The sequence below is a fragment of the Marmota monax genome, unplaced genomic scaffold, assembly GCF_021218885.2.
Source record: "Marmota monax isolate L192 unplaced genomic scaffold, Marmota_monax_Labrador192_F-V1.1 WCK01_AAM20220418_F8-fsc00108, whole genome shotgun sequence".
Lineage (NCBI taxonomy): Eukaryota > Metazoa > Chordata > Mammalia > Rodentia > Sciuridae > Marmota > Marmota monax.
The window spans coordinates 48,490-117,620 of NW_026694593.1; the positions used below are offsets into that span (position 1 = coordinate 48,490).

A 69,131-nucleotide genomic window follows, 5' to 3' on the forward strand; every position below is an offset into this window, starting at 1 on the left:
TCCTAACTTTCCAGTAGTCAGCTCTCAAAAGTTAATCCTCTGCCAGCAGTTGTTTGGAGTGCTGGGCTCCCTAAGAAAGCTGAACAGAGGCTCCTCTAGAGTCCCATCTGGGGTGCCAAAATTTGTGACTGAAAGTTCAGTTTCTGTCCTCGAAGCCAATTAATACCAATTTAATAATGAGGACAGGGTTTTGAGAAAAAGAAATAGGAGATATCAAAGTTCTTAGATCCCCAGCAGGCATTTCCATCTGCAGTGGGTGCACTCAAGCCAAGTAGGGGAAGAAAAGAAAACATTGCTTCCCTAATCTCGCTTAACAAAGGGGAGTAAAGTTTATCAAAGTTCTTTAAAACACAGCTAAAAGGGGTGTAAAAGGAGAGAAAAGAAAAAACTGGTGATTCTATTGACTTTTGGTCCCTTTCAGGGAAGCAGGAGAAGCATACCAGGGACATTTTCAGGCTAAAATTTAACTAAAATTACCTCTACACATCTAAGGCACAATGGAACTTGGAACTCTACATCTGTCCAAAGTAAAACAATGCCATCACAATTAACAGAGACACAGACAAAAAGACACAGATTCCTTTTTCAGATTGTCAACAAAAACGGAAGTGGGGTGCTGGCCCCAAGCCAACTGGGGCCTTCCCCTCAGACAAACAGATTAGGGGAGTATCCCCCTCAGATTGGGTCTGATGACTCTGGATTGGGAGATTAGTTCCCTTGCCAGGGTGTTGGGGTGGAGGCGGACAGGACAATAGAAACAAAAACACGTAACACAGAATTCGCAGCGTGGCATGATTGATACCCAGAAACTAAAAGCAGAGGTAGACAGCAGATTCGTCAGCTACAAAATACTTTACTAAAGGCAATCCACCCAGAACCCAGAAGGGGCTGGGGACAACTCCTGCAAACAACATCGGCTGCCCTTCAGTGCATCCACCTGGACCTTTTGCTGACCATACAACACAGAACCAGAACCTGCAGGCAACCAGAGTACAGAAAACTACAGATCAGTAATGCCTTTACTTACTGGCCAGGTTTTCATCAACTCTCGATCAGGGTGTCTGGGTAGGCTTATAAGGGGGATCCCAGACAAGCTCCCATATGTTATGCTCGAATTCGGGACCCCCAAAGACCACCAAAGACCAAGATCCATGTATGCAGCAAAGAGGTGTTTATTGCAAGCTAACTCCATCCTCCGCATGCACACAGCAACTGGTGATGCTGAGAGGCCCCGAGTCCAGGGTTTGCAGCAGTTTTATACACTCTCTGGGAAAGGCAGGGACTTCATATACATCATATCATCTCTTAGCAAGTCATCACACACCGCAGGAAAATCATAAAACAACTCTAAAACATGATTAGCACATTCACTGGCAGGAACATGTTGGGTAGGGTGAGTGGTTAGTATAAGAGGGAGTTTCATTTGAACTGATTGGTTTAAGCCATGAGTACATTCTGAACTTCATGCTTTCCCAACATGTCATCAACCACCCTAAACTACTGGGGGGTCATCTGGCAGCCCAGGTATTTTCCCTGTCTCATGCTGATTGGTCGCTGCTAGAGGGATGCTATGGCCCTCACCTAGACTGACTGAGTCAGGGACACCTGGCGCAGCAGATCTCTTCTGTTATTTGTAGATAAACAACTCAGCAGGGTGGGAATGTGCCTAGGAGTGCTTTGTGGGTCTTTCCAAGAACAAGGGTCGCATCCCCTTCCTTGGACAGGCTTTGCTCTGAGGTAGAGGCTGGTTTTTCACTGTCTTCTTTGAAAAATAACACATTTAACATAGTTTTAGGTTTGCTGTTGTCCTTATCTGGATAATTTCTAATTCATGAAACCATGTGATCAGGCATAACTGAGAGTATTTAATTACCAAGTAAAAGTCACACACGTACATACACACACACACACACACGTATACAGGAGCAGGTTCAAGCAGGACTTAAAAACTTAAGTCACATAAGCAGGTTGCTTAGATTAGCAATGCTCCTACTCCTGCTGCCAAAACCATCTCTAACATTGGTGGAACCCAGAGCAAGATAACCAATGGAGATCCATAAATCACATGTCTAAATATTGAAAATCCACACATCATTCTTACCTGTTAAATAAAATATGTTCAGTTCTCTTATTTGAAATACTCTCCTGTGAGCATACATGAATGACTGAATTCTAAGAATAACCCATGAAACTATTAGGTGCAAATTGTTTTTCCAAAGGAACCACAATTCCTTAAGAAACTAGGAGATTTCCAGGAAGAAGAATGGAGGTCAATACTGGACCTCCAACCTGGTCTTGATGAAACAGCTGGCCAAAGTCTGGAAGTTGCTGCAGTGAGGTCAACTACCACGCAGCCTTAGAACTCTGCTGATGGAGACTCGTCACCTTAAACAACAGACGCATCATCCTGTGCAGTCAACACCTGGCAGGATTCTCCCTGGTGATGTTGATAGACAGACTCCCAGTTGGGTTTCTGACCACACATCAAACAAAAGGTGTTGAGATTAGAGGAATTTGTCCCCTAAGACACCAGAGGTGATGGGGGGATTGCTAGCCAGCTCATGACATTATGGGAGAATCTGGAATGAAATCTGACAGTAGAGGCCTGGACTTCACCAGAGTGGCCTCCAAATTATTGTTCTTGGTGAAGCTATTTGTGAGGGCTGAAGAGACAGTGGACTATTTGTCAAAAAGACCAAATGACAGGAGGTATCAGCTCTGATTTAGGGATCTGGAGGGATCAGGTCTAAATCTAACCCCAAAAGTTAGATTTCTTCCAAGTAATGTAATGGGTAGGGAGAAAAGAGCTGTTCCTATATGGACCACAGAAGCAGCTTCAGAACAAAACTCTAAGAGCTACTGACATACAGTGTCCACCAATTAGCCTTCATGTATTAATTGGGGCAAGGACTTCACAAGTGGGAGCACCCAGCCCTTAGCACCTACCAGTTCTAGTATATTTGCAGTAGATTTTGGTAAATCAAAGTATTGCCTGGATCACAGGAGTCAGAAAATGTGTGTGTTTGTGTCCATTAAGACAAGAAAAGGTATCATGTAGCAGACTGCAGGTGAAGGCAACTCCCACCCTAGGAGTTCAGCAATTTAAGGTCAGGATATGAGGGGAGTGCTGGAGTGGGGAGAAGTTTGTCAGTCAGCCTGCAATCACTGTGACAAAATACCTGAGGGATTCCACTTAAAAGGAAGAAAGGTTTGTTTCAGCTCATGGTTTCAGTCCCTGGTCACATGGCCCTGTTGCTTTGGGCCTGTGTGGGATAATACATCATGGCAGAAGCACATCAGGAGGAAGGTCTATTTACCTCATGGCAGCTGGGAAGAAAGAGAGAGGTGGGGTGGGGGAAGTGTCTGGACTCTCAATATCTTTTTCAAGGCATGACCTCAGTGACCTTCCTTCCTGTTATGGTTTGGATGTGAGGTGTCCCCCAAAATTCCATGTGTGAGACAGTACAAGAAGGTTCAGAGGAGAAATGAGACAATTAGGGGTGTGGCTTTGGGCATATATTTGTATCTGGCAAGTGGACCCTCTCTGCTTCCTAAACACCACTGCTTCCCTCTGCCACACTTTTCCGCCATGATGTTCAGCCTCACGTGGAGTAATGGTGCTGGATTTCTAAGAACTGAGACCTCTGAAACTGTGAGCCCTCAAATAAACTTTTCCTCCTCTACAGTTGTTCTGGTTGGGTTTTTAAGACACAGCAGTGAATTAACTGACTGAAACATTTAGATTTTATTCTCCAAGGGTTCCACCACCTCCCCAAAGCACCACAGGCAGGGACCAATCCTTCAACACAGGGCCCTTGGGGGACATTCAAGATCCAAACTATAACAAATACTTTGCTCATTAAATTATTCAGCTCCACTTGTAAGGGGGAGAGTGCTGAAATCACAGAATGGTCCCTGATTCTAAAGAGGGAGAACCCATGGCATAAGATGAGGTCTAAATCCAAATCCTTCCAGTTCTCATTAAACACTAGTTGTACTTTTCTGAACTGGAATCCCCAGTACTTTCTAATCATGAGGGGGATCCCTGCCTGGATAGGTTGCATGGAGAGCCAGATTTAATCAGCTGTGTGTACCCCCAAGGAGAGGGTGAGAGATGCAAAAGACTGTAAAGTTACAAAACCACTATATGTGCCCCAGGGAAGAGTTCAGTCGCCAGCATTGGGAAAAGGAGGATGTGTGACATCACCTAGGACAGGCGGTCCCAGTGTCTTCCCCTTTCCCACCCCTGGGGAGAGAATTTGAGAGAATATGATAGAAGGTACAAATATGTCTCTCAGAAGATACAATGAGATGGAGAATGTATTTTTTTCCACCTAAAAATTCCAAGGAAGCTGAGGAAGGCCGAGAAACATGAGAAAAATAGAGGATAAGCCATTGCTCCACGGGGAGGCTGTTCTGTCCCTTGAGGGGACCGTGCAGGGTGGGTAGGGCCACTGGGAAGGAGAAGTTGGTTTTGAAGGGAGACAGTGACAGGGGATGGCAATGGGAAGATGGAGCGCTGGCTGGGTGGTGCTTGCCCAGCATGCATGAGGCCCAGGGTGATTCCCAGCAGAAAGGGAGAAGGGAAGGGAGGGGAAGGGAAGGGAGGACTCTGCAAAGCTATGCAATCATTGGAGAGGACTCCTCCTTGGACAACCTCCAGATGTTGGATGAAGCATTTTGGTTTTTGGTCATTTTGGCGGGTATTGAATCCGGGGCTGTGCACACGAATGTGCTCCACCACTGGGCGCACTCCCCGCCCATGGTGAAGCTATTAAGTGGATCATTTTGATGGACCTGAGATGCTGGGTGGAATTAAGGAATGGAGAAAGTGGGAAGTGGGTCATGAGGGATAGGGCTCAGAAATTACCAAAGACCAAGGATGGCTTTTGATCATCAGAGACTATCATAGGACGTTTCAGATCAAGCTTAATGAAGTTGACCTGGGTGACATCAAGATGAACATTCCAAGACTCTGAATCCGATGATCTCCCTAGCCTTGGGGGGTTCAGTGACAGCAGCACCGTTAATCAGTGGTGCATGGGGGATTTCTATGTTGCATAGAAGTTCAAAAGGTCCCTCCCTATTCAGGCTCCATGCCTTTGTAACACCATGAGCGAGCCACGTCCTCAGAGGGATCGAGCTGACATGACTCCTCTCTCTCACTGCTACTTCTCCCCCAAATCCCCAGACAGAGCCCTTCAGTATGAGCTGTGTCTGGGAAGCAAATCCTCAACTTCCCAGAACATCCTACACCATGGCTTCTCTGTCTCCTCCCCAGCCCGCGTGACTCTGGTCGACCAACATCTCCCTTGGCCTTTCCTCTCTCCAGCTCAGAACCCTCCCTGGAGCCAGATCTTGTCATGGGTCATTCTTGGTGGGGAGACAGGGAGGGAGTGCATGGGAAAGAAAGGAAGAGTCTTTTCCCTGGACAAAGCCCGATTTGTGAAAGTGGACAAGTTAACTTCTAAAAATATGCTCAAGTTCACTAATCACCAGGGAAATAAAAAGTGAAACCCAGGATACCATTTAAAAATACATCCAATTGTCAACCAGGTTGGTCATCGTGTTGACAAGGCTGTGTAAAAAATGGGAATACTCCTAGACTCTGGGGGAGAATGTCAATATGCACAGCCATTTTGGTGTGTAATTCGACAGCATATCAATGTCACAAATGACCAAGGCCCTCTGATCTGGAAATTCTCCTTCCAGGGGTATAACTGAACAGAAGGAAGCCTGTCTGCACCTTTGAGGAGACATGATCTCTGTGGATCCCTTCCCTTCCTCACTCTGTGTTTGGTTGTAGTGATGTGCCCCACCCACTAAAGCTCACGTCACTGAATGGGGCTTAGGGAAAGTTCCCTCCCTGGTCCACTCTTTCCTTTTTTCTAGTGTTTGGAATTTGTACACGATGCCTAGAGTTCCAGTTGCTATTTGTGACCTGGAGAAGAAGCACTATATGCCAAGGAAGATGAAAATGTGAGGAGCCTGAGACGCTCATGCCCCAGAGAGTCCCCCTTCCCACCTGACCTGCTTCCCTACATGTGGTTTTGGACACAAGAGAAAAGAAGCCAGTAATTGTTCAGTCACTGTGATTAGGTCTTTCTCACTAGTAGATAAAGGTATTTGTTTTCTTTTCCTATTTTTTGGTGGGACTCTATTTTAGACTGGCAAATTATAATTATAAAAAATAGTGGGATTTCTTGTTAATATTCATACATGCACATAATAGAATATAGTTCCCCTCAACATCCCCCACCTTCTTTCCTCTTCTCCCCACTTCCCTCTACTCTATTGGTCTTTCAATGTTTTCTTTTTTGGGGGAGAGGGGGTAACCGGGGATTGCACTCAGGGGCACCTGACCACTGAGCCACATCCTCAGTTCTATTTTCTATTTTATTAGAGACAAGGTCTCACTGCATTGCTTATCACCTCCCTAAATTGCTGAGGCTGGCTTTGAACTCGAGATCCTCCTGCCTCAGCCTCCCCAGCTGCGGGATTGCAGGTGTGAGCCACCGTGTCCAGCAGTCCTTTAATTTTCAGGAGATGCTCCCTCCTCTACGTCTCCGTTTTTTCTCTCAGCTTCCATATATGAGATCCCTGACTTTCTGAGTTAGCCAGGTTTATTTCTAGCTGATACAGATGTTTATTGTGACATTGCTTTAAATAGAGGAATGACATGAACAGTCTAAGTGTCCCTGGCTTCTGGAAGTTCCTTGAGGTTTTCAAGACCCTTCGAGTCTCAGTACAAGAAAATCCTTACATTGGGCCTCTGCTCCTTAAAGACACCTGGCCTGGTCACTCTTGAGCACATTCCTCTCAAGTTGCTGGAGACCCACATTTGTAAAGTGACTATTTCCAATTTCACAAAAAGAAGACCCACAGGAACTAAGAATCACACATCTAAAACCTTACATTTTTTATTAACAGAACTCAGGAAGTGGCAGACAGATGATGCAACACAAAGATAAATTTGCTCACTTACCATCTAACAGGAGAAAACAACGTGTTTGTTTTTTCCAGGCAGTGGGAGGAGGGGGGGGGAGAGGCTGGGAGGTCACAAACAGGGCGGGACAGGGGAGGGGCCACATCTCACCTGGGTCCCTAGGAGGCCAGGGAAGGCTGTGAAGGCAGTGATGGACCCTCTGGCAAGCCTCTGCTGGCTCCACACCCAGATCCTGATGCTTCAGTTCCTTCCTTTTCCTGGTGAGTAGTGGCATAGGGGTGTGTGGGGGGGTGGGGTGTGTGGGGGGGGTGAGTATGGGTGGATGTGGGTGTAAGGCAGGTGGGAAGGAGCTAGGGCTTCCCTGGACTCAACCTCCAGATTCCCCATGCGTTTCTGAAGGCTGAAGTGAGGAAAAGGGACTTGGGGACTCTCTGGGAGAGCGCCAGTTGCCCCCTCAGGCAAATCACTGTCACAGGCTGAGTGGCTCCTTGCCTGCTGAGGCAAAGGACCCGGGCTTGAAACACAATGATGTTTTTCTGACACCAGGAATAATTCATATTGACTGTAGGAAATTTGAAAAATATGACAAATGATATAGAGATGAATAAAAAAAAACCATGTTTCATACTTCACAAAACTAAATACCCTAGATACTCTGTGTACTCCTCCGGGTGAGTTTTCTGTGCTTCAGTATATTTTTCTGACTTCAGAAGACAATTATTTGCCAGGCTGTGCTCAGTGGCAGCTGCTCTCTTGAGAGCAATGTCCTGAGCATTTGGTTTCTTGCTGCTTTAGCAAAAAAGAATGGGAAAAAATTACAATTTACAATGCAAATTTACAATCATTTTCTTCCATTTATGACCTACCCAGTCCTCCAGCCTACTTCCTTCCTCTACTCCTAGACTGAGAGGTAGGATTGCCTCCCATGAACCAGCCTGACTCAGTGTCTCCTACTCTGCTCTGGCTGCAAAACCTTGTTAGAATTGAAAGAGGGACTGGATTCTGCAATCAGACCCACTGGGTCCCTACTCTGGTTCTGCTACCTAGTGTGCATAAAATCATGGACATATACCCCGGGACAAACAGGTGTGCCTTCTGAGATTGTTACCTCAGCAATAAATTGGCCCTCCTAAGAGTCACCACTGGAGGAGAGGAGGGGAGCCATTTCCCCTACCTGAGCCTGGGAGTAGAGGAGGGAAGCAAGATAATCCCTAACCCAAGGTGCTGTCTGAGACATTAAATGATGGTGCACATTCTGATCACTGTGTAACATAGCAACTTAAGTGTGTGGTGTTATGTACTTCTCTATCTTGGTGAAAACTTGCAAATGGATTAAAAAAAACAACTTTGATTTATAATGGTGATTTTATCATGATCCAGCAGTTTAAAAAGAGACAAGATTTTCCTCTGGGCACTAAGGGGTTGTGATAGCACAGAGATTGTGTGCTTTCCTGGACTTTTCATTGTACAGCAATGGAGCATAAGGTGTTCTTATGCATTATAGACAGTTTTTAAGTGACTGAAGGCTTCTAAATAGTCTGTTGGATGTGTCAGAAACGTTTGAACATTTAACATGTTTATACCTTTTTTTTTTAATGGTATTTCCACCTCTGGGGTTTAACCCCAAAGGGGGAAAACAATGTCATGCACTCAAAGCTTCTGCATGAAGACATTCATTGTGGTCTAGTTACAGTAATGAAAAGCCAGAACCCAAAAAGAGGGTGATAACACCTTGTCAAGTGACATTAAGGTGGTGAAAAGATGGCTTTAGTAAGTGACTTTGGTTGGGCCACTGAGTTTTCCTGAGATGAGAAGATGGAAAGGACTTGGTTAGAAGGAAGGACAGGAATAAGCATGTGTTGAGCCCTGTCATATGCAAGATCTGGACTGGGGTGTTACAGACCTGATCTCATTCCAGCCTCACACACCATGTGTTACCTGGGATGTTTGGTCAAGTATAATGAATACAGGAAGGGACAAGCACCAGGCACAGGAATATTGGCTGGGAATCTGGCTTTATACTTAAGTCTTCTTAACCCACAAAGCCCAAGTTTTCAATTCTGCCAATGTTTCAACTATATCAACACAGGAGCATTGAAGTAGCTTAGAAATCGTAACCTAGAGCTTATATATGGGCTCAGTAGATCCATCACCCCCATTTAGCATTTGAAGGAATGTGGGCTCTGAGAGGCTGATCAACCTGGAGGAGATCAATTGTAGATCTAATAGGTTTCACACTAGGATTCCAGCTGCCCCCAGACCATGTGCTGCCTCTGTGTGATCTGGCTGTGAAGCCAGGTCTTTCTAAATTCATGCCCTTGCACTTCACCCCTGATCTTCCTCCCACCTTTCCCACCCACAGGACTCCAGCTCTATTAATTCAAGGGCTGTGGGGCGGGGTGGGGGGCAGAATCCCAAATGGCCCTCTGCTATTGGAAAGAACTTCTGTCCTCATAACTCTGCTCTCCCTTCATCTGCAGCCCCGAGGGAAGCAATTCCATTTATATCTCAATAGGAAACAGCTCCCTAGTACCTTCCTTCCCCTGCGTGCCCTTTCCTTTTTCTACTCAACCAAATGATATCATTTTCCTGTTTGGGTCATGGGATTTGGGGGGGGGGGGTCAGTGGTTAGTTTGGGAAATCCTCCTCTCTTCTTTTTTTTGAAATTTATTTTATTGTTATTTTCCCATATTTTTTATTGGTGCATTATAGTTTGACATATTGATGGGATTTGTTGTTACATTGTTGTAGGGACAAACCAGGCAAGGCACCTAAGATAGCAGGAAACAGTTTTATTTGGCTGCAGCCAGGTTCAGAGGGCACAGCTTTTGCTATAATCAATTAATCCCCTGAACCCCGAGTTCAGGGAGTTTCAGAGTTTTATACCTGGCATGTAAGGGGAGGGGCTCAGAAGTTCCCAGTCTGCAGAAGTTCACATAAAAGCAGCATTTTCTTTCACTGTTTTGGGCAAGTTAACTCTTCAAGAACAACACCTGAGAAGGGGGGAGCTTCTTCCCTTTCTTTCCTCCCCTGCCAGCTGTTACCATGGAGCCCAACTGTAACTTATCTTAAAAATGTAGACATCTCTGTGAAGCCCAGATCAAGGCCAGAGGCCTTGTTTGCACATTTCTTCAAAGTACTATACTGGATACATTTGTGAAAAACTAGTAAGGGTGTCCAGCACCTGGAGTGCTGGTATCTTCCCGGCCAGTGGCCAAGTAAACAGAGCAACAGGAAAATAGGAAGTTTATCTACAATGGACTCTTTCTCAGAGATTCTTTTGCAGACAGTCCTAAAATCAGCCATGGTGAAGAGGGCTTTTCTGTGGAGAAAGGGGGGCCACTTCAACATGTTCGTGTAGGCACAAAATGGATAAGGATCTAATTGGGCTAATATCACTCCCCTTCATCTCCCCCTCCCTCCTTGCCCCCCGCCCCTTTGTCTCTTTCCTCTACTGATTTCCCTTTGTGTTTTAGGGGATCCATCCCCCACTTTTGTTTTCCTTTTTCCTCTCTACCTTCTGCCTATGAGAGAAAACATACAGCCTTAACCTTCCTCCTTTGACTTATTTCACTCAATACGATGGTCTCTAGTTTCATCCATTTTCCTGCACATGCTGTAATTTCATCTTTCTTTAGGGCTGTATAAAACTCCATTGTGTATATAGACCACACTTTGTTTATCTATTTGTCCATCCATGGACACCCAGCACGGTTCCATCCACTCTTCTTTTCTTGAGATGCTGGTTAACGTAGGCTGGCTCTGTTGTTCTGCCATAATGATCATCACCTTGCTGAGAAAATGGCATGGGTGGCCGAGCCTTGAACACAGGAAGCCACCTCGACCTCCAGCTGCCTTCTTGGGTTTGTGCCATGGATTCCCCAGCAACCATTGAGGGTGGAAGTCCTGCAGAGGAGATGCAGCTGCTTCTGCCTTGCCTGCACATGTGTGCTTGGTCTCACCTAAGCAGATGGAGGCCGGTCATATCTAAGCTGCCTGGAGCCCTCTGTGATGTGGGAGTGCAGGGAGGTGACTCCAGTGTCTCTAGTCACAACATACTTTCCTTCCTTTAAATATTGACAAAACAAATTGTCCTTTTGAGCCACGATGAACTCATTTCTGTTTGAACTGAAATGACAGATTGAGTGATCCTTTGTCGTTTATTTTTTAAAAAAGAAATTAAATTTGCATTTTTATTTTATTTTATTTACTTTTTTAAATTAAACTTTTAAAGAATACAGCATGACAGACTTGGGCTGCGGATGTAGCTTGATGGTGAAGTGCTTGCTTAGCATGTGCCAGGACTCAAAAAATAAATAAATAAATAAATAAGAAGAAAAGGAAAGGAAGGAGAACTTTTGCTCAGGGAATGAAGCCACTAGAATGTCCTCTATCTACAAACCTCCACAGACTCAGCTGCTACAATGGGGGAAAGACACATCTGATGGGAAAGAAGCATAGGCCAACATTTTCCATATGAGTAGCCACCAGAGAGCACAGTTTAAAACTACAACAAGACGTTGACACCACCACTCCACAGAAGGACTGAAATAAAAATAATGGCAGCGCCAATTGATGGAGAGGATGCAGAGAATCCGGATCACTCAGTTGCTGATGGCAACGTGACACATTGCAGCTTCTCTGGAAAACAGTGTCACTGTTTCTTACAAAGCTAAGCCTGGAATTGCCTCTTTAGTTATATATAAAAACATATAAAAATGTAAAAAATATAAAGCATACAGTATTGTATCGTAGTATTTATAATAATAATAATAATAATAATAATAATAATAATAATAGTTATTATTATTATTTTGGTGCAGGGGATCCAACCCAGAGTTTCTGTTCTGACATTTAAGTCCCTGGTCCATTTTGACTTGATTTTTGAATGTGATGTAAACATATATCACTATAAACATCCTCTTAGTACTTCTTTTACTGTTATTACAGTTTAGAAGTGAGACAGTGCAAGAAGGTTCAGAGGTGAAATGATTGGGTTATGGGAGCCTCAACCTTATGAGTGCATTAATCCTCTGATGGGGGTTAGCTGAGTGGTACAGTAGGCAGGCAGAGTGTGGCTGCAGAAGCTGGGTCATCGAGGACATGCCTCTGGGGTACATATTTTTGTCTGTGGTGTGAGAAGTCCCTCTCTCTGTTTCTGCTGCAATGTTCTAAGCTGCTTTCCTGGCCATGATTTCTGCCTCACCTTGGGACCTGAGGAATGAGTTGGCCACCTAGGGACTGAGACCTCTAAGACCAAGAGTCCCCAAATAAACTTTTCCTCCTCTATGTTGTCCTTCTCAGGTCTTCTTGGTCAAAAGCTGATGGAAACTGCGTATTCCATGTTTTCATCTGCTTAAGAATTTTTTAATTTCCCTTTTGATTTCTTCAGTGACCCAATGGCAATTCAAGAGTATGTTGTTTAACTTCCATGTATTTGTACAATAAGGTTTGATTTATATAATTGGGTACTCCTGTGTTGGGGGCATGCATCTTTCTAAGTATTATTTTCTTTTGTTGAATTAATCCCTTTATCAATATAAAGTGGCTTTTTTTAAGTTTTTGGTTTAAAGTCTATTTTATCTCATATAAGGATAGCTACTCCTGGTTGCTTTGGGTTCCATTTGTGGAACTAGCCCTCCACTAGTGAGTTTTCTGTAGGCATCGTATAACTGGGTGTCTTTTTATGACTCATTCAGCCACTCTGTACCTTTTGATTGGGAATTTAATCCATTAATATTTAAATTTATTATTGATGAGCAAAAATGTTACTTGTGACATTTTGTTCATTATTTTCTGGTTATTTTGTATATTATTTGATCCATTCTGTCTTTATTAATTTAATGCATTTTTTTAGTTCCAAGACTGTTCTGGGAGGTGCTGGAGATTGAACACAGGCCCTCATGCTTGCTAAGCACACAGACTACCACTGAACTGTACCACCAGAACAGTTCTGAGATTTATATTTGGTTCTTTTTCATAATCTATCTCTCTGCTAAACTTCTCATTCATATCATGGATTATTTCTCTAATTTGATTTAGGTGTCTGTCTATATTCTTTTGTGTCTCCTCAAGTTTCCTTAGCATTATTCTTTTGAATTTGTTACCAGTCGTTTCATTAATATCCTTTTCTTTGAGGTCTCTTGCTAGAGACTTACTATTCCTTTGGAGGTGTCATGGTGCCTTGTTTTTTCTTGTGTCCCTACACTGATATTAGTGCATCTGGCGGATTGACTAAACCACTGTCATAAGTGGTTTTTGTAGCAAAATCTTTCTCCTAAAAGACACCTCTTGGGGTGTCAGTTTGACAGGGGGTGTTGACGGTGATTCAAGTTTGGCATTGTAGTGTGGTCTCCCTATAACTTCTTCAGCTGTCATCAAGAGCCCTGGACACTGTGCCTGCAGCAGTGGAGTCCATCTGTCTCCAAGGTATGTGCAGCTGTGGTGGCATCTCGCAGCCCAGAAGGTGTGGTGCCCACAGCAGTGTGGGTCAGTGTACATTATGTGACCACTCTGGCAATGGGAGTGGTGGTGCCAGTGACAGGGAAGATGGTGGACATTTCCTCATATCACTAACATGAGCTATTCTGTGAAAGGGGAAATGGCAGCCCCAGTGGCATTGGGGGCATGGAACACATACCCATAGACCTAGAAGTGGCATGGGCAAATGGGTGGTCAGTTATAGGAGACAATGGAGGCAGCAATTCCTGGAGAAGAATGGACCCCAGGTGCCAGGGACAAATGCCTTTGTTTCTCAGGTCTTGTAGGCAGTACCCTCCTGTCAAGCTAAATCATCTGTCCCTGTAGTGTAGGGCATTGCATGGGCTTGGTGGGTAGGGCACAGATGCAATGCTTGGCCTACTTTGGTCTGTGAGGCTGTGGCCTTCATGCTGGTGTGGTAGAATGTCCGGGGATCTGCAGAAGTTTCTATCCATAGAGAAGTAGGAATCCCATAGTGACTCCATTCTCAAGATAGCACCAAGCAACAGCTGCCTGGACCGCGGGGTTTGGGCAGTAGACAATGCTGAATTTCTGCCCTGAAACAAAACTACTCTGTGGGCTCCAGGTACCTCTCATAACTGGGGTCCAAGACTGTGATGACTGTGTATCTCCCCTATAGCCAGTGTTGCCAGTGGCCAGAGTGTTGAGACTCCTGGGACTCCCCAGTTTCTCTCTCTCCCGAAATGGGAAATCTCTCTGGCAAAGAGCTGGGACTGCTGTTGCTCTGGGCTTTGTCCCTGCCTCTCTGCTGCCCTCCCAGGACAGATGAGGTTCCCCTCTCTCTCTTGCTGAGTTCCATTGCTCTCCCTTAGCCATCAACTCAAAATGCAGCTAGTCATTAGTTGTTTTGTTTCCTGTGGAGGAGGTGAACTTGGGGCACCTTTACTCAGCACCTTGGAATCTCTCTTTCCATGGGTTCTTTTTGTTGCTGTTGTTGTTGTCCTTTTTAGATATACATGACAGTAGAATGTATTCTGATGTATTATACATACATGGAGTATAACTTATTCTAATTAGGATCCCATTCTTGTGGTTGTGCATGACGTGGCATTTCACCGGTGGTGTGCTCCTCTATGGACACAGGAAAGTTAGGTACCATCATTCCACTGCCTCTCCTGTTCCCATCCCCCTCCCTTCCCTTAACCCCCCTTTGTCTAATCCAATGAACTCCTATTCTTTTCTCCACCCCTCCCCCTCAATGATTGTGTATTAACATCCACATGTCAAAGAGAACATTTGGCCTTTGGTTTGGGGGACTGGCTTTCCCTTGCCATAGTTTTAAGGTATGGAGGGATATTGAAACCCCCACCCCTTTTTCTCCCTTTGCTTCCTTGGTCATGCACTCCCCACCATGATGGCCTGTCTCACCACAGGCTCAAAATCAATGGGGACAAGCTACCAGGATCTGCAACCTCTGAAACTGCAAGCCAAAATAAGCCTTCACTCTTCACGAGTTGATTTATCTCAGGTATCTTCTGCAATGAAAAATTAACACAGCATTGCTTCATTGTATACTATTTTGTGTTTTCTTCACTTTACATACCTCTTTTTGGCTTATAATAATAAAAAGTGATTTATACGTAGTTTTATGTTTGCATATCTTTAATTAACATTATTATAAAATGATTTACATCAACACTGGGTAATAAGAATTCTTTAAAAAGAATTTTCTCATGTGGACAATAAAGCAAATTTGCATTTGATTATAAAAATTGAGGATAAAAAGAGTATTTAATAAGCATAACACACATAAGAAACTGATAAAAATAAAATGAATACAATATAATTTCATTTATGAATAATGATGCAAAAATCCCAAATAAAAATAATATCAAACAGCAAAATAAAAGACTACATTAAGTGGGGTTCATTTCAGTAATTCAAGAACAGAACTCTATTAATGTGTTGTTAATTGAAAAACTGAAAAACACGATATATTCAGATGCTGAAAAGAAAATGATAAAATTTGACACTTTGTTTTTGAATAAAAAAATTGTTAAAAATCATATATACTTTTGTAACATGATAAAATATGATATCCTTAACCCAAAAAAAAAATGAATAATGGCGAAACCATTGACATTGTAGTCAGGAACAAAGTAACTATCATGTTATCATCACTATATTTAACATGGCTTTGGAGGTACTAACCAATGTACTCATGCAAGAGAAATGAATGAGGCATAAAAACTGGAAAGAAGCAAAATTTACAGTTGTTTGTTGATAAATATGGTTATTCACCCCAGAAATTCAAGGGAATGAAGTAAAACAACTATTACAAACAGTTGAGAAATTGAGTAATGTGGCTTAATATATAATTATAATATATAATATATAATTATAATTATATATATAATTCTTCACAATCAAACAAACTATACTGAGGAGAAGACTCTATTTACAATAGAAGCAAAATTGAGAAAACATCAGAATTTCAACAAGACGTACCTTTTGTCTTTTGTACTTTATTCATATGTTATGTAATAAAAATAAAAGGGCTGGACTAGAGGTGTGGCTCAGGGGTAGATCATGTGCTTAGTTAGCATGCACGGGGCCCTGGGTTTGATTCCCAGTGCCACCAAATGTAAACGCTAAAAAGTAAAGGGGTCTGTGAATAACTTGAATTCTGGGAGGCCCTGAGACATTAAATTTACTGTGCTGAGAATCACCCAGTAGGCAGCAAACTCAAGAAATGTTCCCTCTCACCCTGGGCTGAAGTGACCTGGATCTCCATCTACAGGCCTCATGGGCCTGGCCAGTCAAGGCCCACTCCTCTCTATCTTGGGTAGTGGGCTTGACTATGATGTTCTGGAAGTCCTTCACCCAAGGCCCATCTTCCTCAAAGGCCTTCCATCCCAATTATCTTCATGAAAATGCTCAATCCCCTAAGGGGGGTAAAGCCGGCCAGAGGTCAGTGATCAGAAGTCTGGCAAACTGCTAAAATGTCTGCCTCTCCTACTTTGAAGTTTAAAAAAGCAAAATGACTGCTCACAATCTGTAAGTCAGAAAACTTTGGTACATTTCTTAGTCTGTTTATGTTGCTATAACAAAGTACCACAGACTCAGTAATTTATAAAGAACAGAAAATCATTTCACACTGTTCTGAAGACTGGGAGTCCAAGGTCAAGGCCCCAGTAGGGCTGCTGGCCCCCTGGTGCTGCATCCTCCAGAGGGGATGAACATCAGCTTTGTCCTCACATGGCAGAAGGAAACAGGGCAAAAGGGATGCCTAATCCCACTCATGAGTCTTCTCATGAATTTTAGGGGAGACACAACCATTCACGTCATAACAGAGGGGAGCCCAAGGGAGAAGCTCATGCTGCTTTGCTATCTCAGTGGGATGGATCAAGAAGAATGGGGGTCTAGGAGGGATAGCTGAAAACTTGGGGTGAAGAGTGAGGGGGGGACAAACTTTACCAAGGCCTGTCATCGTCCAAGTTCACTCCTGATCTAGGTGACCCTTTGGGTTTTGGGCTTTTATGGATCTTCTCATAAACAGTGTGGACTGCCGGAGTCGGCTTGGGGGTCTGTACAAGGCAGATGTCCAGGTTATCCTACAATTCAAATGGGGGTGAGAAGGGGGCTGGGTTTGCTTCTCAGAACCAGATACAAGAGCCAGTCAAGCGACATCTCTGTGGGCTTCTCCAGCAGTGGGGAGTTCTGCCTCTCAACCCTGATAACACCCCAAAATGCAGCTTCACTCAGGCCCTCTCTTGAATGCCACTTGCTCTGTCTCCACCGGGATGCTTCCTGTGTCCCTGACCACCAGCCACCTCCACACTGAACCTTTATCCCTGCCTTTGATGCACCCCCTAAAAGAAAGACCCGATCCATTTTCTGGCAGTTCTGTTCCAGCTCCCAACCAGGACTGGAAGAATCTATCAGGCACTCCCTTTAAACTACTTTTCTGACTTTGTCTCTTATTTCTTCACTAATTACTTCACACTATATTTTTCTCAGGGGCTTATCCCTTTCTGAGCAGGAAAAATTATCCCTGCGAGGTGTCGGCACCCTGTGATACCCTCACTCTCACTAGAATGCAGATTCTCTGAGGGGAAGGACTTTCATTGCTTTGGTGACTCCTTCAACCCACATTAGAACGGTTCTAGGAACACCTTAGGCACTCAATAAATAATTGTTGAACAAATTTGTAAATCACACTGACTACTCTCAAGGAAAAGCATCAGCTCAGTGTCAGGCATTATGTTTGCAATCCACATTTTTTAAAAGAAGAAACTGAGGTCCAGGGAAGTAAAGTAACATTTCTACGGTTAAACGAAGTCAGTGTCCAAGCTGGGTTTCATGCCCCTCTCTGCTGACTCTGCTCCTTCATGTCCCATTCTGTGTTCGTTCCCCTGTGTCCTGGAGGGTATTCATTTTTCCCAGAGGGCAGAGCTCCCCAAGGCCAGGAACTGAGGTGACTGCAGGATAGGGCTAAGAACTGGAATTGGATGTCACCTGATTTGGCTTTCTCCCCCCAAAGCCATTAGTGCCCCTCTCCTGTGGTGCTCTGGTAGTGGAGGACCGGGGCTTAGGTGGGAAGGAACTATTTCCTGAGTCCCCGAAGGCCCCAGTCAAGTGGAGATATAACTCAGAAGGGCTGAGAAGGGAAGCAAGTGTGACAGACACTGAGGCAGTTGGGGCCAGTGGACAAGCACCGGGCTAGCAGAGAGGAGACCCCTGTTCTGCCTTGTCCTGCCATGGTCCTCTGGATAAGTCCAGTGATCTTTCGGGGTTCCCACACTCTCCAATATAAGTTGCTGGGACTGGACCAAGGAATTTCTGGGTCTCAAAGATCTCGAGTCATTCGCTCCTTAGAGAAGTCAGAGGATGGGCGGGGAGAGGAGCCAGCCCCTCGCTATCCCTGGGGTGCAGACTGCAGCTCCACTAGCTGTCCTGACTCACCCCTTAGCCCAGTGTTTCTCAAGGTGTGAGACCAGGAGTATCAGCGTCACCTGGGAGCTTGGTAGAAATGGAAATTTCGAGGTCTACCCCAGACCCACTGAATCAGAAACTCAGGAGTCCATTCTGCCAAACCCTCCAGAGAATTCTGCCACCCACTCAAGTTTGAGAATCACTGCTTCTGGGGATTCCCCTCAGGGCCCTCTCCTTCCCTGGCTCAACCTGTCTCCCATCTTCTCCTAGGTGGAGTCGCTCCATCTGAGACCACGGCACCAACTTCCAACTGTGGGCCAGTGGCCAACAAGGTGCCCGCCCAGGGATACTTCATCAGTGGGGACAGCATATGCAAAGGGGTGGCATCTATGGTGGGATCTCAGGCAGGGAGAAGAGGGACAGGGGTCAGAAGAAGGTGGCTCCTCAAACCCTTGTGCTCACCCTGCTGGGACCCTGCTTTTACTTCCTCTGGGTCTTGAGCTGACGGCAGAGTCCCACCAAAGCCTCGACCATTTACACTCGGGCCTCTCCTCTGGCCTGCATTTCAGCCTGTGGGTGAAGAGCTCCTCCAGGGTTCTAGGACAACTTGCTCACTGCCAGGCTGTGCGTCCTTGAGTCAGTCACCTCCCTTGGCCTCCCTCTCCTCCTCACTGGCGGTGAGAATCTGAGGCAACCATACCGCGGATGTGGAGATGTATGTGCAAGGTGACCTCCCTTTGCACCACAGCTCCCAGCATGCTGTGGGCCCTCAGACATGCAGCCACATTGTTCCAGGCAGGGAACAGACCCAGAGCCTGACAGTGGGACAGAGTGTCCTGGACATCCTGGGACTCCCGCCTCTGAGTACATGTCAGCTGCCCTAATTCAATTCCCTTAGACTCACCTCAGTGGGCCTCAGGGGGCTGATCTCTGCATAGGGAAGGTCGTGGCTGTCAAGTCCACCAATCTGCGGGTCATCAGAGCCTGCTCTAGGAGGGGCTTGGGGAACAGTTGCTGTCATTGAAAGCGTGCAATTGAGTGATTCCCTCACCAGGCCCAGGGCAAGCTCATTGTTCCCAGGCTGTAAAATCGGGGCCCAGACCCTGTCTTGTTCCTGCCACCCTTGGCCCTTCCTCACTGGGCATGCACCACCTCCCACCCTCAGCTCTGCTCCACCCCAGCTGCTGCCAGGAAAGTGCCTCTCTGCCCATGGACTTCTCAGGCTGCCAACTGTCTCTAGGGCCGCCTGCATCCACTGCCGCTCCCCAGCACCCCCATCCCTCAGTGTCTCCCAGCTTCTACCTCTCTCAGTCTCCATCTTCTTTCTCTTCCAGATCCACACTCCAGCCCCCAGACTCACCACCAGAACCATGATAAGAACTCCTCTCCAAAGCCATTTGCTCTGAAAAGAACCTGAGGTCAAGGACAACCAGGTGTCAGATCTGTTTCAACCAGGAGTGGAAGCCAGGGAGAGGATGGGGGAAAACATGACCACCCAGGCTCCATCTGTCTCCCAACTTTGCTGCAACCCGAAAGAATGTCCTTTCTCGTACTCTGTCCAGTGAGTGGCCAGTGACTCTTTCATTTTTCTGCTTCCAAGTCTTCTGTCCAATCGCAGCCAAACCTCAGAGGCTTCCTCTACCTAGAGTGGCCATGTACATCCTGGCCTCTCTTTTCTCCTTGCAGACCTCCAGAAGGAAGGTATATGGCAAGAGGGAGGGGGTGGAAGGATCTGGATCTACACACCTCAGAGCATGTTGTCCTTTGGGTCTGTGATGAATTTTTTAGACTATCACAAAAACACTCCTATTCATCCTTCAAGGCCCAGCTCAGTTGTTCTCTGTCAGACCTTCCCCAACTCCTAAGAAGTTTCTCAGTTTATTTTTTATTTCCTTGAACCACTCTTTATATTTGCCTCAACTTCAGCATTTAACATCTGGCTTTCTATTTAGAAACAAGCCAGGTGCAGTGGCACATGCCTGTAATCTCAGCAACTCGGGGGGCTGAGGCAGGAGGATCACAAGTTCAAAATCAGCCTGAGCAACTTAATGAGACCCTGTCTCTCAAAATTAAAAAATAAAAATGGCTGAGGATGTATCTCAGTGGTAAAGCACCCCTGGGTTCAATCTTTGGTAAAAAGAAGAAGAAGGAGGAGGAGGAGGAGGAGGAGGAGGAGGAGGAGAAGAAAAAGAAGAAAATATTCATATATGTGTTTGTGTACTTAGAAATTTCTTCTTCCTCATTTTAGTATGTATTATCCAATAATTATTGATTGATAGGTTTACATAGATTACCTCTTTCAAATCTCACAACAATAACTGTGGAGTAGGTAAAAATATTAGCCATCTTATAAATAGAAAGGCTTAAAAATTATGTAATATATCCATGGTCACACAGCCAGGATGTGTCAATGTCCCCACTGCACTGTCCTTAGGGAGAAGGGGCTTATCTTGTTTTTCACATGTACCATCCACTCAACATATAGTATGTACTCAGTGCAAGTCTGTGGATTGAATCTAAGTGGAGGAGTAAGAAATTACAAAGAAGAGATGTGAAGTCCCCTCGAGGGAACAGGCAGAGTCAGGAAGACAATGGTTGAACAGGGTAGTGACTGATAATCATACCTCCTTTTGCACAACCACTGCCCCTACTGTGCAATTCTGGGAAGGTGGGAGGGTTGGTCTTTATGAAACATGGCTCCTTTATAAGAGCTAACACACCTTGAAGGCCTTTTACACAGCCCAGGTGAGCCCGAAGGCTGACTCTGGGAAGTGCACTGGTTAGTCATGGTGGCTGCAGGTGCTCATGCTGTCCAGAGGGCGCTGACAGTGGCTTACATAGTCAGAGATGTTAAACATCCTCGAAGGAGATGTCTGGGGTGCAGACATTTGTCTGGGGGTGGGGGTGGGCACTGAGGGTTCACCTACTCCTTGAGTCCTCCCCCTACCTTGCTTGGATTCTGATGACTAATTCAGCCTCCCAGGCTCTATGATACTGGGAACTGGGATGCCCACATGCCAGCCTGTTGGGGTTTAGATGTGGTGTCCCCTAAAAGCTCACGTGTGAGACAATGCAAGGTTTGGTGGAGAAATGATTGGGTCATAGTGTTAATCTAACGAGAGAATTGATTCCTGATGGGACTAACTGAGTGGTGACTGGAGGCAGGTGGGGTGTGGTGAAGGAAGTGGTTCATTAGGGGTGTGGCTATGGGGTATATGTTTTGCATCTGAAGAACTGAGTCTCTCTCTGTCTCCTAATCATCATGTGAGCTGCTTCCCTCTGCCACACTCTTCTGCCATGATGTTCAACCTCACCTGGAGCCCTGTGGACTGGCTGTATAGGAACTAAGACCTGTGAAACCGTGAGCCCTTAGATAAACCTTTTCTCCTCTACAGTTGTTCTGGTTGAGTCTTTCAGTCACAGCAGTGAAAAAGCAACTAAAACAGTCCTGTATGTAAGTACCGGGGATGCTGCAGTCTCCATACACTGGCCCAACTCCTGGACTTGCAGATTTGAAGACCTTCATGAGAATGTGGTTGTTCACTGAAGTGGGGATCTTCAGGTTGTACCAAGTGAACTCCTCAGTCCCATCACTGTCCTGAGTCCTCCCCAACTTGGTACCCATCCCCATTCACTGCCATCCCATTTCCATCACCCCTCCTGGGAGACCACACTCACCCCTCTGTGGGCAGATGCTCCCCAGGTCTACGGTTGCATTCTTCTGGTCTGCAGAGTTGCTGACCACACAGGTGAGATGGCCATGTGACTGACTCAGGGGCAGGCTCAGGCTGAGATTCCTAGAGTTGGAGGCAGCTGACAGTGTCCCTCTCTGCTCCAGCTCCCTGGGAAAGCCGTTGCTCAACCAGGTCACTGTCGAGTTCTCTGAAGTCTCTGGGGTCCCACACTCCAGACTGACATTGCACCAGCCTGGTGTGTTGGATAATGAATGAATCTGAATTTGGGGTTTAGGGATGGGCTCTGGAATAAGAAGGAACAAAAGAGAAACATCTTCAGAACTGGAGGCTCACCCTAGTACATCAGCCATTCTCCCTAGGTGATACAGCAGTGAGATGTTGCCAGTTTTCTAAATGCAGGCCTGGGGAAGGAGCCTACCCCTCACCACACTCCCCAGTGGTTCTGACTCCCAGGCCACAGGCAGATGGCTGAAGCCTTTTCTGCTCAGAGAGGGGACCTAAAGCTCCTCATCATCCATCTAATCCAAGGAGCAAGGTGAGGATCACTTCCTGGACCTTTCCCAGGCTGCCCTGGTCCTCACCATTGTCCCATGATTCTTAAGTTCCTTAAAGTCACCCTGCTCAGGTATTTTCCATGACCTTTATAAGAAAATGGACTTGAAACTAGAATTTTATACTCTACTCACCTAGCATTGAATTACAAGGGCAAACAAAGACACTTTAGGTCACTCAAGTGCTTTGAAAGCTAATCACCTCTTTTAAAGGAATTCAACAATATGCAGGGTAAAAATGCAAAATGAATTTAAGAATAAAAGAAACAGGATACAGCAGTGATCAAAGAGCAAGACCTACAGTCAAATCTAGATAATTCAGTAAACATCACATATGATTATCATTGCGTAAATATATACACACATGTGAGTATTATATGTACATATAAATGTGTATGTATGTATATAATAGATATTCATAAGATAGGGGAGTTGCAAATACAATGGAAAAACATGATAAAGTTCTTGTTTTGTTCAGAGGGAAAAAATATGCTGATTAACTTTAAATGCTGAAGTAAAATCTTAAGTTTAGTAACCAATAGGATTAAAGTACAGGAGAATTATGTTATCAATCTAACAAAAGCAAAAAAAAGTTATGTTAAACAGAAAATATTAAATAAGATGTCAAGAGCAAATTCATACATGTGAAATATTGAAGTACACTTACATGCATTAGCACCCACTATTAAAATAAGGCCAAGACACTCAGATTGGATAAACCTAGTGTGCTCTTTATACTATCTAATGACATAAAAATATTAAAAAGAAAAATACGAAAAAAAGACCAGAAAAAATATCAATAACATAATAGTAAATGTGGCAACAATTACTGCAAACTGCAAACAATATAAGATTTGGAAACACAACAAATGGGCCAAACAGAGAGATTAAAGTACAGGGTAATTCTGTTGTCAATTCAACAACAACAACAAAAAAGTATGTTAAATAAAAAACTTTTTTTGTTTTTGTTGGATTAATAACAGAATTACCCTTGTCTTTAATCCTATTAGTTACTAAACTTATTATAGTTATTATGTATCTAACAACACAGTATAAGAATGTATAAATGTTACAAAACAAAACTACTGGAAGTTCAAGAATAAATCATTGACTCCCCCACTATTTTGGTGGACAGATCAGGTTGGAGGGGAGGATGTCATACAGGTAGAAACAAACATTAGTGGCCAGGTGTCCAGTCCAGGTCGCTCTGCCCACATTCAGGCCCAGCCCCCATTCCATCCCTGCCTCCCTCCATCTGCTGTCCAGAGTGGCAGAGCTACATTCTCAGTCTCTCAAATCTTCTTGCCATCGCAGTCTTGACCAATGAAGTCAAGCGGGGATTTGGTGGAGGGAAGGACAGGTCTTCATTCCTGAGGAGACAAAGCCTCAAAATGAGAAAGAATCCCCCCCACCCCCACCCTTCTCTTTCGCTGCCTTGATTGCAGAACAGCATTTGGATAACAGCCATCCTGGAGCCGGCAGACCACAGCACAGGATCTATAAGACCTGGGCGCCTAGGACGGCAGAGCGGACAGAGCCAGCCCAGGTCCCCAGCGAGAAGGCTGAGCGCTAGCCAATGCCAGCAAATGCTGTCCCCTGCTCCCTGTTATATGAGAAACATAAATCCAACTCAGTAAGCCTTTGAAAATCAAGTTTTATTCTAACTGTTATCAAGCATATGCCTAAAGGACAATTTAAAAAAGAGCTATTAAATCAGCAACACCAAAATCTAATTTTTAAAAAAATGACCCATCTAAAGAAAAAATATTGATTCCTATGACTAAAACATTTAAGCCATAAGTAAGTGATACTAGGAATGAGAATTGGAGCATAACTACAGACATAAAAAGTGTTTTCCATATATATATATATATATATATATATATATATATATATATATATATAGAGAGAGAGAGAGAGAGAGAGAGAGAGAGAGAGAGAAGGCAGGCACAGGCCCACATCTATAACCCCAGCTACTTGGGAGGCTGAGGCAAGAGAATCCCATTCAAGGCCAACCTCAGAAACTTTGCAAGATGCTTCCTCAAAAAAAAGTGGGGGGCTGGGTATGTAGTTTCTATAATTCAGTGGTAGAGCACCCTGGGGTTCAATGGCCTGTATTTCTAAAGAAAGGGTGGGGGAGTAAGAGGAGGAGGGGGAGACCAAGGAGGAGGAGGAAAAGATCATGATGAAGGAGAGGAAGATGAGAAGAAAGGAGGAGGTGGAGAGGATAATGATAAAGGATAAGAAGGAGAAGGAGGAAGAGAATGTGAAGGAGGAGGCAGAGACGATGACAACGAAGGAGAAGGAAAAAGATAAAAAAAGAAAAAAACAAAGGAGAAAGCTTGAATCCATCCATAGTCTCAGAAAAAAATTAGAAAGGTAGCCAGGGATCTGTTCTTGTGGGAGGCTATCCTCGCATGTGATTTGAGTTACCTCCCTGGCTGGGTGAGAGGCGCTCAGACACAGCTGTGGTAGAGCCTTCCCCACCCTTTCCCAGGTCAGAGGGCTTGTCCGTGCAGAGGCGTGCCTGGCCACTGCCCTGAAGACCCAATCGTCACCCCTGACCTTGGGATGCTGCCCCCCCTTAACCTTCATTGGATGGGATTTCCCCGGAAGTTTTTGTTCCCCAATAAAAGCCCACTCTCTGGTGTGTTCTCTCTCTCTCTCTCTCTCTCTCTCTCTCTCTCTCTCTCTCTCTCTCTCTCATCTCTTCTGTAAATCTTGCCATCACATTAGGTGGCTGGAGGCAGGAGCTTGGAGAAGCCGTCCTGGAGCTGGTATTAAAGGTAATGAGAGCCTGTCTCTTTAATTTAAAATTCCCTAGCAATTACTTATGAATCGAACCTTTTTTCATGAAGCCAGCACTGGTCGCATGGCAGAAGTGGTGCCTAGCAGTGAGGCGTGAGTAAATTGACTAGCTTGAGTTAGGGAGCATGCTATAGAAATATGGAATTTGTAACATTTTTAGGGTCATGGAAGTACCAGGCAGTTTTTGGAGCAAAGGGACGTTAAAAATTTTAATAATGGGGAATTCATCTTCTACTGATAAAGACATGTATTTGACTATTTTAGAGACAATAATTAATCAGAAGGGAAAGCAAATTAAAAAGACTCAGTTGCTACAATTCTTAAAGGGTGTAGGTGAATTTTGCCCTTGGTTTTGTGACCAAGATTCACCAAATTTACATACTTGGGACAAATTAGGAAGGAAATTACATAAAATTTGCCTTTCTAATGAATTACCTGGAAATTTTGAGAATATTCAAAAGGTTTAGACTGCATTAGAGATCCGTCTTTTTGATTACGTGGGCCACAGTCCGAGCCCCACCCCCCCAAGATCTATTGAAAGGTATTCAGGGAGCCATTAAGTCTATTCAAATGGAAAAATTGCCTGAGGCTAAGGAAATCTCCTTTCCTCTAAGCAGTCTAAAAACTAAGACAAATTATATTCAAACAAAAAACCTCTGGGCAAAATCAAAAGTAAAAAACTTAGCCTTGCCTGAGCCAAGCCAGAGTAGTCTGGAGGAAGAACATTGAGAGGGAGATCATAGAGAGGAAGCCTCTGAGGGGGGTAGTAGGTCCTTCTCCCAGATAGGAGAATCCAGAAGAAATTCATAGAGAGATAGAAAGTCCTTCTCTTCCATGTGGCTTACAAGCTCAAATTCAAGATGGCAACAGGGGAGAATCTACCGAGGAATCGCAGTCTGAGGGAGAGGAATCAGACAATGAAATCCAGGATTTACCAGGGAATTTCAATAGGCTGTGCTTAACAGCACCTGCCCTGGCCATTCGAATTCAGCCATTGTCTGTTAAAAGGACAAATTTTAACAGATACTCTGAGCTGGCAATGACTTTTCTTACTCCATTCCAGTGGGGAATTAGGAAGGCATAGGAAGCCGGGGAAGATACTAGCAAATTTCAGCTCTTCCCAGTTTTTGAACAGGTTAATGATCAAGACCAGCGTGTTCGCGTCCACTTGATAATTCCTTTTAAAACTATTAAAGAGTTAAAAAACGCCTGTGAGGTCTAAGGTCCAAATTCACCATTCGTGCAGAACTTGCTTGAGATTATTTGCTCTCAACCGCTCCCACCGAGTGACTGGATTTCCATCACCAGGGCTTGCTTGAGTGGGGGGATTTCCTACTTTGGAGGTCATACTGGACAGACTTTTGTTCCGAGCAAGCAGAAAGGAATCAGAGGCAAGATTTCCAAACACCCATGGAGATTTTTTAGGAATGGGTGAATTTATTGATTTGGAAAGGCAGCCAAATTATGAATTTTCAGTGTATGATTAGATTATAGCCTGTGCAAAGTATGCCTGGAGACAGATTGTCTCCAGGGACCAATCTAGCTTAGTTCTGACTAAAGTTAAACAAGGTCCCAATAAGCTTTATTCTGATTTCGTAGCATGGCTCTACCAAACTGCAAACCGTTCCATTGGTGATCCAGGTGCTTGTGAGTTATTGTTAAGCAATTGGCATTTGAAAGTGCAAATAAATATTGTCAAGATGTTCTCAGACCCCATAGAAAAAAGGGCACAGTTTCAGAATTTATTCGCTTGTGTTCTGATATCGATCCAGCCCATTTACAAACAATTACGCTCGTCGAGGCTTTAAAACAAACTCTGCAGCCTCCAAAATTAATAAGCAGACCCCACGGAAAATGTTTTCATTGTAGGAGGACCGGCCATTATGCGCGGAATTGTAATGCTCGTAATTTTAAGCCCAGGGCTCCCTATGCTGTTGGTAGTAGATATTACAGGGTTGAAGACCACATGGTGGACCAAGATGGCGCTGATCAGCCCGCCTTCTTGCCCTCACTTCCGCCTGGTAGGAAGACAAAAAACTTCCAATAGGCCCCTCCCCAGGCTGAAAAAACAGGGGAACTAAAAGAAAGGTTGCACAATTTAACATCATCACCGCCAATCATGGGGGGCCACCGCTTTTACTGGAGCAAATCTCACAGTTTCTTTACGACACTCAATGAAAATTGAATTAAATCCTGAATTAGGGCCACAACAAATCCCTACTGGGATTTTTGGGGGGCCACTCCCCAGAGAAAGTATAGGGTTAATTTTGGGATGTAACAAATTAAAAGGGGCCATCGAGGTAATACCTGGAGTAATAGATTCTTATTTTGAAGGAGAATTAAATGTTACTGTAAAATCAAATTATGCCCTTTGGCTTACTCAAAAAAATACATTTGCTCAATTAATTTTATTAGCCTGTAATTCGGATGGACACTCACAAGTAAATTCAGTTTCAAAACCGCCAGACAGAGTGTACCGGTCTCAATTAGTGCGGCAGGAGCGCACCCTACTAGAACTTAAAATTAATCATAAAAAGTTCAAAGGCGTGGTGGGCACAGGTGCCGATATTTAAGCCCTGTCTAGTTGATTCTGGCCTAAAAATTGGCCCTTACATATAGTACCAGCTAATCTAGAGTTAATTGAACAAATTTCACACAGCCTGCTCAAAGTGCAAATTATTTCCATTGGGAGGATCCTGATGGGAACAGTGGAGTTTTTAAACCTTATGTGTGAGAGTCCTTACCAATAAACCTATGGGGAAGAGATATATTAAGCAAAATAGAATTATTAGTAGTAACTCCAAATTCTATGAGATCATTTGAGGAAATTAATCAAGGGCTTCTTCCTGGAGATAATGAGGGAACTTATCAAGGAGAATATCTGCTTACAAACCAGTATCCTCAACAGAGATTAGTAAATACTCCAAACCAAAATTTTTACTTGGGGCCCTGAGTGTCTCCCCGATCCAAAAGACAGCAGAAAAGATCATCTGGCTCACAGAAGAGCCTATATAGATTTCTCAGTGGCCCATCTCAGGGGAAAAACTTAACATAATTCATATGTTAGTTGAGGAACAACTTCAGGCTGGTCATATAGAATCAACGCTTAGTCCTTGGAACATCCCCATTTTTGTTATTAAGAAAAAGTCAGGTAATTGGAGGTTACTACAGGATTTAAGGGCAATAAACCATGCAACTCAGCCTATGGGATCATTACAGCCCGGACTCCCTTCCCCCACAGCAGTTCCCCTAAACTATAGCTTAATGGTAATAGATCTCAAAGATTGTTTTTTCTCAATAAGGTTGCATCCTGAGGATTGTGAAAATTTTGCTTTCAATGTCACAGCAATTAATTTTAAAGAACCTGTTAAAAGATATTGCTGGAAGGTCTTGCCTCAAGACCTCAAGGGCTGCGTAATAGTCCTACTTGATGTCAAAAATTTGTGGGTCAAGCAATAGCTCCTATAAGAGATAATTTTCCTGATGCATATATTATTCATTTTATGGATGATATATTATTGGCTCATGCTAATCCAGAAGTACTTTCAGAAACTTTTACTCAGTTAGAGGCTTCACTTACAGCAATGGGTTTGTGCATTGCTCCTCAAAAGATACAAAATATGCCTCCCTTTCAATATTTAGGTCAGATAATCCAAGGATGTACAATCCATCCTCAAAATCTACAGATAAAAGTTAAGGAATTACATACCCTTAATGACTTTCAAAAATTATTAGGAGATATTAATTGGCTGAGGCCATCCTTAAAACTGACTACTTCTGTTTTAAATCCTTTATTTCAGATATTGCAAGGAGATCCTTCTCCAACCTCTCCATGTCAGCTGACAATAGAGGCTAGAACAGCTTTAAAAGGGATTGAAAGTGCAATTTAAAATGCACAGCTTACTAGGATTATTCCTCAAAAACTAATATATTTATTAATATTTCCAATGGTACATACCCCTGTGGGAGCCATATGGCAAAGATTGGGAGTTATTGAGTGGATTCATTTAGCCCACTCTCCCCAAAAGACATTAATTCCTTTCCATGACTCTATTGCTCAATTAGTAATTGAAGGTAGAATGAAAGTTTTACAATTAATTGGATCTAAACCTGATATTATAATTATTCCATTTTCTTTTTTTTTTAGGTCCTCAGGGTTGAATTTTATTTTTTTATTAGTTGTTCAAAACATTACAAAGCTCTTGACATATCATATTTCATACATTTGATTCAAGCAGATTATGAACTCCCATTTTTACCCCGTATACATCTTGCAGATTCACATCGGTTCCACATCCACTTTTTTCCATACTGCCATACTAGTGTCTTTTGTATTCTGCTGCCCTTCCTATCCTCTACTATCCCCCCCTCCCCTCCCCTCCCCTCTCCTCCCATCTTCTCTCTCTACCCCATCTACTGTAATTCATTTCTCTCTCTTGTTTTTTCCCCCTTTCCCCTCACTTCCTCTTATATGTAATTTTGTATAACAATGAGGGTCTCCTTCCTTTACCATGCAATTTCCCTTCTTCCTCTCTTTCCCTCCCCCCTCTCGACCCTGTTTAATGGTGATCTTCTTCTCATGCTCTTCCTCCCTATTCTGTTCTTAGTTGCTCTCCTTATATCAAAGATGACATTTGGCATTTGTTTTTTAGGGATTGGCTAGCTTCACTTAGCATAATCTGCTCTAGTACCATCCATTTCCCTGCAAATTCCATGATTTTGTCATTTTTTAGTGCGTAGTAATACTCCATTGTGTATAAATGCCACATTTTTTTAATCCATTCATCTATTGAAGGGCATCTAGGTTGGTTCCACAGTCTAGCTATTGTGAATTGTGCTGCTATGAACATCGATGTAGCAGCATCCCTATAGTATGCTCTTTTAAGGTCTTCAGGGAATAGTCCAAGAAGGGCAATAGCTGGGTCAAATGGTGGTTCCATTCCCAGCTTTCCCAGGAATCTCCATACTGCTTTCCAAATTGGTCGCACCAATTTGCAGTCCCACCAACAATGTACAAATGTCTTTCAGTGTTTGAAATACGTTGTTCCAGGATCTTCTTGCTTTCAGCATCTGTGATGAAAAATCCGTTGTTAACCTTATTGGTTTACCCCTGAATATAATCTGCCTCCTTTCTCATGTAGCTTTTAATATTTTCTCTTTGTTCTGTATATTGGATGTCTTCATGAGAATGTGTCTTGGCGTTGGTCTACTGTGATTTTGTATGCTCAGTGTCCTGTATGCATCTACAATTTGTACATCTGTTTCATTTTTTATTTCTGGAACGTTTTCTATAATTATTTCATTCAGCAGGTTGCTCATTCCCTTGGTTTGAACCTCTATACCTTCCTCTATCCTGATGACTCTTAAGTTTGGTTTTTTTATGTTATCCCATATCTCTTGGATGTTTTTCTCGTGATTTTTTACCAGCCTTTCTGAGTTGGCTAGACTCTTTTCAAGATGATATATTTTGTCTTCATTATCTGACGTTCTGGCTTCTACTTGCTCCACTCTGTTAGTGATACTCTCATTTGAGTTTTTAATTTGGTTTATAGTTTCCTTCATTTCTAGAATTATTGTTTGATTTTTTTATTATCTCTATCTCCTGATAAAGATGCTTATTTGCTTCTTTTATCTGTTTATGTAATTCATTTTCAATGTGTTCTTTCATTGTTTGAATTTGCTGTCTCATATCCTCTTTAAGATTCCATTCCATCTGTCTAAGGTATTCCTTGAGTTCTTTATTTGACCATTTTTCTGATGCCTCTAGGTCCTCCTGAATATTTAGGCTGTCCTGCATTGTTTGTACTCCTTTTCTTCCTTGCTTTTTCATGCTGCTCATGTTACTTCTTGTTCTGTTTGACTGCTGAGTTACTGTTTACTCCTATAAATTTATTTGATGCTTGGGAGGAAAGGTATTAGAAGGGAAGGAAAGAAGTCACTAAAGAGAATGAGAGTAAACAGGTAGAGTTCAAGGGAGGGGGAATAAGGAAATTGAAAAGAAATGAAAAGACAATAGAAAATAAAAAAAGAAAAAAATAAATAAATAAAATAATCCAAAAAATAAAAATAAAAAATAAAATTTAAAAAATTTAAAAAAAAATTTTTAAATGAAAATAAAAAAACCCAAATAATAAAAAAAATTAATAAATGCAGTCTTAGAGTTTGATTAACTTCTCTTCCAGTAGGTGGAGCTGTGCCCACCGGGCCAAGCTTCTCCTCTCAATACGCAGGAACAAATCACTGAGCAGCAGCTCCTCCTCCCAGACTGGGCGGGTCTCCAATCCTGAGTGCCTAGGGCCTTTTCTTGTGTCTACTCACTTCCCCACTTTTCCTCAAGCCAGGCCCTGCTCACCGGTGACGCTCACCACAATACTGGCTACACGCCAGGTCTGCTGCTCCCGGGAGCCCTATTTTCTTGAACAACTGGGCACACTCTCCCTGTTTGCCATTCCCTCAGACCCTAAATTTGTAGAGCTTGGGGCTGAGAACCCTTAGCGTATTTTGCTTGCCCTCCGGTAGCCACACCCCCGGTAGCTGGTGCTAGAGACCTCAGTTGTCAGCACTGGTGGGAGCGGTAGCCGGGGGTTCTGCACCACGGTCCCGCGCCACTCCTGATTCCCTTGGGAGAGCTGGGAGGGGTCCTTATGGGAGAGCTGGGAGGGGCCTTTAAGGTTTCCCCACTGGGTGGAGAGGGAAAGCTAGGGGGTTACACACCTGTCGCCGCCGGTTTCAATGAAGTTATCTCCTCCGCTGCATTCTGGTGACGTCAGTTCTCTGCCATGGTGGTATCCCATGCAAATGGCGACACTTCGTTCCCTTTGCTGGGTGACCAATGCAATGGGTGGGTCCTGACTGGCTCTTCCAAGACCCGTCTCAATCCTGTGGCCACTGCCTATGAATGCTTGGTTGGTATTAACCTCCACAGGTTCAGAAGGGCTGACCAGTTGTTTCAGTGGGATCATTTAGTGCTGATTCACAGCGGTTTGTCTGCGTGACGCAGGTGAATGGGAGCTTGAATTCTCCATTTTCTGTTCAACAAAATAATTGGCTTTTTCAAGCTTCTAGTTTATGGCAAATAGCTTTTGCTGATTTTCCTTGTCAGATAGAAAGTCATTAACCTTGTGATAAAATTATTCAATTTGTATCAATAACACCACTTATCTTTCCAAAGATTGTATGTGCCCAGCCCATAGATGGAGCCCTATTGGTGTTCACTGATGGTTCAAGCTCAGGTAAAGCAGGTTTTTATAGCCATGTTCATACAGAGGTAATACAAACCTCATATACTTCTGCCCAAAGAGCAGAGCTACAAGCTCTCATTTGTGCCTTAAATTACTTTACAAATAAACCTATTAATATTTATTCTGATAGCTTATATGCAGTTGGGGTTACCAAAAATATTGAAACTTCAGTTATTGGGTATACCTCACCACAAGAGCTATTTAAGTTATTTTGAAATGCGAAATGCAAAAATACCCATGTTTCATAGGACACATACGAGCTCACACTTAATCTTCCAGGACCTTTAACTTCAGGTAATGACAAGATTGATAAACTAGTAGCTGTTTGTCAACAGATGTCTCCATTTGATTGTGCACAAGCTTCACATTCCTTTCATCATCAGAATGCTTCTAGCTTATGTAAAAAATTTAATATTACCAGAGAACAAGCTCATCAAATTGTAAGTCACTGCCCTAAGTTTGTTATTCACACTCCATCTCTGCCATCAGGGGTAAATCCCCGTGGATTAAAACCAAATCAAATATGGCAAATGGATGTAACTCATATTCTTCAATTTGGTAAACAATATTATGTACATGTGATAGTTGATACACATTCCAGACTTATTTTTGCCACAGCACATACAAAAAAAATACTCAGCATGTAATTTCTCATTGCCTAGAAGCCTTTGCTGTATTAGATTTAATTTTACAGATAATACACCAGCTTATGTAAGCTCTTCTTTTCAACAATTTTGCCAAGAGTTTCAAATTGATCATAAAACAGGAATTCCTTATAACCACCAAAGCCAAGCCATTGTGGAATGAGCTCATTTATCTATTAAGCTGCAATTATAAAAATTAAAAGGGGGGAATAGTTTTATGGCTCCCCAAAATAGCCTCAACCATGCATTGTTTGTTTTAAATTTTTTAAATTGTGACACAGAAGGTCACACTGCAGCTGAGAGACCTATGTCTTCCACAACAACAGGCCCTTTAGGCAGAGTTTTGTGGAAAGATTTACAGACTGGTCAATGGAAAGTCCAAGATCCAGTGATTATGTAGGGCAGAGGTCATGCTTGTATATTTCCAGAATGTGCTTTCCATCCTATCTGGATGCCTGAATGCACAATCAGACATGAAAGAGATAGAATTGAGATTCAAGTGACTGAAAATCAACCCAGAAAAGCCTCCACTCAAAAGGAAGAGATATTGAAGAAGAATGAAAAGGAACCAACATGACCCAGCTGAAAAGCTGATCTCAAGGGAAGACATGAAGAAGCTGACAACACAAGCTTCATGAATAATTTGACTCCTAGAAAGAAATAAGATTCCATTGATGATGGTAGCTACAGTAATTGCCCTGCTGGGCTGTCAGGTAAAAGGGAGTTGAGCAGACACTTACTGGATGTATTTCCCAGATCCACCCCTGGTACACCCAGCTGTGTGGACTGGAGAATCTATTCCAGTGTTTACTAATGACTCACTCATGATGGGATGATTTACAGATACTCATATTACTCCCAATCATGTGACTAGATTTAATTATTCTGGCTACAGTGCCCAATTACCTTTGTGTTGGTCCCATGATAAACATGCTGGCTGTCTGAGAAAAGACAGTTGTTGGGAGATCTAGACTGACTAATCATACAATTTATGGAGACTTAAAACTGTATACTAGATCAGTGATCAAAATGGGACTTTCCCATAACAAACGAGTCATTTCTGCAAAACCTCCACAAATACCTCATTGTCCAAATAGTTCTACAATTGAGATTGGCACCTTTCCTAGATGGATATATTGTGTAAATACTTTTCCTGTACAATATAAGGTGTCTAAAGATAGTGGGTATATTTTAGACTGGTCTCCAAAAATTGATAAAAGACAATTACGAAAAAATTCTGCTATGACACCTGCAGGATTTGTTAGTAATGTTTTGACTTACAGTGAGGGTGGTATTCAAAAAGATGTTTGGCGCTTAATTGCTGCCTCAGAATTCTTACATTTTGCAGACAAGCCTTTACCAAAATTTGTTGGCAAGAGCTGTAAGGAGGGATCTTGCTATGACTTACAAGCCTGTGTCCAATCTCCTTACGTTTTAATCATTGGAAAAGTAAAAGTTAAATGGATAGATGACAGATATGTTGTAACATGTAACAAATGTAACCTAACCAATTGTGTTACTAGATATAATAGAGGAAAAGGAGTGCTGATACTTCATCAGCCCTCTTTTGTTTTATTGCCTGCTAATATTTCAGAGCCATGGTACGCTGATGCTGGTTTTCAAGTCTTACAGCAAATTCATACCCAGCTAGCAAGACCTAGACATGCCATTGGAATTATAATTGTGGGAGTTTTGGCTTTGGTTTTCTTTCATTGCATCCACTGTCTCAGCCTCGATAACTTTATCTCAAAATATTCAACATGCAAAATTTCTTAATAATTTAGCCCCAAATACTTCCAAGGCTCTGTGTAATCAAGTAAATATTGATGAAAGGATTGAGACTAAGTTAAACACCTTAGAGGTGACTGTTATAAATATAAGTAATGAACTTTTGGCTTTAAAGTTTAAGGAAAGGCTTAAATGCCATGCAAGTTATACATGTGTGTGTTACAGCTGCCAAGTACAATGCTTCTCTCTGGGATTGGGAGAAGGTTAAGAACCATTTGTTGGGTATTTGGCAAAACAATAATAATAGCTTGGATCTTTTGGAACTCCATCATCATATCCAAGATATTCAAAATAATAGAGCTGATTGTTCAGATCCTTCTTCTATGGCTAATCAAATATTGAAGGAATTAAGTGGATTTAACCCTGGAAATATTCTTAAACACTCAGCCTGGTACATTATTGGATTGTTCTCTTTGCTGTTAATTCTTTTTTGTGTTGTAATTATAGGATGGCATGTCTTCAGAGCAAGAGTGCAGAGACTCAAGAGAGTAAATCATCGCCTGCTTTTTAAAAGAAAAAAGGGAGGAATATGTGGGAGGCCATCCTCGCACGTGATTTGAGTTACCTCCCTGGCTGGGTGAGGGGCGCTTAGACACAGCTGTGTTAGGGCTTTCCCCACCCTTCTCCAGGTCCGAGGGCTTGTCTGTGCAGAGGCGTGTCTGGTCACTGCCCCGAAGACCCAATCATCGCCCCTGACCTTGGGATGCTGCCCCCTTTAACCTTCATTGGATGGGATTTTCCACAGAAGTTTTTGTTCCCCAATAAAAGCCCACTCCCTGGTGTGTTCTCTCTCTCTCTCTCACTAGTCTCTTCTGTAAACCTCTCTACCGCATTAGGTGGCTGGAGGCGGGACCTAGGAGAAGCCATCCTGGAGCTGGTTTTAAAGGTAATGAGAGCCTTGTCTCTTTAATTTAAAACTTCTTAGCAATCACTGATGAATTGAACCTTCTTTCATGAAGCCAGTGCTGGTCACATGGCAGATGTCCTTACAAAGGACATTGAAGAACATATGGTTTTAGGAGTGAATGCTAACAAATTGCCAAACAAAATAAAATTCTGATGCTGTGTACACTATTCCAGAATTAAGGGGGAAAAAACCACAATACTCCTTGGTTCATTTAGAAAGGATGGTTTAACTTCAGTACTCACATTAGACACAGAAAATGCCAGAAACAAGACAAAACAGGACAAAACACGTGAGTGAATGCCAGTTATAAACAGAGAAGTTAAAATCCCTACAGAAAATATTAGCAAATATAATCTCATGATACATCATGATCAAGTTGTGTTTAATACAGGAATGCAAAGACATTATACTTAGAAAATTTATGAATGTCATTTACTCCATTTTTTCTGTACTAGGGACGGAACCTAGGGCCTCACACATGCAAGCATCAACCACTGAGCTATATCCACAGCCCCCAGGCACAGCAACAAGTGCCCTACATGTGTTAATTTACTCCTTGTCATGACCCTATAAAGTCTTGTGGATCAGTTGTGTCAACAAAATTATCCAGGGCAGGGATAGGCACACTTTTCTGTAAAGGGTCAAATTATATTTTAGGTTTTTGATGTAACAGCTACAAACCTTTGTCTTTTAGAACACAAAAACTGCCAAATACAATTTGTAATAGAATAAATGTGTCTGTGTTCTAATACAACTTTATTTACAAAAGCAGGCATTGGGCTGAATTTGACCTGTGGCTGCAATTTGCCAACCACAGATATAAAATAGTTCATTTCTTGAGTTCTTCCCCAAATTCACAGAACATGTGCCTGAAGAAGATGGTTATTTTATTTTATTTGGCCACTGCTGAGGATCAAACATGAGTTACACATGATGATACTTAAAAACAGTTTATTTTATGTTGGCAAGGATGTGGGGGAAAAGATAACACTGATTAATGACTGTTGAGATTGCAAAATGGTACAACCACTTTGGAAAGCAGTACAGAGATACCTTAGAAAATTTGGAATGGAACCACTATTTGAGTCAGCTATCCCACTCCTCAGTCTACACCCAAAACACTTAAAAGCAGCACCCTACAGTGATGCAGCCACCTCAATGTTTATAGCACCTCAATTCACAATAGCTAAACTGTGGAGGCAGTCTAGATGCCCTCAATAGATGAATGGATAAAGAAACTGTGGTATATATACACAATGGAATACTACTCAGCCTTTAAAAGAATTAAATTATGGCATTTATGGGTAAATGAATGGAAATGGAGAATACCATACTAAGCGAAGTGAGACAATCCCCAAAAAACAAAGGCAAAATGATTTCTCTGATAAGTGGATGCTGATAATGGGCAGGGGACAAGGGAAGCAGGGAGGAACTTTGGATTGAGCAGAGGGGAGAAAGGGGAGGGAGGTGTGGAGGGGAGAGGATGGTAGAATGGTATGGACATTATTACCCCTATGTATGGGTATGATTGCATGAATGGTATAACTCTACATAACATACAACCAGAGAAATGAAAAGCTGTGCTCCATTTGTGTAAAAAAAAATTAAGTTTATTTTAAAGCAGCTGACTTCATGAAGAGATAATAGTTTAAATATAAAGCAAAATGAAATATGTACTACAAAGTGTTCTGAGACATACAGGAGTATTTTGAAAGCTGACACTCTTAGGTATTTAAAATACTCACGCAGCAATTGGTTTATATGATTTTTTTATTATATGCTCTTTTCAATGGATGAAAGAATGAATCAAGGTTGAATTTTTTTAAAAGTTAAGAAAACTTAGGTATCTGTCAGTATCCTTTAAATATTGCTTCAATCTGTTTGGTTAAAGGAGTACTTTATTTTAAAATTTTTAATTGGCACATTGTAATTACGTATATTAATGGGATTTGTTGTGACATATTCATACTTGCACATAACATAATTTGACCCATTTCCTTCCCAGTACCTCCCTTTCCCTTCCCCCCTCCCTTGCCCTCACCCCCTTCTTCTATTCTACTGGTCTCCCTTCTTGACATGAGCTCTAAGGAAATACTTTCTGAACACTCACTGGTGCTGCTCGAGACACAAGGTGGATGCCCAAGAGAGCAGGACACGAACTCTGCTCTTGGGTGGAGCATGGACCACACACAAATAACTACAGCACAAGGCAGAGAGAAACAACATCCAAAAAAAAATTAGAAAAACATCAATATTGAGACTTGATAATGGAAAAGTTCATTTCAGGATGAAAAGGATCAGGAAAATCTTGATTTAGGACATGGTGTTCTGAAAGCCCAGAGGAAAGGGAGAAAGAGAGCCAATCAATGCGTTAAAAGTGTTTGCCTAGAAACACGGGAGTATAGATGACTCCGATTCACAGAGGCCTCTCTCACACTGAGATGGGTGCACAGGCAGTGAGGAATGGGGGAGTTGTTGGAAGGTCTGATCGGAGCAGTGGTGGAGTAGGGAGTGGAAGGTGGACCAAAGGGAAATCAGTTAGTGGCACTTCTCCTTTTTCTGGCAGCTCCCTTCTGCTCCAACCTTGTGTGGTTTTATGATTGTCAACCACAGCACTCTGAATCTAGTGACAGAGGAAAGCGTGCATCCATCTGCCAGGCGGAGTGTGCGATTCCACCAGCCAATGCACAATCTAGGGGTGGTCATGGGTTCCAACCTCACCAATGAGAACCTTTTCTTCCAGCTGTCTATGTGGATGGGGCCAGGAAAATCCCTTTGCTCTCTGATTATGTGGAAGCCATAACTACAAAAGGATATCATCCCTACTATGTGGAGAAGCCCAAGGGAATAAAGATGGGGGGACAGGGAAGATGGCAGGCTATTGTGGCCCCTCACAGAGACAGCGCCATCTGCTTTCTAGTTCTAGTTTTTGAGTAGAAGAACCAAAGGAATTCCTTTACAGATCTTATATCCTAAGAGATCTATGCATCCATATGGAGAAAACCCTCTATACTGACCTAATTCAAGCAGGTACCAATGGTGCCACAGGGATAGGATGAGACATATCAATGTTTTGTCACTCAGAAAGCTATGCAGAAAAATTATCAGCCAAGGAGGAGAGTTAAAGCCAAAGCAGGCATCAAGATCTAGAGGTCACGGAGATGGCTGGTGTACTCTCCACCACTCCCTGACTAGAAACACGTATTGGACACTCAATCCAGTCAACCCGGTCTCTTCTTAAAAGCCTTCCCATCTGCCATGTTGGAGTCCCTCACCCTTCTCCCACTCCCTCCCAGTGAAAGGCTGCCTGTAATGCAGGGGACTGTGGGAGGTGGCTATTCTTCCCTGGAGGGCCACCAGCAGATCAAGGAGAGGAAGGGCCATTAGAGTGAGGTGACAAGTAGCAAATATGAAGCATGGCTCAGGGAGAAATTAGAAAAATAGCTTGAAATGTCCTTGAATTAACCTGTTAAAATTTTTATAGTGAGTCCAGTACATATAAATCTCTTTTTTAATTGTTTTGATTTTCCATATCATCTGTTTAGATAATGATATAAAAAATATTTTTGTTGGGGATGCAAATCAAGTCAAGATGGCACCTGGCAGTTTGCCAGGAGAAGTGGTTTGTTAGGCAACGCCACCGAGCCATTAAGATGGTGGGGATTCCTTACTGGCTGATTGCTGTATCTGGATGATGCTAATTGAGTCAAGCTGTATGTAATCAGGTATATATACCCCTGCTGCTCCATAATAAAGCAGTTCCTGCTTCAACCTTCAAGTTGCTTGTCACCTCCTGGTTATTTTGCCCAGCCAGACTGTGGCATCTTTTTATTCAGGAAAATATTTTTATCATTAAAATCTAGAATATAAAGACCTTGTTTTACCCAAAGATGATTTCTTTCTTCTTTTTAGGACCTCCAATGTGTGTTTCCTCTCTGTTGAAGCATCTTTTTCTTCTAGAATTTTTTCTGGTTATACTTTGGAACAATTTTTGAAAATCTTAGAATCTAAATGAATTATTGTACTTTGATAAGAAATATCAATGAAAATATAGTGAAAGTTCTTAGATATTTCTGTAGACAGAATTATATTTGTTTATCATCTTATAAAAATTTGTATAATTACTTTGAAAATTAGAAATTACTTGAAAGTTGTATTCTCTTTTAAAAGCAAATTTATAGTAAAATACATTTATCTCAAATATCTATAACTAAAAGGCAGAGTATCAGATAAATATACATATAAAACATACAAATTATGGGTTTTCTGTTGAAGAAAAACAATTAAACAAATATATATATACTAAACAATTAGACATATATGCTAATTATTTTATAGGTTAACAACTATAGGTTATTTAAATACCTAGAAAATATATATATTAAGAATAAAGGCATAATTTATAATTGTATTAACTTTATATAACCACGTGGTTCTTAAAATCTTTGGATCCATTTTAATTTATTTTTAATTAGGAGTGCACTCTTCTATGTGAAGTCACTTGATGTAACTGAAATAAGATATTTATGTATACATTTTTATTTCTTGTAATCATATAGTCAGGAATGAGAATAAGAATTTTTTTGTTCATCACAGAAACATTGCCAGCTTTTGTTCCTATGGCGAGCAAATGCATCCCCATAACCTCCAAAATTAAAGGTAAAATATAAAGAAGTATGTCTAGTATCTCTCATCAATAGAACATTATTTAGTAACACAATTATAGAGAAAAGTCAGGTTATTTAACTCAAAACTAACTCAAATTTAGGGCTGCAACACAGAAACCTGTGGAATTAATATTTTGCCTGAAAAAGATATTTTTCGTTAGCATTTACAGGTTGACATTCCTAAAAATGTACAGCTCAGGTAGCAGCTCAGGCAGGTCTGAAACAGGAAGTACAGGTTAGTGGCTGGAAGGCGGGACCAGAAGTCCTGTCTGAGAGACTGTGGAAGAACCAATGGGAAGCCCAGGAAAATGCAGGAGGCAGGACCAGGAAGCCCCCCCTGCGGACAGGCATCACCTGGTTACCAAGATGACGGAAACAGCATGGAGCCTGTTGCCCATTGTCGGGGCAAAAGTTCCCTGAGTTTTCCGAGCTGGTGGCATTTGGTTTCGTCTGCATTCCCCACCTGGTCAGGATCCTATGGCGAGTAGCAGCTTGCCTTGTCTCTGTGACCTGCGGTTGCAGCTTGTGTCTGCTGGTATTTTGTACTTTTTTTTTTTTTTTTGTAGCATGTGGGTGCTTTAAAAGTGAGTTTTAGTGGCAGATGCCAGTGTTACTATCAGATCTTAAAGGAGTCTGCATTTAGGTCAGGTCATTTAAGGGTTAAAAGCACTGCTGGCCGTGGGACTAGTTACAGACTAGTTTAACATCACAGATTTTCCTTCTGTCTAATTCACTTACCTTCTACAATTCATCCCACAATACTCTTCAATCCTAAGCATGCTTAACTTCTGGATAGAACTTTTAACTCACTAAATTTTTAATATTTATACTGGAGTCCCCGTATGGGCCACCATTTGTGGCTTTCTTTCCCAGCGACTTAAACACTCAGACCTTGTGCCCAGCCAGGGACGCCACTTGCCGGGTTCTTCATGACTAACACACTCAGGGGTCACTCCAGGGGAACTGGGCTACATGAAATAACCACACAAGAGACAGAAATACCTTTTTCTTTGGGGTTGCTGTGACGGCTCCTCTGACATTAAGAGTCCACAGAAAGAGAAAAAGAGAGAGAGGGCCCACACATGCCAACCCCTTTTATTGAGGAGAAACTATTCAAATGAGGCAAGGGGTCAGGTTTCAGGGGGCTGAGTCTAGCTTCATGATGTCTGCTATCAGCAGGTTGACTGACATCTAGGAAGGCCACACCCAAGGGCCCAGTAAGAGAAGGAGACACACAAAATGTGTTTCCATAGAACATTCTATCCTAAACAGGGCAAGGGGTTATATTACAAAGAAACAGGTGAGCATAGCTCCTCCCATGGGGATGTAGAAAGGCACACCCTTGCAGAAGACACAGTCCCTCAAACCCGAGAAGGGCAGGGCTGTCTAGCAGCATAGGTGTCGCCTGATGCCACATCACCCTGCAGGGAAGTTAACTCAGTCACGTGTGAGGTTGGTCTCCCACAACTAGGTTGCTCAGGCTGACCTCAAACTTGCAATCCTCCTGCCTTGGTACCTGGTGTCACTGAGATCACAGCGTGCACCACAATGCCCGGTGAATATTTGCATTTTTATAAGATAGAAACAGTATTTGTGTGGGAGGTGATTGTAAAGAGGGAAGAGAACAAAGGCAGAGAGGCCAGTTGGGAGATGGCTGCAGTGACCCACTAGCGGAGATGGAGGATGGGCGGAGACAGAGCCAACCAATGGAGAGTGCTCTGGCCATTGGATGCACTTGATTCTACTCCCTCTTCTCACTGTTCTCACACTTGCTCCTCTGCCCAGTACTTCTGCTTCATGGGGAAGAATGTTGGTTTGTTTGTTGGCTTGGGAGATGTAGGACACAGAGGCTGGGTCACTCTCTGCATCTTCAACCTGGTTCTAGGACAGAGTTTTCTTTTGAAAATTTGACAGTTGTACTTCATATCAATTTATCCAAAACCATTTTACCAAGCCAGGCATGATAATACACACCTACAATCCCAGCAACTCCAGAGGCTGAAGCAGGAAGATCACAAATCCAAGGGCAGCCCTGCAACTTAGTAAGGCCTCAAGCAACATAGCAAGACCTCATCTCAAAATAAAAAGGGCTGGGGAAGTGCCTCAGTGGTAAAGCACCCTGAGTTTAATCCCTGGTACCAAAAATTAAAATAAAGTCATTTTACTTCATGATCGTTTCTAACCTTAGTCTCCTTTTCAATGGGTATTTTTTTCCTTCATTTTTTCAATGTCCAGTTTGGGGTTTATCTCAGTCACAGAATTTTTAAATCAGTTCTTGAAACAGTCAATTAAAGACTTTTTAATATACCTTTATAATTCTAATAATCAATTTTACAGTATCTCATGACTGAAGAAAGTTTTTTTTTTAATTTTTGGGTGACTCCCAGTGCCAGTAAAAATGCCATTTCATGTGCATTTTGTATAAATGTTAAGAACTTCAGCTAGTTTTCCCTAAGATGTATCTTTGAATTTTAGTTTTTATTTTTAGGACATCAGAAGATGTCCTAAAAAGGATCTAGTTTATTTTTTGTTTTGGGTTTCTTCGTCACCTGATTTAAGGCCAACTTACTTTAGCAACATGGCTGTTGGAAAGCCTGCTTGGGCGTGGAACCCGACTCACCATGGACGCAGAGTCTAAAATCTTTCTTCTGGGATTTTCCTGTGTTGTATTTGATTTCCGCTACATACAGTCCACTCATTTCCACGGTGAGATTCGAAATGTTCAAAATATACTCCTCAGTCAGGCAGAATCTGTGCTTGTATTTGTCTTCAAATTCGTACCACTCCGGACCCGAGGGCTTCCAGGACACCAGGAGCTGCTGCTGCTCGGCCTCAGTATTCCACTTCCACTCTATCTCCCGGATGTCAGGGCTCAAAGTGTGGTTCAGGGGCAACTGAACAGATTCCCCCACGACCCTGTTCAAGGTGCAGGAAGGGCCGGGGTCTCTGACAGTCTGGAAACCTGCTAAAGGAAGAGCTGAGTTAGCAAAAGAAAACAGCACGTTGTATCTGCACATGGATTTCACGTCACATGGATATTTACAGAGAGGGAGCCAAAGTTGCAGAGGGGACTCCCTTGGGTGTTGATCTTGCCTAGAATGTGGCAGTTTTGATTCCAGCCACATGTCTGTCCCCCTCCTGGACTCTGGCTCTTTCCTTCTCTTGCTGAGGTGCAAAGACAACAAGCAGGGCGGAGCTTCTATTTCTATCCCATGGAGCTTCTAATTTAATAAATGAAAACGGTTCAAATGCAAGCTTGCACCCAACAGGGGCCTTGGTCTAATTCCAGGAAAAGGAAATTGACAATATCAAAGTTGGTAAATGATACTCCAACAGTCCATTTGTCTAAAGCTTGTTTCAGCTTTCTCTGCTGCTGACATTTTTCCTCAACCCACTGCAGTGTGGCCTCTGGCCTGACAGTCCTCTGAAATTGCCCTGGATTAGGTCACTAATAAACCCTTATTTATCAAATCCAGTTTTCACTCCTCAGTCGTATTCTTCTGACATTTGACATGTGACTAGTTTTCTCTTTCTTGAAGCTCCGCTTGTTTGGTACAAATGTTTATCCCTTGGGCTCTCAGCTCAACTTCATTTAAAAAAATGTTTCATGCACTTTGCACTGTTGAGGTTGCTGGGAGGTGAGGACAAGCAAGCAGAGCAGATCTCTGTCCCCATGGGGATTTTGTTTGAATAAATTGCAAGTGAAGACAAAAAATAATTTCAGATATTTTAAGTGCAATGAAGAAAATTTTAAAAATGCAGCACAGATCCCTTGCCTAGCACTAAAATTTCTCAAAAATCTGAGAATTTTCTGCCTGATAAGTCAGAGACTATCTCCTACTACAGAAGCTTAAAATGCCAGACACTCATAGATAAGACAGATTCCTTCACAGATAAGACAGCACACAACATATGCTTCCCAATCACATGCACCAGACCCAGACTTTCAAATGCAAGCTAGTCACATCAAAAGAGCAAGGCCACAAGCTCTGTACTGCTGATGTGAAACCCACACAGCAGTCAGACCTGAAGCAATGGTGACAACTGTTTTGGAGCAGGGCAAGTGTCCAGGTCCATGACACTGGAGTGTGAGCTGTGAAGTCTCTGCCAGAAGGGACAAGCCAACTTCTACTGGACCAGCTCTGATGGTGTGACTTGGGATGTGGTTCCTGGATGAATAGTCTCAAAGCCTAGTCATTTGGGCCCTCAAAGATCGGAGGACACTTGCTAGTCTCTGATGCACATTTCCAATTAGTCCGCTGATTTCTGTTGTTTGGAAGAACCCTGATGAACACTTAGGATAACGTGATGGAATAATGGTGGTTTGGAGGAGTTACAGGGTGGGAGTTACTCATCAAGATAGGCCCCTAGGAAGGGTCAATTACACAGGGTCATGAAGGATGACAGGGAATGTTCTGGACAGAGGAAGAGTGTGTACAAAGGTTCCAATACAGAATCTAGCTTGACCTGTACATAGAATGGAAAGAATAACCATGGCTGGAGCAGATTGACTAAAGAAGAGATCTGAAGACCCGAGACTGAGAGTCAGGAAAGGTTTTATGAGGATCGGAAGTTTGGATTATGAGCTCAATAGCAAAATATCAGATGAGCTTTATAGAGTGATATCACAAGATCCGCATTTTTAATGATCACTTCAGAATAGATACTCTAGGGATAATGATTTCCCAAGAGTGGAAAAAGGGGGGCCGTGTATAGAGCTCAGTGGCAGGCCACTGGACATCATGCGTGAGGCTCCAGGTTCAATCCCTGGCACCTCAAGAAAAGGGAAAAAAATGGAAACAGTGGGGAAGGGTTACAGTTAAGAGAACTTTTCAGTAGAGTATGAGAAGAGTAGTGGCAGGGAAGGGGAAGAAGAAGAGGAATTCAGGGAAAAAAATACATCTGGACTATTGACTGTAAAATCATTCACATATTCTCTTATAATCTATTTAACTTCTCTAAAGTTGGGGAATATGGCCACACTTTATGATGTGAGTTTAATTCTTTCTATGTCCTCTCTTTTTTTCTTAGATTAGCTAAAGGTTTGCCAAATTTGTTGACATTTTCAAGGCACTAACTTGGGGATTCATGGATTCTTATGTCATTTATCTCTGCACTATTTCTTTCCTTCTGCTGCTTTTGCCCCAAATGCCTTCAACTCCAGCTTCCAGCCTCACTCTGCCCTACCTCAGCACCAAGCCAGCTCTACACCCTCAGGCTCCAGGCCTGCCCAGAGCCAGGCTGGCCTCAGTGGCCCCAGGCTTCAGTCCTGCCTCAGTGTCAGGCCACCCCAAGTCCCCAGACTCCAGGACAGCATGGAAAGCTCAGGCCTGCCACTGAAGCCCCAGGACATATACCTACTCCTATAGACCAAGCCTCCAGCACAGTCAGTTCCAGGATGGCCCCTGAAAGCCCATACTTCAAGCCAAGGCCCACAGACTCAATCTCCAGATCCACCCCAGAATCAAGCTGGCACCTTATGCTCAGAGCCAGGCATAGCCCAGGTCCTAGATTGAAACCCCTAAAGATTCAGCCTCCAGATCCACCTCTCCTCCTGGCCAGCCCCATTGACCCAAGCTCCGGACCAACCCCACTATCTGACAACATCCCTAGCTCCTTCCCTGCTTAAGTGCCAGCCCACCCAGGAAAACCTAGATAATAGGCCAGTAACTATAGACCCAGCCACCAGCATGCCCCAGCTCCAGGTTGTCTCTTACTATCCCAGACTTTGAGATGGCACCCACACAACCAGCTCCAGAATGACCCCCACAGACCCAGGCTCAAGACCAGCCCATGTGCCTCCAAGTACCAGGTCAGCCTCACTAAGCCAAGGCCCAGACTGCTCCACTGCCCCCCCCCCCAACCAGAGACTCAGGGTCAAGGCCCACTGCAGTGCCAGGCCAGTCCCTGAGGACTCGGGATCCAGGCCCATCCCCATGGACCCAGCCACCAGTGCCTGTTCCAATGTCAGGTCAGCGCCTATACACCCAGGCTTCAGGCCAGCTGCCACAGATATGGGCTTACAGACCTCCCCCATGGACCCAGTGAAAGGTCCATCCCAAGGGATGCTAGCACAGGACAGCTCCCATAAACCCAGAATCCAGGCCTTCCCAAACCCTAAGCCCTAACTCATGAACCCAGGCATCAGGCCAGCCTGCTCAAGGACTCCAGCAGCCAATCCACACATGGGCCCCACCACATGACCTGCCCAGACCTCTGGGACAGATTACCATTCCAGGGCTTTCCCTGCTGAAGCTAGTCTGTGAAAAACTGGACGACAAGCCTACTTCTTCAAATGTGAAGACTCCAACGCATGGCCACAAGGATCATGAGCCACAGCAAAGGGAATTAAGGGGAAAAAAACAAAACACAAATAACAGATCCTAAACAAATGATGATTTACAAACTACCTAACAAATAATTAATCAACCTAAAGAACTTCAGTGAGCTTTAAGTGAGCACAGATAGCTGGGCATGGTGGTACACACCTGTAATCCCAGGAACTCAGGGGGCTGAGACAGGAGGATTGAAAGTTCAAAGCCAGCCTGAGCACCTTAAGCAAGGTCCTGAGCAACTTAAGAAGACCCTGTCTCAAAATTAAAAATGGCTGAGGATGTAGCTCAGTGGTTAAGCACCTCTGGGTTCTTCCCTGGTAGCAAGAGAGAGAGAGAGAGAGAATGCAGATAGATAGATAACTAACAAAATTTCAGAGGTTGAAAGAGATAGAGAAGCCATTAAAAAAAGGAAGGGAGAGAGTGAAAGAACCAAAAATTCTGAAACTAAAGAACTCAATGACTAAACTGAAAAACTCTATAGATAGCACCAATAAAAGAGTCAATCAGTGAGGAAATAAGAAAGAACCAGTAAGATTGAAAACAAGTTATTTGAAATTACCTAGTCAACCAAACAAAAAGACAACAGAATAAAGAGAATCAACAGGAACTGTGAGATTACCACCAAGGAACTAGTATATGCATTACGAGTGCCCCAGAGGAACACAGAGTAAGAAAAAAGGAAAAGCTTATTTAAAGAAATAACTTTAATAAGTATATATCCAAAGGATTTAAAATCAGCATACTACAGTGACACAGAAACATCAATATTTACAGCAGCACAATTCATAAGAGCTAAGCTATGGAGCCAAACTAGGTGCCCTTCAACAGATTAATGGATAAAGAAAATGTGGTATGTATACACAGTTGAGTATTAGCCCTAAAGAAGAATGGCTTTATGATGTTTGCCAATAAATGGATGGATCTGGAAACTATCGTGCTAACTAAAATAAGCCAGTCCCAAAAAGCTAAAGGCTGAGTTTTCTCAGATATAGCACACAATAAAGGGCAGGGGGGGTAAAAAAAAAAAAAGAAGAATAGAAGATCAGTGGAGTAGACAAGGGGAATGAACAGGGGAAGGGAGGAAAGATGGATCAGAGAAGACAGTGAAATGAATCTGACATAACATTCCTATGTACATATACGAATATACCACAGTGAATCTCACCACTGTGTACACCTACAAGAAATCAAATTTTAAAAAATAACTATGGATAAGTGGCAGAACAATCAGTAGAGTAGAGGGAAGGGAGCAGGGGAGGGGGAAGGGAAGGAGAAGGAGAGGTACACGGTACTGAATTAGAACAGGATATATTCCATGCTCTTATAATTATGCCAAAAAGGAATCTATTGTTATATATAACTAAAAAGAACCAGTAAAAATAAAATTAAAACAAAAAAAAAGAAATAATGACAGAAAACTCCCAAATCTGGAGAGAAAATTGAACATCCAAAATCATGAAGCCCAAAGAACTCCAAATAAGTACAGATCTCCATTGACACATATTATAATTAAATCCTCAAAAGTAAAAAACAAAAGAAAAATTGGAAAGCAAGAGGAGAAAAGAAAATCATCACATAAAAAGGAAAATCCATAAGAGTACCCATAAAAATATATCTGTCAGAATATTTTTTAGCAGAAATCTTGCAGGCCAGGAGAGACTAGAAGGATATATTCAAAGTATTGAAGGTGAGGGGACTACTGATCAAGGATACTATACCTGGCAAATCTATGATTCAGAAATAAGGAAGAAAAGAGGATAATCCGAGACAAACAAGCTGTGGGAATTTGTCACCACTAGACATGCTTCACAAGAAATGCTAAAAGGAGTTCATCAAGTCGAAATGGAAAGATCCTAACACTAAAACATAAAAACTCATCATAAGGGCAAAAATATAGTCAAATTCAGAATACTCTAAAACTGTAATGTTAGTACAAGAATCACTTTTTACTGTAGAATTAAATTGAAAAGTATTAAAATAACTACAACAATTTCTTAGAGGATGTAATCAAAAGACGGAGAGTGCCCAAATGGATAAATAAACTAAATTCAACTATATGCACCTGCAGGGGACTTGATTTAACTTTAAGGACATTTATAAGCTGAAAGTGAAGGGATAGAAAAGAGATATTCAGTGGAAATAGAAACTAAAAAGAGCAGGAATGGCTATACATATATCAAACAAATAGATTTACATCAAAAATGGTCATAAGGAATTATCATGTAATGATAAAGGGAACAATCCATCAAGAGGGCATAATAATTGTCAATATATATCCAATATCAGAAAACTTAAATATAGATGGCTGTGGGTGTAGGTCAGTGGCAGAGCACCTTGCCTGGCATGTGTGAGGCCCTGGGTTCAATCCCCAGCACTGAAAAAAAAAGAAAAAGAAAGAAAAAGAATTAAATCTAAATATGTGAAGCAAATGTTTACAAAACTGAAGGGAGAAATGGCAACACAATAATACTAAGTGACTTTACTCTTAATATTCCACTTTCAACAATGAGGGTCCATAAAGAATATCAGTAAGGACACAGTGGACTTGAACAACACTATGGACCAAATAAAGCTAACAGACATCTGTGGGGAGCCTCTCTGAATGACCATGCTTTCCAGCCCTGAAGCACAAGGCTCTGACCAATAACTACACTTTGTGATGATCTGGGCATTGTCCCAGCTGGGACAGCAAGGTGGATCTTCAGGTGTAAGTATACCAGCTGGGGCTGAGCTACACTCACCTGTTCCTTTGTAATCCTACCCCTTGCCTCATTTGAATGGCTTCTTCCCAATAAAAGGGTTCTGCACATGCTCCTCTCTCTCTTTCCACAGACCCCTGAGGTCAGAGGAGCTGTCACAGGACCCAAAAAAAAAAAAGGTATTTCTCTGTCTCTGTGGGATTATTTCGTGCCAGTTCACCTGGGGTGACCTTGAGTGTTTAGTCGTGGAACACGACATCTACAGAACATTCCATCCAATAGCCACAGAATACACATTCTTTACAAGAACACATAGAACATTCTCCTGTGGGATGCTATCTGTGAATTATTTGAGCATCTTCACTCGGCCTTGAGCCAGGGAGATTTAGGTTTGATGTTGCAAACTATTTTGTGGCCCCTCTCACTCAATGGATTGTGCAATGCACTTGACCTCTGTCTTCACTCAAGTAGGGAGACCACTCTCATAGGTCTGGAGTTGAGAGTAACCTGTTGGAAACATGACAGCCCACTTCCTACCTTATTTGGCAAAGAACATTCCATGGAAAATTTTGATGCTTCCCCATAGAAACAAAGCAAGCACAGCCTCTCACTCTCTTTCCAATGTGGAAGCTCCATCCCTAAGATCCAAGAGTCGACCCACCCCCACTTTCTAAAATCACTTCCTGTGTCCTGTGGTTTCTTGGCCCTTAGCTTTAGTTTACAGCCAACCCAAATTCCACTGCCCACACAGGATGTAGGCAAGATTTTCCAAATAGCATTTTTTTTTGAGTTGTAGTTGGACAGGATGCCTTTATTTTATTTGTTTATTTTTATGTGGTGCTAAGGATCGAACCCAGTGCCTCACACATGCTAGGCAAGCACTCTACCACTGAGCTACAGCCCCAGCCCCCAAAGATCATTCTTATAAATGTAATTTTTAAAAATTTAATAAAAAATTAATAATAAAAAATCCTAAACAAATTCAAGAATATTAAAATAAAATCAAGTATCTTGTCCAAACACAATGTATGAAACTATAAATTAGTAAGAGGAAAATTCACAAATAAGTGGAAATTACACAATACATCCTGACATCTCAAAATATTGTATATAGATAAAGCAGTTCTAAGAGCGCATTTATAGCAATAAATACCTACATTAAAGAAGAAGAAAGATCTCAAAGGATTAACCTAGGTTTATAACTCAGGAAATAGAAATTGATTTTTTTTCATTTTAGCCAAAGCCACCATCTTCTAGTAATTTGCCAAAATGAGCAAAAATAGGCACCTGTCACATGTTCGGCCTTTCGGGAAACATAATAGCGTGGTTCCTTTAGCCACATACATGTGTGTCTACAAGAGTGACATTACAGACATCAAGAGGATGGGTACTGTTCAAAAGGAATGAATGCCCCACAACTGTCACTGCAGCAAACCCATGTCACCAGCACCCCGTGGGCACTGTTGTAAACAAGCAAGTGAAGGGCAAGATTATTGCCAAGAAAATAAATGTGCATATTGAGCACATTAAGCACTTAGAGCAAAACAGATTCCTGAAATGCATAAAGGAAAATAATAAGAAAAAGAAGAGAACCAAAGAGAAAGGTACTGGAGCTCCACTGGAGCCCCCGCCCACTGTGCCCAGAGAAGCACACTTGCTGAGAGCCAAGGAAAGGAGCCTGAACGGCTGGAACCTGTTCCCCAAGGAATTCATGAAATAATAGGGGGGAGGAAGAGGTGAAGGAGGAGGAAGGGAGGAGACAGGCAGGCATGCTCAAAAAAGAGGAACTAACCCCAAAGTCAGCAAAAGAAAAGAAATAACAAAGATCAGTGCAGAAATAAATGAAATAGAGATTAGGGGAACAATAGAAAAGGTCAATCAAACTAGCAGTTGATTTTGTTGAGGAGATAAAATTGGCAAACCACCAATGAGACTAAGAAAAAAGAGATATTTAAATAAATGAAATAAAAAATGAATGAGAAAACATTACAACTAATACTACATAAGTACAAAGGATCACAAAACACTACTATTGAAAATCATGCACCAACAAGTTGCAAAACCTAGAAAAATATAATTTCTCAGAAATATGCAACCTTTAAGACTGAATTATTTTAAAAGTTGCATATTTCTGAGAAATCATATTTTTCTAGGTTTTGCAACTTGTTGGTGCAAATGGCCATATATACAAATAGCCAACAGTTATATGAAAATGGCTCAGCATCACCTACCATCAGGGAAATGCAAATTAAAACCACATGAGACATTGCCTCATATCTTTGGATGACTTTCCAAAAGGATAAGAGACAGCAAGCGTCAGTGAGGATGTACAGAAAAGAAACCCTTTGTACACTGTTGGTAGGAATGCAAATTAGAACAGCCGTTATGGAAAACAATATGGAATTTGCTCAAATATGAAATAAAGAACTACCCTATGTCCCATTTCTGTATATATAACCAAAGGAATTTACATCAGTATGTCAAAGAGATACCTGTCTTTCCATTTTTTAATCTACTGAACGTCTATTCTTCCCCTCCCCCTCCCCCTCCCCCCCTTATTATGGGTCAGCTGCCACAGATCAGAGAAAATGTTCAACTTTTGGCTTTTAGGGACTAATTTCCCCATGGACATATATGAAAACAGCACAGTGAATCCCACCATCATGTGCATCAATAAGAATGGGATCCTAACTAGAATAAAATATATTTCACGCTTGTGTGATTATGTCAAAATGGATTCTACTATCACTTTTAACTAAAAAAAGAACCAATGAAAAAAAAAACTAAATAAAAAGACCAAAGAGTAGAGAAAGGAGACCAGGGGGAGGGAGGAGGGGATGACAAGGGAAGAAGCTGGGAATGAAAGCCATCAAATTATGTTATGTGCAGAATCATAATGCACCAACCAAAAAAAGCTACTAATAAGTGTATAAATCTAGAGGTGCTAATAATATCATTCCTCAACCCTGGTGGCACTCCTTTAGAAATGAATTACAGTAGATGGGGTAGAGAGAGAAGATGGGAGGGGAGTGGAGGGGATGGGGATAGTAGGGGATAGGAAAGGCAGCAAAATACAACAGACACTAGTATGGCAGTATGTATAAACGTGGATGTAAAACTGATGTGATTCTACAATCTGTATACGTGGTAAAAATGGGAGTTCATAACCCACTTGAATCAAATGTATGAAATATGATGTGTCAAGAGCTTTGTAATGTTTTGAACAACTAATAAAAAAAAGAGAGGATAGTGCCTACTTCCACCCCCAAATACTGATTTAATTGTGTCTGTGTTGGGCCTTAGATATTGAACTCTAAACAGTCTCCTGGTGCTTCTAAAATGCAGTCAGGGTTGAGCGTTGCTTTAACTGGGTTTCCCTGTGTCTTTGCTGATCAAAGTATGGTCTAAACAGTTATCAGCATCATTTCATAGCTTGTTAGACATACAGAATCTGAGACCTCACCCAGATGTTGCATCAGAATACACATTTAACAAGGTCCCAGATGATTCCTAACTAATCACAGTAAAGTTGGGTCCCAGGCATATTTGAGTGGGGGGAGTACCAGGCATTGAACCCCAGGGCACTCAACCACTGAGCCACATCACCTTGAAGTCCTGATGCACAACGGGGATTGAAAAATCACTGTAGTCTGGTGTGGTAGTGCTATGACTTGTGACTCGGCACGGATGCATCATGTTGCCAAATTTATGAACTTGGATTTCCAGTTTCAGAGGCTTTTTACTATTTTTGTCTTTGGTTTTATCATGTAAGGCTTTCCTACTCTCAGTTGTTAACATTAAAAAAAATCCCTTTTTGCATTTTTTATTTTCATGTTTGAGGTTCTGCATGTATGATAATTTCAGCACAGCAAAATATACCTAAAATTCACATTTTAATCATTTTAAATGTGCAATTCAGTGTTATTAAGTACATTCACAATCATCACCACTGTCCTTTTCCTGATAGAAATTTCCACATTTAAATCCTTGGTCCTATGGAGCTTCTTTTGGCTTGAGGTCTGTGGAGTGAATGCAGCTGGTTTTGCCCTAGTTCTGATGGCTTGCTAACTATCACAAAAGCACTCATTGTGTTTTTCTCTGTACTTTGTCTATTCATGTTATCCCGTTGCCTCAATAAACATATTGACATATGTTTCAATATCTGCCAGGGCTAGTCCTTCTGACTATGTTTATTTTTTGAAATATTTTTGAAGTTTTTGCCTCCTTCTTCCTTATAAAGAACCTGCTTGTCTGAGATGTTTTTAATCCTCTTAATATTTTTTGGTAGGATCATGGTTATTTACTAACATCAAGAGAATGTACTTTTGCCTAATTTAATTTTCCTACTAGACAAATCAATATCTTTTACATGTATCTTACTGTATTTGTAAATAGGCACTTTATTTTTCTAGAGCCAAAACATCTTTCTGGTTACTAGTATCATGCTGTGAATCTATTTATTTCTCTATTTTAAGTTTGTATGTTTTCCTTTGCTGGGTTCTCCTATTACTTGTAATAATTTTCCAGGGAGTGCTTTTAGATATTGAAGAAAAAATAAATAAATCATTACAGAGCAATTACAATATGACCCTTTCCTTTGAAATGTTTTGTCTCACTTCTTTCTCTGGCAGAACTATGTTAACTAGTAAGCATAACACTGTTAAATTATAGTAGTAAAGGTGGAATTACCTAGTCCCTAAATATTTGTTATAATTAATTTGTAAAACTATGCCATTTACTCTCTGAGAAGTAACTTTTTGACAATTTAATGTTTTTTTAATATGATAATTTATTTGTTTAGATTGTCTTTCTCTTCTGGAGAAACTATATTTTCACCAAATTAACCTATATTTCCCTACAAAAGGATTATTTTAATTGAGGTTTTCATTAAAATCTTTTGGCTTCCTTTGTGTACATATTTCCTGCTCTTTTCTTTCTTTCTTTTTTGGGGTATTCAGGTTTTCAAGGGAGGGTTTTTTATTGGTGCAGAGTGGGTTCATTGTGTCATGTTCATATATACACAAAATTGATCAAATTTTATTCTCTAGTCTTTGAACAGAGATCTAAATCAAGAGAAAGTATGTGGTTTGAGTTCAGCAGAAACAAGGGAATTTCAAGAAACCAACTGTATTAGGTAAAACATAAAGAGCTTCACATACCAGGGAAGTTGAGTCCACGTATCTGTAATGGCCTGGAATATTCTGAGAGCCACCTGATCTCCCTCTCTCCCTTTTTCTCTCTTTCCTACTTAAAGAAATTTATTAAGGTATTTCGCACCAGGCTACAGAAAAGTTTTTTCACTATGTACAGAAAGAGAAAGTTCCCTGCTACAACATAATTGAGAGAAATCACTTGAGAGAGATTTGTGCTGCAGTCTCTGTTAAGATCCAGAGTTAAAAAAAAAAAAAAAAAAGATCCAGAGTTTCTGGTTCCCAGTTTTCTTCCAACTACACATCTAAAATTGATAAAACATAGAGAAAAAGAATCAAATCCAACAATACAGCTCTTCTCTTATTCTATCTGTGGTGTACAAAGAGATCCTGTGCCCTGCACTGAGGGACATGCAAATACAAGTCCATAAAGTTTTTTCCTTGCAAAATTTCACAAAACCAAGATTAGGGCTGGCACTAAAGCTTAGTGGTAAAGTGTGTGCTTACCTTGCACAGGCTCTGGATTGGATCCTCAGCACCAAAATAATAACTACTACTACTACTACTACTATTACTATTATTATTATTATAAATATTATGATACAAAACTGTATGCCTTATATTTTTGACCTGTTTTTATATTTCTAAGTGAAATATAACTAAAGAGGCAATTCCAGGCTTAGCTTTGTAAGAAACAGTGACACTGTTTTCCAGAGAAGCCACAATGTGTCACGTTGCCATCAGCAACTGAGTGATCTGATTGTCTACATCCTCTCCATCAGTTGGCGCTGACATTTTTTTATTTCAGTCCTTCTGTTGAGTGTGTGGTGGTGTCGACGTCTTGTTGTAGTTTTAAACTGTGCTCTCTGGTGGCTAATCATATTGAAAATGTTGGCCTATGCTTCTTTCCCATCTGCATAACCTCCTGGAGATGTGCTTCCCCCATTGTAGCAGCTGAGTCTGTGGAGCTTTGTAGATAGATGACATTTCAGTGGTTTCATGGATACAAAGTGTGCACAGATTTTCTCCCACTCTGCAGCTTGGTTTTTGTCTCCTTATATGGACATTCCCTAAGCAAAAGTTCTCCTTCCTTTCCTTTTCTTCTTATTTATTTATTTATTTATTTATTTATTTATTTTTTGAGTCCTGGAACATGCTAAGCAAGCACTTCATCACCAAGCTACATCTGCAGACCAAGTCTGTCATGCTGGATTCTTTAAAAGTTTAATTTTTTTTGTATATATATATATATATATATATATATATATATATATATACACATATATATATATATATATACACACACACATATATATATATGTATGTATATATATATATGTATTTTTTATTGGTTGTTCAAAACATTACAAAGCTCTTGACATATCATATTTCATACATTAGATTCAAGTGGGTTATGAACTCCCATTTTTACTCCAAATACAGATAAATTAAATAAAAATGCAAGTTTAATTTCTTTTTTTTTTCTTTTTTTAATAAAGGACAAAGGATGATTCATTCTGTCATTTCAGTTTAAACAGAAATGAGTTTATCATGGCTCAAAAGGCCTGAATGTTGTGTTTCTGGGAAACAGTGTGTTTTGCAAATATTTAAAGGAAGGAAAGTACATTGTGGCTAGAGACACTGGAGTCACGTCGCTGCACTCCCCCAATCACAGAGGGCTCCAGGCAGCTTAGATATGACCGGCCTCCATCTGCTTAGTTGAGACCAAGCACACATGTGCAGGCAAGGCAGAAGCAGCTGCATCTCCTCTGAGGGACTTCCGCCCTCAGTGGTTGCTGGGCAGCCCATAACACAAACCCAAGAAGGCAGCTGGAGGTTGAGTGGCTTCCTGTGTTCAGGGCTTGGCCACCCATGCCATTTTCTTAGCAAGGTGATGATCATTATGGCAGAACCACAAAGCCAGCCTAAGTTAACCAGCATCTCATGAAGAGTGGCTGGAACCGCACTAAGTGTCCATGGATGGACAAATAGATAAAGAAAGTGTGGTCTATATACACAGTGGAGTTTTATACGGCCCTAAAGAAAGATGAAATTACAGCATGTGCAGGAAAATGAATGAAACTAGAGACCATTGTATTGAATGAAATAAGTCAAAGGAGGAAGGTTAAGGGCTGTATGTTTTCTCTCATAGGTGGAAGGTAGAGAGGAAAAAGGAAAACAAAGGTGGGGGATGGGTCCCCTAAAACACAAAGGGAAATCAGTAGAGGAAAGAGACAAAGGGGCGGGGGCAGGGAGGGAGGGGAAGATGTGGGGGGAGTGATATTAGCCCAATTAGATCCTTATCCATTTTGTGCCTACAGGAATAAGTAACAATGAATCCCATCGATATGTCGAACTATAATGCACCAATAAAAAATATGGGAAAATAACAATAAAATAAATTTCAAAAAAAGAAGAGAGGAGGATTTCCCAAACTAACCACTGACCCCAAAGATCCCATGACCCAAACAGGAAAATGACAGCATTGGTCGAGTAGAAAAAGGAAAGGTAGGGCACGCAGGGGAAGGAAGGTTCTAGGGAGCTGTTTCCTATTGAGATATAAATGGAATTGCTTCCCTCGGGGCTGCAGATGAAGGGAGAGCAGAGTTATGAGGACAGAAGTTCTTTCCAATAGCAGAGGGCCATTTGGGATTCTGCCCCCCACCCCGCCCCACAGCCCTTGAATTAATAGAGCTGGAGTCCTGTGGGTGGGAAAGGTGGGAGGAAGATCAGGGGTGAAGTGCAAGGGCATGGAATTTAGAAAGACCTGGCTTCACAGCCAGATCACACAGAGGCAGCACATGGTCTGGGGGCAGCTGGAATCCTAGTGTGAAACCTATTAGATCTACAATTGATCTCCTCCAGGTTGATCAGCCTCTCAGAGCCCACATTCCTTCAAATGCTAAATGGGGGTGATGGATCTACTGAGCCCATATATAAGCTCTAGGTTATGATTTCTAAGCTACTTCAATGCTCCTGTGTTGATATAGTTGAAACATTGGCAGAATTGAAAACTTGGGCTTTGTGGGTTAAGAAGACTTAAGTATAAAGCCAGATTCCCAGCCAATACTCCTGTGCCTGGTGCTTGTCCCTTCCTGCTTCATTATCCTTAACCAAACGTCACAGGTAACACATGGTGTGTGAGGCTGGAATGAGATCAGGTCTGTAACACCCCAGTCCAGATCTTGCATATGACAGGGCTCAACACATGCTTGTTCCTGTCCTTCCTTCTAACCAAGTCCTTTCCATCTTCTCATCTCAGGAAAACTCAGTGGCCCAACCAAAGTCACTTACTAAAGCCATCGGTTCACCACCTTAATGTCACTTGACAAGATATTATCACCCTCTTATTGGGTTCTGGCTTTTCATTACTCTAACTAGACCACAATGAATGTCTTCATGCAGAAGCTTTGAGTGCATGACATTGTTTTCCCCCTTTGGGGTTAAACCCCAGAGGTGGAAATGCCATTAAAACAAAGGTATAAACATGTTAAATGTTCAAACGTTTCTGACACATCCAACAGACTATTTAGAAGCCTTCAGTCACTTAAAAACTGTCTATAATGCATAAGAACACCTTATGCTCCATTGCTGTACAATGAAAAGTCCAGGAAAGCAACAATCTCTGTGCTATCACAACCCCTTAGTGCCCAGAGGAAAATCTTGTCTCTTTTTAAACTGCTGGATCATGATAAAATCACCAATTATAAATCAAAGTTGTTTTTTTTATCCATTTGCAAGTTTTCACCAAGATAGAGAAGTACATAACACCACACACTTAAGTTGCTATGTTACACAGTGATCAGAATGTGCACCATCATTTAATGTCTCAGACAGCACCTTGGGTTAGGGATTATCTTGCTTCCCTACCTACTCCCAGGCTCAGGTAGGGGAAGTGGCTCCCCTCCTCTCCTCCAGTGGTGACTTAGGAGGGCCATTTTATTGCTGAGGTAACAATCTCAGAAGGCACACCTGTTTGTCCCGGGGTATATGTCCACGATTTTATGAACACTAGGTAGCAGAACCAGAGTAGGGACCCAGTGGGTCTGATTGCAGAATCCAGCCCCTCTTTCAACTCTAACAAGGTTTTGCAGCCAGAGCAGAGTAGGAGACACTGAGTCAGGCTGGTTCATGGGAGGCAATCCTACCTCTCAGTCTAGGAGTAGAGGAAGGAAGTGGGCTTGGAGGACTGGGTAGGTCATACATGGAAGAAAATGATTGTAAATTTGCATTGTAAATTGTAATTTTTCCCATTCTTTTTTGCTAAAGCAGCAAGAAACCAAATGCTCAGGACATTGCTCTCAGGAGAGCAGCTGCCACTGAGCACAGCCTGGCAAATAATTGTCTTCTGAAGTCAGAAAAATATACTGAAGCACAGAAAACTCACCCGGAGGAGTACACAGAGTATCTAGGGTATTTAGTTTTGTGAAGTATGAAACATGGTTTTTTTTATTCATCTCTATATCATTTGTCATATTTTTCAAATTTCCTACAGTCAATATGAATTATTCCTGGTGTCAGAAAAACATCATTGTGTTTCAAGCCTGGGTCCTTTGCCTCAGCAGGCAAGGAGCCACTCAGCCTGTGACAGTGATTTGCCTGAGGGGGCAACTGGCGCTCTCCCAGAGAGTCCCCAAGTCCCTTTTCCTCACTTCAGCCTTCAGAAACGCATGGGGAATCTGGAGGTTGAGTCCAGGGAAGCCCTAGCTCCTTCCCACCTGCCTTACACCCACATCCACCCATACTCACACACCCCCCCCACACACACACACCCCACCCCCACACACACCCCTATGCCACTACTCACCAGGAAAAGGAAGGAACTGAAGCATCAGGATCTGGGTGTGGAGCCAGCAGAGGCTTGCCAGAGGGTCCATCATTGCCTTCACAGCCTTCCCTGGCCTCCTAGGGACCCAGGTGAGATGTGGCCCCTCCCCTGTCCCGCCCTGTTTGTGACCTCCCAGCCTCTCCCCCCCCCCTCCCACTGCCTGGAAAAAAAAAACGTTGTTTTCTCCTGTTAGATGGTAAGTGAGCAAATTTATCTTTGTGTTGCATCATCTGTCTGCCACTTCCTGAGTTTTGTTAATAAAAAATGTAAGGTTTTAGATGCTTGATTCTTAGTTCCTGTGGGTCTTCTTTTTGGGAAATTGGAAATAGTCACTTTACAAATGTGGGTCTCCAGCAACTTGAGAGGAATGTGCTCAAGAGTGACCAGGCCAGGTGTCTTTAAGGAGCAGAGGCCCAATGTAAGGATTTTCTTGTACTGAGACTCGAAGGGTCTTGAAAACCTCAAGGAACTTCCAGAAGCCAGGGACACTTAGACTGTTCATGTCATTCCTCTATGTAAAGCAATGTCACAATAAACATCTGTATCAGCTAGAAATAAACCTGGCTAACTCAGAAAGTCAGGGATCTCATATATGGAAGCTGAGAGAAAAAACGGAGACGCAGAGGAGGGAGCATCTCCTGAAAATTAAAGGACTGCTGGACACGGTGGCTCACACCTGCAATCCCACAGCTGGGGAGGCTGAGGCAGGAGGATCTCGAGTTCAAAGCCAGCCTCAGCAATTTAGGGAGGTGATAAGCAATGCAGTGAGACCTTGTCTGTAATAAAATAGAAAATAGAACTGAGGATGTGGCTCAGTGGTCAGGTGCCCCTGAGTGCAATCTCCGGTTACCCACTCCCCCCAAAAAAGAAAAAGTTGAAAGACCAATAGAGTAGAGGGAAGTGGGGAGAAGAGGAAAGAAGGTGGGGGATGTTGAGGGGAACTATATTCTATTATGTGCATGTATGAATATTAACAAGAAATCCCACTATTTTTTATAATTATAATTTGCCAGTCTAAAATAGAGTCCCACCAAAAAATAGGAAAAGAAAACAAATACCTTTATCTACTAGTGAGAAAGACCTAATCACAGTGACTGAACAATTACTGGCTTCTTTTCTCTTGTGTCCAAAACCACATGTAGGGAAGCAGGTCAGGTGGGAAGGGGGACTCTCTGGGGCATGAGGGTCTCAGGCTCCTCACATTTTCATCTTCCTTGGCATATAGTGCTCCTTCTCCAGGTCACACAATCACAACTGGAACTCTAGTCATCATGTACAAGTTCCAAACACTAGAAAAAGGAAAGAGTGGGCGAGGGAGGGAATTTTCCCTAAGCCCCATTCAGTGATGTGAGCTTTAGTGGGTGGGGCACATCACTACAACCAAACACAGAGTGAGGAAGGGAAGGGATCCACAGAGATCATGTCTCCTCAAAGGTGCAGACAGGCTTCCTTCTGTTCAGTTATACCCCTGGAGGTAGAATTTCCAGATCAAAGTGCCTTGGTCATTTGTGACATTGATATGCTGTCGAATTGCACACCAAAATGGCTGTGCATATTGACATTCTCCCCCCAGAGTCTAGGAGTATTCCCATTTTTTTCACAGCCTTGTCAACACGATGACCAACCTGGTTGACAATTGGATGTATTTTTTAAATGGTATCCTGGGGTTCACTTTTTATTTCCCTGGTGATTAGTGAACTTGAGCATATTTTTAGAAGTTAACTTGTCCACTTTCACAAATCGGGCTTTGTCCAGGGAAAAGACTCTTCCTTTCTTTCCCATGCACTCCCTCCCTGTCTCCCCACCAAGAATGACCCATGACAAGATCTGGCTCCAGGGAGGGTTCTGAGCTGGAGATAGGAAAGGCCAAGGGAGATGTTGGTGGACCAGAGTCATGCGGGCTGGGGAGGAGACAGAGAAGCCGTGGTGTAGGATGTTCTGGGAAGTTGGGGATTTGCTTCCCGGACACAGCTCATACTGAAGGGCTCTGTCTGGGGATTTTGGGGAGGAGCAGCAGTGAGAGAGAGGAGTCATGTCAGCTGGATCCCTCTGAAGTCTTGGCTCGCTCATGGTGTTACAAAGGCATGGAGCCTGAATAGGGAGGGACCTTTTGAACTTCTATGCAACATAGAAATCCCCCATGCACCACTGATTAACGGTGCTGCTGTCACTGAACCCCCCAAGGCTAGGGAGATCATCGGATTCAGCGTCTTGGAATGTTCATCTTGATGTCACCCAGGTCAACTTCATTAAGCTTGATCTGAAACGTCCTATGATAGTCTCTGATGATCAAAAGCCATCCTTGGTCTTTGGTAATTTCTGAGCCCTATCCCTCATGACCCACTTCCCACTTTCTCCATTCCTTAATTCCACCCAGCATCTCAGGTCCATCAAAATGATCCACTTAATAGCTTCACCATGGGTGGGGAGTGAGCCCAGTGGTGGAGCACATGCGTGTGCACAGCCCGATTCAATACCCGACAAAATGACCAAAAACCAAAACGCTTCATCCAACATCTGGAGGTTGTCCAAGGAGGAGTCCTCTCCAATGATTGTGTAGCTTTGCAGAGTCCTCCCTTCCCTTCCCCTCCCTTCCCTTCTCCCTTTCTGCTGGGAATCACCCCGGGCCTCATGCATGCTGGGCAAGCACCACCCAGCCAGCGCTCCATCTTCCCATTGCCATCCCCTGTCACTGTCTCCCTTCAAAACCAACTTCTCCTTCCCAGTGGCCCTACCCACCCTGCACAGTCCCCTCAAGGGACAGAACACCTCTCCGTGGAGCAATGGCTTATCCTCTATTTTTCTCGTGTTTCTCGGCCTTCCTCAGCTTCCTTGGAATTTTTAGGTGAAAAAAAATACATTCTCCATCTCATTGTATCATCTCAGAGACATATTTGTACCTTCTATCATATTCTCTCAAATTCTCTCCCCAGGGGTGGGAAAGGGGAAGACACTGGGACCGCCTGTCCTAGGTGATGTCACACATCCTCCTTTTCCCAATGCTGGGGACTGAACTCTTCCCTGGGGCACATATAGTGGTTTTGTAACTTTACAGTCTTTTGCATCTCTCACCCTCTCCTTGGGGGTACACACAGCTGATTAAATCTGGCTCTCCATGCAACCTATCCAGGCAGGGATCCCCCTCATGATTAGAAAGTACTGGGGATTCCGGTTCAGAAAAGTACAACTAGTGTTTAATGAGAACTGGAAGGATTTGGATTTAGACCTCATCTTATGCCACGGGTTCTCCCTCTTCAGAATCAGGGACCATTCTCTGATTTCAGCGCTCTTCCCCCTTACAAGTGGAGCAGAATAATATATCCACTAAAGTATTTGTTATAGTTTGGATCTTGAATGTCCCCCAAGGGCCCTGTGTTGAAGGATTGGTCCCAGCCTGTGGTGCTTTGGGGAGGTGGTGGAACCCTTGGAGAATAAAATCTAAATGTTTCAGTCAGTTAATTCACTGCTGTCTTAAAAACCCAACCAGAACAACTGTAGAGGAGGAAAAGTTTATTCAAGGGCTCTCGGTTTCAGAGGTCTCAGTTCTTAGAAATCCAGCACCATTCCTCCTCGTGAGGCTGAACATCATGGCAGAAAATTGTGGCAGAGGGAAGCAGCTCACATGGTGATCAGGAAGCAGAGAGGGTCCACTTGCCAGATACAAATATATGCCCAAAGCCACATTTGGATATATATATAATTGTCTCATTTCTCCTCTGAACCTTCTTGTACTGTCTCACACATGAGATTTTGGGGGACACCTCACATCCAAACCATAACACTAATGGAAGGAAGGAAGGTCACTGAGGTCATGCCTTGAAGAAGATATTGAGACTCCAGTCCCTTCCCCCACCCCACATCTCTCTTGGCTTCCCAGCTGCCATGAGGTAAATAGACCTTCCTCCTGATGTGCTTCTGCCATGATGTATTATCCCACACAGGCCCAAAGCAACAGGGCCATGTGACCAACTGAAACCATGAGACGAAACAAACCTTTCCTTCTTTTAAGTAGAATCACTCAGGTATTTTGTCACAGTGATTGAAAGCTGACTGACAGTTTTCTGAGTATAGAACTTGTCCCCTCTCCAGCACTCTCCTCACATCCTGACCTTAAATTTCTGAACTCCTAGGGTGGGAGTTGCCTTCACCTGCAGTCTGCTACATGATACCTTTTCTTGTCTTAATGGACACAAGCACACACATTTTCTGACTCCCGTGATCCAGGCAATGCTTTGATTTACCAAAATCTACTGCAAATGCACTAGAACTGCTAGGTGCTAAGGGCTGGGTGCTCCCACTTGTGAAGTCCTTGCCCCCACTTAATACATGAAGGCTAATTACTGGGCACTGAATGTCAGTAGCTCTTAGAGTTTTGTTCTGAAGCTGCTTCTGTGGCCAATATAGAAACAACTATTTTCTCCTTACCCATGATATTACTTGGCAGAAATCTAACTTTAAGGATTCAGCAGACCTGATCCCTCCAGATCCCTAAATCAGAGCTGATGCCTCTCGTCATTTGGTCTTTTTGACAAAGAATACACTGTCACTTCATCCCTCACAAATAGCTTCACCAAGAACAATAATTTGGAGGCCACTCTGGTGAAGTCCAGGCCTCTGCTGTCAGATTTCATTCCAGATTCTCCCATAATGTCATGGGCAGGCTAGCAATCCCCCCATCACCTCTGGTGTCTTAGGGGACAAATTCCTCTAATCTCAACACCTCTTGTTTGATGTGTGGTCAGAAACCCAACTGGGAGTCTGTCTATCAACATCACCAGGGAGAATCCTGCCAGGTGTTGACTGCAGAGGACGATGCATCTGTGGTTTAAGGTGATGAGTCTCCTTCAGCAGAGTTCTAAGGCTGCCTGGTAGTTGACCCCACTGCAGCAACTTCCAGACTTTGGCCAGATGTTTCATCAAGCAAAGCAGGTTGGAGGTCCAGTATTGACCTCCATTCTCTTTCCTGGAAAGCTCCTAGTTTCTTAAGGAATTGTGGTTCCTTTGGAAAAACAATTTGCACCTAATAGTTTCATGGGTTATTCTTAGAATTTAGTCATTCATGTATGCTCACAGGAGAGTATTTCAAATAAGAGAACTGAACATGTTTTATTTAACATGTAAGAATGATGTGTGGATTTTCAATATGTAGACATGGGATTTATGGATCTCCATTGGTTATCTTGCTCTGGGTTCCACCAAGGTTAGAGATGGTTTTGGCAGCAGGAGTAGGAGCATTGCTAATCTAAGTAACCTGCTTATGTGACTTATGTTTTAAGTCCTGCTTGAACCTGCTCCTGTATGTGTGCATATGTGTGCATGTGTGCATGTGTGTGTGTGTGTGTATGTGTGTGACTTTCACTTGGTAATTAAATGCTCTCAGTTATGCCTGGTCACATGGTTTCATGAATTTGAAATTATCCAGATAAGGACAACAGCAAACCTAAAACTATGTGAAAGGTGTTACTTTCCCAGGAAGCTGCTGTTCTGCTCAATATTTAAGGAATATCAGTGTGTCTTTTTCTATCATGTTCTGCCAGAGCTCCAAATAGTAACTAGAGAGCTCAAATTCACTTCAAACACCTTTAGGTTTGCAGGACCATAAGGGTAGCATTTCAGCCACACCAGAAGAAGAATCTTCTCTTGTTTTGAGCCATTTAAAGTTGATTGCCTCATGAAATTCATTTGGAAAAACAAGAGACACAGAATCAAAGGCAGTTCCTTAGCAAGAGTGAAGCAGGAGGCATCACAATACCAGACCTTAAACTACACTACAGAGCAATGGTAACAAAAACACCATAGTATTGGCACCAAAACAGACATGTAGACCAATGGTACAAAATAGAAGACACAGAGACAAACCCACATAATTACAGTTATTTCATACTAGACAAAGGCACCAAAAATATACATTGGGGAAAAGATAACCTATTCAACAAATGGTACTGGGAAAACTGGAAATCCACATATAGCAAAATGAAATTAAACCTCTATCTCTCACCCTGCACAAAAATCAACTCAAAGTCGGGTTGGGGCTGTAGCTCACTGGTACAGCGCTTGTCTAACACAAATGAGGTAATGTGTTCGATCCTCAGCACCACATAAGAAAATAAATAAATAAAATAAAGGTGTTGTTATCCATCTACAACCAGAAAAAAATTTTTTTGCAGGTTGAAAAAAAAAATTTTTTAAATCAACTCAAAGTGGATCAAAAACTTAGATACTAGAACAGAAAGAGACCCTGCACTAATAGAAGAAAAAGTAGGCCCAAATCTTCATCATGTTGGCTTAGGACCTGACTTCCTTAACAAGACTCCTAAAGCACAAGAAGTAAAATCAAGAATCAATAAATGGAAGCTGGGCATGGTGGCACACACCTGTAATCGCAGCAGCTGGGGAGACTGAGATAAGAGGATTGCAAGTTCAAAGCCAGCCTCAGCAAAAGCAAGGCACTAAGCAACTTAGTGAGACTCTGTCTATAAAATATAAAATAGGGCTAGGGATGTGGCTCAGTGGTCAAGTACCCCTGAGTTCAATTCCTGGAACACCTCCTCAAAACCCCGGAAAAAAAAAAGAATCTATAAATGGAATGGATTCAAACTAAAAAGCTTCTTCTCAGCAAAGAAAACAATCAGTAACATGATGAGAGAGCCTACACACTTTTTACCACACTCACCACAAATAAAGCACTAATCTCCAGGATATATAAAGAACTCAAAAACTTAACACCTAAACCACAAATAACCCAATCTATAAATAAGCAAAGGAACTGAACAGATACTTCAAAGAAGAAATACAATTGGTCAACAAATATATGAAAAAATGTTTAACATCTTTATTAATTTAAAAAATGCAAATTGAAACTACATAGAGATTCCATCTCATTACAGTCAGAATGACAACTATCAAGAACACAAGTAACAATAAGTGTTGGCGAGAATGTGGGGGGAAAGGCACACTCACACATTGCTGGCGGGACTGCAAAATGGTGCAACCACTCCGGAAAGCAGTATGGAGATTCCCCAGAAAACTTGGAATGGATCCACCATGTGACCCAACTATCCAACTCCACAATTTATACCCAAAGGACTTAAAATCATCATACTACAGTGACACAGCCACATCAATATAGCAGCTCAATTCACAATAGCTAAACTATGGAACCAACCTAGATGCCCTTAAGCAGGGGAATGGATAAAGAAAGTGTGGTACTTGTACACAATGGAGTATTACTCAGCCTTAGAGAAGAATGAAATTATGGCATTGCAGGTAAATGGATAGAATAGAGAATATCATGCTAGGTGAAATAAGCCAATTCCCCAAAACCATAAGCCAAATGTTTTCTCTGATAAGCAGAAGCTGATCCATAGTAGGGTGGAGGGATAGGGAAGAATGAAGGATCTTTGGTTTGTGTAGAGGGGAGTGGGGGGGGGGGCTGTGGGAATGGGAAGGACAGTAGAACGAGGCAGACATTATTACCCCATATACATGTATGATTGCACTACTGGAGTGACTCTGCACCATGGACAGCCAGAGGAATTGATCCCTGTCCCCAGTGCCAATCAATGCCAATGTGTCTCTCTTGATCAGGAGGGACAGGGGGGGTTTAAAGAAACTTCAAGGGTTACATTCCAGGTGTGCTCTGGTAGGGGGACCCCAGGGTGCCCTGATGGCTGTTAGGATTCACATTTTAATTTGGGAGATATTCACTTCCCAGATCCTCAGCAGGCATCTCCTTCCTGTAGTGGGTGTGTTCAAGGGCATTAAACTAGGGGAAGAAAAGGTAACACTGTCTCCCTAATCTGGTTAGGGAGGGGAGAGGGGAGAAGAGAAAAAACATTTTGTAAAAATATAAGCCTTAGGGGCTGTGATTGTTGCTCAGTGGTAGAGCGCTCGCCTAGCATGTGTGAGGCCCTGGGTTCGATCCTCAGCACCACTTAAAAATAAATAAAGGTAGTGTGTCCAACTACAACTAAAAAATAAACATTTTTTTAAAATAAGCCTTAGAGCAATGAGGGCTACATTCATAAGGTGAAGGTACCACTGTTACAGAATAAGAAGTTGTGCTCCAATTGTGTACAATATGTCAAAATGCATCCTACTATAAAATAAATAAACAAATTTAATAATAAATAAATACAGTTGATTGCCATCTGTGTACCTCGGTAAATGTGCTGACACAGTACACCCAGATGCGATGAATAGTGCCTCCAAATGCAGAAAAGACTACAAGGCCTGGTGGGTGACTCTTTGTTCAAAACTGTGCATTTAAGGAAAAGCAAAATTTTTTGTCTTTGAGGTAATGTGCCGATAGTACCCAAATGATTTGACTCCTAGAACTGTGCCAACACGTCAGGTCCGCTGAGTTCCAAGATACCTGTCTTCCATTTCCTGATACCTCTGTGTTGTGCAGTGCATGTAGAGCACCTGCAATTTCCTTCTCACTGCATCAAACCAACATCATGTAATTCCCTACTTAGATCTGCAGTCCGATGGGATGGGATATGACCAGACCCTATTACATTTCTCCCCCAATGCTGTGATACCTTGAGAATCTATTCCCACTAGTATTTCCCTGATGTTTGCCCATATGACTTTACAAAATCTTGCAAGTATTAAAGTGTGAGAAACTTCTCCTCCATTGTTTTACATTCTAATTAGCCCCTGGGACACAGAGGACCTAGTTATCCTGGAGGAATGAGGGATAAGAGAGGTGAAGCATGAGGGGAATTGCTGTCTTCCTTCACCAGAACTCACAGGAGATGAGGTTACCACAACTGGGAAGGCAGGATTCCTTTTCCAGATGGATGTAGGAGCACTTTGGTTGGCTAGGGAGGTCCTGGTTCTCAGGGTCCAGTTTTTACCCAATTAGTGTGCTGCTATTTAAAACAAGATAATTGAAAAGGCTGAGAATTCAACCTACTTTGAAATTCAGCAACCTGCAGGATCTGACTCTGTATCTGATTTTTGGCTGTGGGAAGTGAGCGATTATTTTGTAGTAGACAGAGAAAGCTTCTGCTTGTCTTATCACTCATTAAACTGAGAATTTTTAACATTGAGCTTATCTCCAGCACATTTAGAAGCATCTAGGGCAGCCCACAAACCTTATAGTCCTTATTTTTCCTCCCTATAATTTTCTATCACAAGAGTCATTCAATATGTCTGTGTCTTACCTTCAATACACACTTTGTTCCAGGTAACTCTAGGTGATCATTTAGAGCTGGGTGCTATGAACTACCAGCATCTCACCATATAATAGTAATATTTGTTAGATGACTCAGATGAGTATCTATTATACAGGAAAGACAAAATAATTTTTTGCCGGGTTTCTGTTCTCAAGACTAAAAGGCTCAGGGATCACTCCAATTAAATTGGGCTAACTGGGCTGCACAAAATAACCACACAAGAGACTCAAGTATCTTTTTCTTTGGGGTCACTGTAATGGCTCCTCAGAACTTAAAGGTCCTCAACAAGAGAGAGGGAGAGAGAGAGAGAGAGA

The 69,131-nt window shown here is 42.4% G+C and overlaps 1 protein-coding gene across 3 annotated transcripts; it reads right to left on the reverse strand.

Annotated features, from left to right (window-relative positions):
• Positions 1-15,185: 15,185 nt before the first annotated feature.
• On the reverse strand, positions 15,186-59,723 carry LOC124077540 (SLAM family member 9-like). 3 transcript variants are annotated; one of them, XM_046421989.2, is made up of 6 exons: positions 59,615-59,723; positions 43,244-43,588; positions 22,001-22,300; positions 19,625-19,735; positions 19,227-19,321; positions 15,190-17,001 (listed from the first exon to the last, which is right to left on the reverse strand). In XM_046421989.2, the coding sequence occupies exons 1-6, from the start codon at positions 59,685-59,687 to the stop codon at positions 16,861-16,863; spliced, it is 1,065 nt and encodes a 354-aa protein (XP_046277945.1). In that variant the 5' UTR covers positions 59,688-59,723; the 3' UTR covers positions 15,190-16,860. The 3 variants fall into 3 exon arrangements, with proteins under 3 accessions (XP_046277943.1, XP_046277942.1, XP_046277945.1); XM_046421987.2 differs by having other exon boundaries at positions 15,186-17,001; positions 19,227-19,735; positions 43,244-43,585; positions 59,615-59,703; XM_046421986.2 differs by having other exon boundaries at positions 15,187-17,001; positions 19,227-19,735.
• Positions 59,724-69,131: the final 9,408 nt, after the last annotated feature.

Coding starts and splice junctions, on each gene's coding strand:
- LOC124077540 (XM_046421986.2), bottom strand. CDS start 59,687: ATGATGGACCCTCTGGCAAGCCTCTGCTGGCTCCACACCCAGATCCTG. Junction 43,589..59,614: donor TCAGTTCCTTCCTTTTCCTG/GTGAGTAGTGGC, acceptor CTCTTCCTTTAG/CAGGTTTCCAGACTGTCAGA. Junction 22,301..43,243: donor TTTTAGACTCTGCGTCCATG/GTGAGTCGGGTT, acceptor TTCTTATTCCAG/AGCCCATCCCTAAACCCCAA.